The sequence below is a fragment of the Acomys russatus genome, chromosome 3 (genome assembly GCF_903995435.1).
Source record: "Acomys russatus chromosome 3, mAcoRus1.1, whole genome shotgun sequence".
NCBI lineage: Eukaryota > Metazoa > Chordata > Mammalia > Rodentia > Muridae > Acomys > Acomys russatus.
Window position 1 is genome coordinate 60753652 of NC_067139.1, and position 53490 is coordinate 60807141.

Here is a 53490-nt window from a genome sequence, read left to right on the forward strand (position 1 = left end):
GGTTGCATAGGGCTGGTTGGTAGGTGAGGTGTTTACTGACTGGACAGGGACCCGTGCAGGGTGATAGAAATCTCCTGCATCTTGATAAGATCATCAATGGTTGAAGGATCTTTTGCAGAATACCGAAAAATATGCACTGAGTGACACACATTTCACATATGTTTAAATCATACCTCAATAAAGAATGAAAATTAAGTCCTGTGAGGATAAGGAGTGCACACTGCCCCCTCCCCTCCCCCACCCCCTTTGGGGTGGGAAGATTTATCAAGCACAGCACAGATTCTGGTCCCACAGGGATAACAGGGAGCTGGGGCCTGGGGACCAGCCGCCCCACTTCCTGGGTCTTCGGGAGACTTTCCAGCTCCAAAAACAGTTTCTGGAAATTCTCAGATCACAGCCTCTGAGGCAGGCTGTGCTGAGTGCTAACAGCTCATTAGGAGACTTCAGGCACTTAGGGAAACAGCGTTAACTCCTTCCCGTTTCCATGGAAGCAGCTTCAGCCTGGGTCTTCGAAAACTAGCCAGAACCCGGATCTGTTCAGCTGCTGGCCAGTTCCACGAGGAGAAACAGAAGGAGCCGGGAAAGCCAGAGCAGAGGGCTTAATGAGGTTTCAAACTGTGGTTCTGACTTATGGGCACCCTGCGCAGGCAGAAGATGACTTATCCTCTCCTTCAGCATGGACCTTACTGGATGTGCAGCATTTAAGGGAGTGTTGACACCTTGAGAGAAAAGTAAGGACCCTCCCCAGCTTGTTCGTGTTCCTTTCTTTCCTGAACTTTGTCAACACTGATGAGACACAGTTAGCACAGAAGCCTTGTGACTAGAGATAGGCAGGAATGAGGGAATACGTCCTTTCCTTTGGGGGCACCAAACACCCACACATTAGAAGAACACACACATTTCCCCCCAAAACACACCACCAAACACACACACACACACACACACACACACACACACACACACACACTTTACAACCTGTTTTCATGAATCACTGTGTGTGGCATATGTGTCTTTTACCCATCTCTACTTCTGTGCCTTAGCAGACATTATTAATAGATTGCAGCACCAATCACCACTGAGCCCAGTTCTGAAATCAATGATGTTCTGATCCAGGTGGTACTAACTCTTGAGAGGCAAGGGTTTCTTTGTTTGTTTGTTTTGATGACCGTTGTTAAACACATTGATTAAAAGTTTATTTGTGAGGTTATACTTAAATGAATTATATAAAAAATAATGGCTATCCCTAATTCTTTTTTTTTTTAATTTTACAACTATCTATCATCCTGAGGTTGATTACTTTATATAACTATAAAGTGGTCTATAAATTGGTGAGTGTGCATTTTTCCCCCAACCCTGTATTCACAGATCAGTGGCCTGAAACTAGCAACAGTGCCTGCGTGGCAGTATTTAAACCATGGGATAGGGGAAATGGTACTCGGTGCATTTCCACAGCCTTTGCTCCCTCTGTGAGCCAGCTAAATATCCACCAGCACACAGCTGCCTCAGACAACTCCAGAGAGAAAGCCACCAACCAAGTCCCTGCTGGCTATGATAGAGGCCCAAATACAAATACAAATGTGATTTAAAATTTATTTTATTTTTTTTTTTAACTTTGTATTGCACCCCAGTCTCATCTCCACATTTCTTCACATCCATCTTCTGCCCTGGCAGCCTATCCCCTCAAAAGAAAAAAAAAAAACAACAAGAAATAAGCAGGTAAACAAAACAAAGAAAACATCTTGCTGTGGACGCTTCAGTGTGTCCCACGGTACACTCTTTGTCCACACTTTATTACTTACAAATGTTCATTGCAATGAGTCAGTGGTCTGGTTGGAGACCTCTGGCTTTCTGCTACCCCATCAATATTGGGTCCTCACAGGGATTCCTCTCGGTTATCAAGTTGTTGCCCTGTGTCATGGAGATCCTGCAGCTCTGGATCAGTAGGGCCAGTCCCTTCATAAGCTCTAGCAGTACATATATAAGGTAGATGATGGGGTGGACCAACTCAAAACTCGGAATCTGGGCCTGGGTAGAAGCTGAGTTTGTCAGCCCTCCAGCTCTCTCTCACCCACACCACCAGGGCCAGTTCTCCAGCACTGCCCCAGCTAGCTCACCCAGTGCTGCAGTTGGCAGGGGACAGGGGCAGCTCTCCCACTCCCATGCCCTCAGGACTGGCTCACCTACACTCACACCACCAGAGCCAGCTCTGCTATGCTGCCCAGTCAAGGCAAGGGGTTCAATCTCCCAAGTGCTGCAGCTGGTGAGAGACAAGGATAGCTCTCCTGCTCTAGTGACCTCAGTCAGGGCCAGCTTTCCCAACTACCACAGGTGGCAAGGGTCGAGGTGGGGAGGGCATTACCACCTCCCCCTCCCAGCAAACGACTGGCAGGGCCAACTCTCCTGCACTTATACCTTCAGGGCCAGTTCACCCCGCCCCCATCAGGGTCAGCTCTACTGTGCTGCCCAGGAGAAGTGCAACAGTCAGTGAGGGTCAGGGCCAGCTCTGCACAGTCCTTGGACATCTACATTGCCCCAGGTGGCTGCCCAGGTCAGGGGCATCTGCATGGTCTTTAGTGGTGATATGGGACATGGACATTGATACAGACCCCTGTTGCTGCTGTATGGCCACGGACCAGACATGGCCCTCAGTGGCAGCATGGGCTGGGACTTCACCTTAGCTTCAGGTGGTGGGGCTGGCTACTCACAACAGGCTATTTCTCTCCCATCCATCCACCACACACTGGGCATGCAGCATATGAGTCTCTGCGTGTCCTCCACCTGCCTACACCATGTATGGCGTACGTGGCTGAGGGTGGGGCATGACTTAAATTTTAAGTGGCTGTTTTGAGCCAAGGATGTAGACACACAGGCTAGTCTTGAAGGAGTAGTTTTCCCTAAGTGACAGCCTGGGTCTCTAAATTTACAGCTGCCCGGAACTCAGGGAGCAAGGAGGTGGTGTCAGACACTGTGACCTCAGATGCCCAATTGTCAGCTTGACAGAAGAACCACCATAGAAGCAAGTCTCAGCTGGGTGGTGGTGGCTCATGCCTGTAATTCCAGCACTTGGGAAGGCAGAGGCAGGTGGATCTCTGTGAGTTCGAGGTCAGCCTGGTCTACAAAGTGATTCCAGGACAGCCAAGGCTACACAGAGAAACACTGTCTCAAAACAAACAAACAAACATAAAACAAAAATAGAAACAAGTCTCTAGGTGTGTCTATGAAGGGTTATCCAGATTGCGCTAATGTAAGTGGGGCGAACCACCTTAAATGTGGGCACCACCATTCCACAGCTGGGATCCCCTAGGAATCTAACCACCAGCATCCATCTCTCTCTGCCTCCTGAGTGCAGATGTAACACGATCAACCGCCTCAAGCTCCTGTCTGCATGACTTTCTGCTCTTAGAAGACTGGCACACTGGCATCCTCAAACTATAGCCCCAAAGGCACCCTTCCTTCCTCAGTCTGTTTCCTTGGGTATTTGTTACAATAACAATAATGAGACAGTAACTAATACAGATGAGCAAATTCTTCTCGCTGGTTTCCAGCTGCCTAATTTAGGAGTTCTGTATGAGCTGCTCAGGCACGGGCTGTTGAGATGGCGCAGCAAATGACTTGGTACCAAGTCTGGCAATCCAAGTTCAATCCCCAGGACAAAATCTGTGTGTGTGTGTGTGTGTGTGTGTGTGTGTGTGTGTGTGTGAGAGAGAGAGAGAGAGAGAGAGAGAGAGAGAGAGAGAGAGAGAGAGAGAGAGAGAGAGAATAAAATGTAATTTCTCAAGCAAAATCTCTAATAGTTCAAGCACTGTGCATGGCATCAGTGCTGAGCGATTTCTCTTGTGAATAAAAGATTCAGAGGCTTGTCCAGGATCACACAGCATTTAGACTAGGAGCCAGTCCTCACAGCGCTGCCAACCAAGACAGAATCCGTTGCAATCATCTAGCATTCCATGTCAATTTCCCCAGAGACTGTCTCCAGCCCCCATGCGTCCCCAACTCATTCATTGTGTTCAAGATGTTCCCACAATGCCTCTGTGTGTCACCCATCGGGACCCATCATCTGTATACAATCTGGGGCTCTCAGAGGCAAACGGAGTTCTCCGCACAGCCCTTCTGTCTCCTCTGTAGTCAAAGAACCCCTCCCCTCCTGCCTTGGCCGAGCTTATTAGCCGACACCCCCCCCCCCCCCCCCCCCGTCACCAGCATCACCTCCCACTTGTATACTCTCTCCGGAACCAAGAAAAAAACCCAAAACTTTCCTTTTCCATCAGGAAAGCTCTTCAAAAAGCTTTTGAAGAGAGCGCTTTCTAAGGCTTTTTTTTCAGAGACAGCCTGACCTTGCAAAGGGGGGACACATTGCAAATGACATACCAGGAGATGGCCCAGTCCATCCACCATCCAGGGGTGGGAGGGAGGGTGCCCTGCCTTGTTGAGCCTGAAATTGCCCCCCACCCCCACTCCAGGTATTTCGAGAGAACACTGTGTGAATGGCACAGGTGAAAGGGTGAGGAGGACAGGAAGGGCAGTCTCTTCTCTCACCCCTCCCCCAGAGGGGCACTAAGCTTCGAGAGCTCACAAATTCGTTTCCTTCCCATCAACTTGGATTCTCAGATTCTCTGCCTGTGGGCCCCAGATGGCAGCTGACAACGGAGGAGCTCAGGCCCAGCCGTGCTTCTAAGAAGTCAGAAGCTGCAAGCATGGGGCTGTTTGTTTGGTGTTTAGGATTCTAGTTTGGCTGGAGTTCGTTACACACACACACACACACACACACACACACACACACACACACACACACACACACACTCCCTGCTGACTCCCACTCTCAGCCAGCCTTTCAGCAGTGGGAGGTGAGGCTTTCTGAGGTGGTGTAAGTAATGAGCTCAGAGCCTTCCACGGCCCAGCCAAGAAAACAGTCTCGGTGGTGACAGAAGCCGAGGCCATTTGGGGTCAAGGAATTAGGTTGGTGGGTCTATGCAGGGACCACAGGGTGGGTGGGAGAGCCATTTAGAGCAGCAACTTAGGGCTGAGGAATCTCACACAACCAGCTTGCTTTCTACCCTAGGTCTGACTCTCAAGCACCTGATACAATAATCATTTGTAACCAATAGACAACCCAGCTGCCTGCAACCCCAGAACCAAACAGTGTAGCATCACAAGGAGGGAGTGGTTTTAAGAAATCAACTAGTTTTTATTTCCCGCACACGTCTGCTCTGGTTTCCCCGCACACCTATGGACTGGTTTGTATGGAAGTTGCTGGGTCTGGGATACCCACTCCCTATACCGTCATGATAGTTAATGTTGAGTGTAAACGTGATAGGACCTAGAATCACCCAGAAGACAAAACTCCACTAGGGGGCGTTTAGGTTGAGTAGGCAGCACCGTTCCATGGGGTAGGGTCTCAGACCAAAGTAGGAGGAGGACCTGAGCAGAGCACCAAACTGACCTCTCTGCTTCCTGAGCCTGGGTGCAGAGTGGCCAGCGGCCTCCCACTTCTGCCACCTTCCGGATTGTAATGGACTGCATCCTCAAACTGTGAGCCACAACAATCCCTCCTTCCCTAAGTAGCTTTTGTTGGGTTTGTTGGATTTGTCACAACAATGACAAATCATAAACAGACCTTCCTGTACCAATACAGCAGCCACAGAGCACCAAGACCCATGCGCAGTGGGCCAACTCTGTAATCAGCCAGGCAGAGTTTCAAGAATGTTTTCTTACTTTTTTCCTTTGGGTGTGGAGTGAGGACCGATTTCACAGTTTCTGATACTTGAAAGCTGTCTTAGTTAGAGTTCCCATTGCTGCGATGAAACACCATGACCAAAAGTAAGTTGGGAAGGAAAGGGTTTATTCAGCTTACACTTCCACAGCACTGTGCATCATCAAAGGAAGTCAGGACAGGAACCTAAACAGGCAGGAACCTGGAGGCAGGAGCTGAGGCAGAGGCCATAGAGGGTGCTGCTTACCAGTTTGCTCCTCTTGGCTTGCTCAGCCTGCTTTCTTATAGAACCCAGGACCACCAGCCCAGGGATGGCACCACCCACAGTGGCATGGCCCTCCCCTATTAATCACTAATCGAGAAAATGCCTACAGCCGAGGAAGCTGAAATTCTCATTTCTTTGATGACTCTAGCTTGTGTTAACTTGACATAAAACCAGCCAGCACAAAAGGACTGCCCAGAGACTTCTGAGTTGTCAAATAAAGCTAAAAGCAGAGGCTGCATGTGGGTACAGTAGGGTGCACCCTTGACCCAGCTCACAGCAGACAGAGCCAGGAGGACCAAGTTTGAGATCAACTTAGTTTACATAGCAAGACACTATCTCAGAAGACACAAGGAAACAAGCAAGCAAGCAAACAAACAAAACAGAAACAATGCAGCCCAGGGTCCGCGGATGTAGCTCAGTTGGTAGAGCGATTATTTAACATGCCCTAAGTTCCACCACCAGGACTGCATGGTGCTTCATGCCTGAGATCCAAATGTCACCCTCAACCACAGAGCCAAGTTCAAGGCAACTTTGTGCCAGGAATCCTGGCTTCCAGGAACTCACTGCAAAGGGCTAGGTGATTCTTGTACGGGCAAGCCCAAACTGTCATACTGGTCAGGTGGCTGCAAACCTCGCTGAGGAAAGCTGCACTGGGGATGGCAGTCAACTTTGGGTTCTAAGCTATAGATTGCACCATGCTTGTCTTAGGATGAGTCAAAATGCAGACACACAGGCATGCTAGGGGTAAGAGAGCTCTGCCAGCCTTTGAGGTCAGATGCAGGAGGTGCTCAGAAGCAGGCGGGCAGAGGAGGTGATGGCCGTTGTAGCTCATGTGTGTTGCCGATCTGGCTCACTGGCAGGAAGCACTGGCTGGCAGGGCTGAGGTTGCTCTGTCTTCCAGGATGTTCTTCCAGCACTCTCCTCCAGCAATCGTGGGCCTCTGACTAGCTCCATGGCCATGTGTCTCACCTTCTCCAGGATGCCTGTTCCAACTGCCAGAGGCAACTGGAGTTAATGTGAATTTAGTCTACTTTTATGGGGCGCTACCTTGGCCTTGTAGGTATCTCCACTGTAACTCATTTGTCCTTCTCAGGAGCCCACCATGCAGGTGGAAGACCAGTTTTTCTATATGAATGTAGGTTTGGTCACCAGAAAAACAGCCGATAACAAACCAACTGCTGGTTTTGATGAGCATATATTGTATGCAGGTGGTGAAAACACCAGACATTCCAAAGGCCTGACTATTTAAGTTGTACATCGCCAAAGAGAGCAGGAAGGAGGCTGGAGAATTCCATGCATGGGCAGATGGGCTCTGGATGCAGAAAGGAGGGTTCTGGGAAACTGTGGTATCTCAGTAACAGGAAACATGGAGGTGAAATGGTGAGCCACACAGGTGGGTTTCTGAAGAAAGAGCCCAATGTAGCAGTTTGGCTAAGGAGGCAGATTTGCCCTCAGCTGAGAATTTTAATGAGTTTGATGTGAGCATTGCCGGAGAGGGGTGGTGGTTGAAAGCACTGTCCCAAAACATGGCGATGCTGCCCTCTGACCTTTCTGCTTTGAAACCTTTGGTTGCAACACCCTTGTGGACTTCAACGTGTCTCAGAAATTCTGTATTACGTGCCCCAGGGTCCTGACCTCTTGAACTTGAAAGACATCACCACCCCAACCCAACTCTGACACATGGAGACCAAAATCACACCACACATTCTGAAGTCTGGGCACTGGGTCAGCACTATGCTATTGAGGAAACATCTACATATATCCTATTGTGTCAGAGAGAAGGAATGAGGAAAGAGATGGGGGGGGGGAGAGAATGCAACTGAGTCAAAAGTAGAAACATTTCTACATGAAAATTTAAAGCTCACATTCTAAGATCAAAATCAAAACAGAAAACAATGATCAAATTCATATCAGGGATTCCCCAGCAGCAATTTTACCCACATGACTCCTACACCCACCAGAAGATGTGCAGTTCACAGCAGTGGTCTGCTACCCATCACCAAACATTGGAGCCAGAGCCCAAGATCTCTCAGTGTTCTCCATCCCTGTGGTGGCTGACATTAATTGTCATCGTGACCTAACCTGGACTCATCTGAAGAGAGAATCTTAGTGAGAGACTGTCTATGTTGAGTTGTCCTGGGGACATGTCTGTGGGAGACCGTCTTAATTAATTGATGTTGGAAGCCCCAGCCCACTGTGGGCAGCACTATTCCCTAGTCAGGGGGTGCTGAACTTTGTAAGTGTGAAGAAACCTAACTTAGCACAGGCAAGCGAGCACGTGTGTATTCACTTCCCTCTTCTTGACTGTGGATGTGATGGGACTATTTGAAGTTCTTGCCCTGACTTCCATTGGGGACTGTAACCTAAAACTGTACAACAACAACAACTCCTTTCTCCCCTCAGCTACCAACCTATTTTGTTACAGGAATAGAAATGAGACAGGAGCAATCCTTTCTCCATGTTGTCCGCACATGCTCTCGGTGACCTCAGATCTCAGACTCAGTCACCTGCACACCTGGCTGGGTGTGCAGCATCACAGCAGCAAGCCAGGCCTCTCTGCTACCATCCAGGAAACTGAGTGGGTATATAGCCCACAGCCAATGTCACATGTGCCCGGGTAAGCTATTGCTATTTACCTCCTTCCATCTGCTCCCTGCCCTCCTCACTCAAGTGATGGCAACTTCGGGCTTAGGACTTCTCGTAGAACCCGTCCGTGACTCTTCTCTCTCACACAGACCAGCTTTTATGAGCTTAAGACCCATCCGATGCCACTCAGTTCTTGTCACCTCTGATGAGATGACGATTTCTGCTGGTGTCACTTTGAGTTTCACCAATGATCAGTTTCTTTGCGCCTGCCCCTTGTAGTCTCAAGCCAATGGGCAGAGGAATTCAGTTAAAACACAAGTCAGAGGTCCCTCTTCTGCCCACAGGTCTCCAAAGGTTCTCATCCCACTTAGAGGAAAAGCCGAGGTCCCTCTCCTGCCATGTTGAGATGTCCTTCATCGTGCCCTGTCTCTACACTGTCATCTACAATGACTCGCCTCCCGTCACTCTTTCCACCCTGCTTTACCTCCTTGGTGCGTCAACTCCCATGGCTCTTTGCGTGCCGCCATGTCCACTTCTCATTAACGACTGGAACATTCTCCAGGGGAGGAGGTAGGCAAAAGATCATATGTCTGGGAAAGTGGAAACCGGAAGAGTCTCAGAGGCCCCTCTGCCTCACCTTGAGAAGAAGGCAGATCCCAGAGCTGCAGAGATCTGTCAGACCTGACAGCTGCCTGCAAGTTGTAGCTTTCATGAGCCATCACCTATGTTGGGGTGGGCTTTTCAGGGGTGCAGTTGTTTTTCTGCATCATCCCCCCTCCTGCAATCCTTGACCTACCGTCCTGATAGTAATCCCAATAAAAACTCATTGACCCACCAAACTGGACTTTGGCGTGACCATTACTATGGTCTGCTGTGGGTTCCTCTTCTGGGGTAAGACAGGTGTCACACAAGCACGTTCCATCTCCCATTTTATGTTGCTCTTGCTCTGTGCTCCTGTTGCCTCAACTCTGACTGCACTCCACCTCCCATCATGCTTCACTTCCTGTTGCGTGCTGTCTCCCATCATGCTTCACCTCCTGTCTTGTACCATCTCCCATCATGCATCACCTCCTGCCATGTGCTGTCTCCCATCATGCTTCACCTCCTGTCACGTGCCGTCTCCCATCATCCTTCACCTCCTGTCGCGTGCTGTCTCCCATCATGCTTCACCTCCAGTTATGCTCCATTTCCCATTGTGCCACACTTCCCATCCTGCTCCATCTCCCAGCATGCCTTACTTCTCCTTATCCCACCTCCCATCATGCTCTGCCTCCCGGTGGGCTCTCCCTCTCCCACTGCTTCAGCACCAACCAGGCCGTGCCTCCCGCCTTACTTCTTCTCCCCTCGTGGCTCCATCACGGTGCTCTGAGCCTGCTCGGTTCTGGCCACATCGGCTCTTTGCTGCCCCACCCACCCACCGGGCCTATTCCTTTCGGAACCTCGCCTGTGTTATTCCTTCTGCCTGGTCTCCTCCTTACACAGATGCTGGCTCTTCTAGGGAAAATGCAGTGTCCTTGAAGTTTGCTTGTTAGCTCCCAACCCATGTCCTGCAGTTCCCCTCTCTGCTTCACGGTTCCCCTTGACCCTGGATGTGTTCCGACCCTCTGCATATGCTCAAGGACCACCTCCCCATCTCCTTCACTGTCGTGTAAGCACCATGAGGTCCCGGCTTGACTTTATTCTCTGTGGCACTCCTGATCCAGGGGACAGTCTGGGGCACACGGCGCTGAATGGAGTCTGGAGACTTTGGAAGAGTTTGAAGCATGCCTCTCCTCCATTTACCTGCAGGTGCTTCTGTGGGAGACAGGTGGCCAGACTTACAAGGGCTCCCCCAGCCCCTCACTTTTAGAAAGGAAAGGCTAGTGGGCCCCAGCAAGGAGCAGAGCCAGAGCAGGGCAGACTGCCTTGGGAGATTGAAGGTGCTGACAGACAGCTGGCTCCTGGCATCTGCGTCACCTTGGCCGCTTGTCTGACCCAGGAGGGAATTCTCCTTCCTGATCCTCTGTGTGGGGAGAAGATGCCTCCCTAGGAATGAAGTTCAAGTCTGAACTCCTGGGAGGCTGTTGTTTTGAACTGGCTCCGGGGGTGACACTGTGTGGTTGTGCAAAGCCTGGAACAGTGAGGGCATTAGGACCAAGAGTGAGATGCGTGCTTGGCTCCTGTCGTGTCTGGCAGAGGGTTCGCACAGAGCTGGGGCTGTGTGAAAGGAAACTGGGCAGTGCCTGCCGGCTTTACATCTGTTGATCTGACCTGACTCAAGGCATCCAAAGGACGATGTCTGTCATCTCGGCTTGACTGAACCCCCACCCCCCAGCAGCAGCTCGCCCCAGACGTCCTGTAGAACCCGACCATTCATGCAGAAGGGGAAGAAAGATGGGACTAAGCACCAGAACAGAACGGACAAGAGCGGGGTGAGAGGGAAGGAAGCAAAGAGCAGGACCGGAGACCCTTTCCAGAAGACAACTAACAAAACCCACTCAAGGGAGGCGCCACGGGGACCCCAGGCTCCTGTGGCTTTCCGATCCCAAGGGGCAGTGGGTCTTTCCAAGCACTGTTAGCAAGTGCCAGGTGGCATAGAAGGAGCAGGTGACTGGCAAAAGGCCTTTCAGCTGGAATGAACAGCCCAGGTTCAATTACAAGCTTGAAGGTAGCTGGAACGTTTAAGGAGGAAGCAAACTTGATCGGGACCTGTTGCTTCTTCGGGCGAGTGGCTGCTGCGACATGCTCCTGAGGAAGCGACCCAGGAACGGACGGTGCAGGCTTCAGTTCCTCCTGCTTTTCCTGACGCTGGGATGTATCCTAATGATGGTGACTCTGCTGCCCCCTCCCCCGCCCACCCCGCACCAGGCTGTCACAGCCAGGACCAGCAAACATAGTCCTGACACTGGGTACCACATGGACTTCGGGGACTCTCAGGAGTGGGTCCTGGAGGATGAGGGTGAGGAGTACAGTTTCTTGGACGGTCTGCCACCTTTCATTTCCCTGCAGGAGGATCAATTGTTGGTGGCTGTGGCCTCCCCCAGAGCTAGGAGGAATCAGAGCCAGGGCAGGAGACACCGCAGCTACCAGTTCATCAAACCCTTGAGCAGGAGGCGGGATGAGGGAGCCCCTGAGAGGGATTGGAGGACTGAGGAAGATGGGGAGGAATCAGAAGAGGGGCTGGCCCCACTCGGCTTGGATGCAGATGGCCTCAACAGGGCGCTCAGTGCCCGCCTGCCCCTGAGGAGAGTCCTGCCTGAGGTGCGGCACCCACTGTAAGTAGCCCTGCGTTCCCTTCTGTGGACTAAGTGTGTGATTCAGTGACAGCAAAGGCCCAGGGGCTGACTCTCTGTAGTCTTCCTCTCCTACCCTTGGGACAGTGCTCCTTGAGATGTGGTCCCCGGGGCCATTCTCAAATCACATCTCAGACCTGCTTAGTCCATGAGTCTGCCACTTAACAGTCCCACGGGAGAGAAGATCTCACCTGTTCATTCTCTTCCCGGTCCTGGGTTCTAGTCCTACTGCTAATCCAACTACGTCACACAGCTTTAATAGGGAGATGGGAGCAGAAGGTCTTCAAGACACCTTATGTCCCTCAGGCTAACTCCAATGCATTTCTCACATTTGTTTATTATTAGTGTTTACCTTTATCTGGGTTCAAGGAAAGCGGCTGCAAAATTTGCAAGAAATGCTTATGTACTTCTTGCCATGTGCCTGGTTTTAGTCTAAGGACTTTCCTCATACAACCTAGAGGAAAGCGCTAGAAAGTCCTCTTGCATATATGCTGTCTTAGCCTCATGCCTGGTTTATACTGTTGAAAGGCACAGAGAGGCCCTGTGGCTTGTCCACTGTGACACAGCTAATAAGTGTCAAAGTAGGAATTTGAATTGAGGCATCTAAGCGCTAGTTGGGTCTGAAGCACCACTTTCTGCCACCATCCTCAGTCCCTAATAATAAAGGACCAGTTCCAATGCCCGGGAGTTCGTACTGCACTGACTATACAACTCAGCCTGCAGGGTGGTGCTCCACCCCAGGAGGCAAGCTGGGAGGTGTATGTGACATGCAGATCTGTGCCAGGGAGATGGTGGCTCCTTCTCTAGTCCCTGGTCCCCTCCCACCATGGACAACCACAGCAACAGCCAAGAGATTGCTGTCTAAATCCAAATCCAGAAGCAATGTGGCTAGATAGCTAGAGCAGTCTAGCGCCTTGCCCTAGAAGCCATGGCTCTTCCCACAACTCATGGAACTTTCTGGAAAGCAAACGCATCTTCTACCCCTAGTAGCCAAAGGACACATGGCTGGTAGCAGGGCTATGACTCTTTGGACCCCTGATCCCTCTCAGCCTGGCTGCTCAGCCACTCACATGCATGGGTGAGGAGATCACTGGGGAGCACAGAGCTCCTGAGGTTGTTTGTCCTGGAGACTCACCTGCCCATAGTCCCAGCTTTGCTACGCTGACTCCATACCTTGGCTTTAAAAGTTCTGCCCAGGTCCTCCTACCCCACTCCAGTTTCAGACTCCCTCTGAACTCACAGCACCTCGTAGAGCAGGCGCTAAATGGCCATCGGTGTGTTCATCCGTGCAGTGCCTGCTTCCCCGGCAGAAGGTCAAGACCGGTTGCGCACTGTACATCCCAGCATCCAGCACAACCATCCTGTACAGAAATGGCTGCTGGTTGAAGGAACAACTTCTCAGTTCTTCCCAACCATTTTCTCATTGGCTGAGAGCAAGAGTGAGCACCTCCATTCTGTAAACAAGAAGCATTGGCCCTGGTTTTGGGGATGTGTGTGTGATTCTGTTTCTGGAGCACTCTACCTATGCACGCTTGTGGGTGAATTGCATATGTGCACAAGCATGCACTGTGCATGCACTGTGTGTGGAGTGCACATTACGCTGTGTATATTAAACAGATGTAGTGCATGTGTATAGTAGTTTGAGGTTTGCTATAGGCAGGTTGTGTGTGTGGTAATGATGGGCACGGGTGTGATTGGCATGGTGTTATGTGTGTGTGCATGTTGTGGGTGTATATATATTTTGTGTATCTACTGTGCAATGGGACATGTATTATATAGAACTGTGTATGTTTGTCTTGTATGTGTTTGTGTGTATGTGTAATGTGCTCTGACTGTTTCGTATGGATTATGTGCTTTGCCCATATAGTAAAAGTGCATATATATATATACATATATATATTGTGTTGTAAGTATTGTATGTGTTACATGTGCACTGTATGTAAGACACACACATGGGTGTGTTGTGTGTGCAATACAAGGTGGGTGCATTTTGTGGTATGAGTGCTGCGCATAGGTTTAGATGTACTGTGTATGGCATGCATGAATAGAATGTGTATGGTGTGTGTTTGACGTGATGTGCACACGTGTTTATTTTCCATGTTGTATGGGGCATGTGTGTGATACATGTGTAGTTGTAGATGTTTCTTGCAGCGATCATGTGCTTGTGTGCAAGTGTGTTTCATTTGTTGTACTTGTGGTGTGATGTGCATGTGTGCAAGGTGAGTGGGCGGTACAAAGGAACACAGATATACCAGTTGTGTTTGATGTAAACAAACTTGTACACTTGCGTGTATGTTAGGCAGACCACTTCGTTGACTGTTTCTTCCCTCCATAGTAACCAGTGCGTCTCAGTTGTCTGGGACCTGCCCTGTTTCAATGCTGAAAAGTCTCTGGCAGGCAAGAAACCTCTTCTCAAGGAAAGCATAGAATTGGGCTTTCCATCCCAGGGTTCTTGCAGTTACCAGTTCCATGTAGAGGTGGACAGCGCCCTCTGCTGGCCCCTGCAAGTGAGTGCAGTCGGTGCAGCCTTAGCTTGCCATCAGACTCCCAGGCCCAGCCTCCCCAGCCTTCCTGAAGGCTCTTGGATGCCCAAGAGGCCCTGCAAAGCCAGGCACAGCCCCTGTCCTCTACCAAGGTGGCAGTGCTCTCCTCTCTCCTCTTCTACTAGGCAGAAAGACAAGAGAGGCCACATATTGACCATCTGTCTGCTGTGTGGAGACCTGAGCTTTCCTATCAGGGCTGAGAGACCTCTGCCTCTGGTGCCCTCTGTCCCACACACCTCTACTCTCCCAGCTTCCTGCAAGCTCCTCAACTCCTAACCCAGACATGTTCTTCTGACCTTCACCAGACCCCACACCACCCTGGCTCTTGTCAGTCCCTTCGCTAGATCCCAGATCTCCCCTAGATCACGGCTGGAGGTCAGTTTGCATAGGGGACATTCAAGGACATTGCCGATAATGAAGGACTAAAAGAGAAAAATGCTAGAGTGAAAAAAGCCAAAAGACAGACTCTGGAGCCAGACATGATGGTGCATGCCTGGGACTCCAACACTTGGTGAAGGAGGCTGGGGCAGAAGGATTGTGAGTTTGGGGACATCCTGGGCTACACAGTGAGATCCTGTCTCAGAACAAATGTCTTCAGATAGAAAGGCAAAACTCTAGTGAGCGTGTAATATGCACCAGAGACCCAAGTAAGTGGTTCTTGCTTCCTTAATCTGCTCCACAGATCTGTTCCGCAGATTTCATTTGATGAATGAGAAAAGTCAAGATGTAGAAAGGTTAACAGGTTTGTGTCGTGTGACCCAACAGCCCGTATGACGCCAACGTCAAGCTCATAACCATTATGACAGACTCTGAGTGTGCCAGTTTCCAGACCAGACCTGGGGATATTACCTCAGTGTCAAGCATTTAAAGTTTGCTTGCTTTGAAGCCAGCCACCTCCCATGCCCCTGAAAGCATGTGGGTGGATGCCTGCCATGGTGTTCTCAGTAGGAGGGAGGAGACAAAGCTGCTCCGTGTTTCATCCTGGGATGCTGGAAGGCCGGATGCAACCTACAAAGTGCCCATCTGCTTAGTATTTACTACTTATGGCATCATCCCAGCACCCAGAAGGCTTGTTGAAGGAGAGGTTCAGGCATCCTCCACGTGCTCCTGGGCACTACAGGTGCTCTGAAATGCTGTGGAAACCCTGGGCAAAATCAGTTTCCTAGACCAGAACAGGGATCCTCAGACTTCAACATGCAGCCTGTGAGCATGCAGCCATGGACGAACAGGCGAAGCAGCACTCAGGAGGCCTGGGCTGCAGCCTGCCACACTAAGCCTGGTCTGCAGCGCTAACTTGCAGCAGCCTGGGGCTACACCAGCAAGTCCTGAGTACGTATGTGCAAGGCCGGCTCACCAACCGTATTAAAACACAGGCATTTGGACTCCGTGCCCCACCTCATATTTGATCCATGTGAGTGAGGGGGCTCTAGCAGGCAGCCAGGCGAGAGCCAGGGTTTAGCTGCACTAGTGGTCCCCAGCCTTGAAAGCCAGTGCAGAGGGGGGAGGGGCTCTCTTCTTCCGAGCCAGGATCAGAGCAGGGAAGGGAAGCACTTTGATTTCAGAGGATCCATTCAGTTCCCTGAGGTGCTTGGGCCATGCCAGGCACTGAGCAGCCTGATGACTCTGCCTCTCTTGTAAGAGACAACAGAGCTGTGCCCAATATGGCATCAGCTAGAGCACACCCTGAGAAACAGAGGGAGGAGAGAAATAGGACAAGGCAAGGAGTCAGCTTCCCCATTCAAAAACAAAAACAAGAACAAAAAAACAAAAAGGCAAAACTCAACATTGTTAGTGAATTTTTGTACCTGGCCCTAGCTGGCCATGTCATGAAGGCAAGTAACAAACACCATGCTTCTAGCCCATGAGACCCATGTGGTGTAGTCATGGGGACAGTGTCTCCTCTGATACCTCCTGTACCACACAGGGCTGTGGCAGAAACAGCTGAGTATAAGCCATAGGTCCAAAGTACATAAGGATACCAGCACGAGCAGGGCTTGCTCTCTGCTTCCATGATCCCAGATGGCTTTAGGGGTCTGAGCAGAGCCTGCATGATGTCTGCTTTAATTTCAAAGAGAGAGAATTTATACCAGTGTTAGTTACCTGGTCCCACCCAAGCAGAGTCCACAGACCTGCAGCATCAACAGTGCAGACCAGTGTTGATCTCTACTTCAAATGCTCCTGCAGCATGTACACTCCTGTGAAAGTCTGCTGCTTGGGGCATAGCTCAGTGGAAGGGCACTTGCCTAACCCATGCAAGGTCCAAGAATCAATTCCCAGTCCTGGGGGTGGGGATACAAGGAACTGGAGAGAGAGCTCAGCTGTTGCAGCCCACATTGCCCCTTCAGACAGGCTGCATCTGGTTCCCAGCACCCATGCCATGTAGTTCACAGTTGCCTGTAAACCCAGCTCCAGAGGATTCAATGCCCTCTTCTGGCCTCTGCAGGCCTCCCCATAGGCACACACACACACTCATAGTCACATACACAGATACACATACTCACACAGAGAGACACACACAGATACATATTCTCACACACATGCACTCTCACACACTCACACATTACCCCCCACACACACAGATACACACAAAGAGACACCCATACTTACACACACACACATATTCACTGGCATACATACACAGAGACACACACAGACACAGATACACAGACATACACATGCACATATATATACACATGGACACACAGACACACGCACACACATACTTTTAAAAAAATATTTATTTATTTTTATGTTTATGAGTACTCTATTTGCATGTATACCTGCAGGCCAGAAGAGTGCTTTGGATCACATTACAGATGGTTTTGAGCCACCATGTGGTTGCTGGGAATTGAACTCAGGACCTCTGGAAGAGCAGTCAGTGCTCTTAACTTCTGAGCCATCTCTCCAGCCCCACACACACTTTTTTAAGAATGTTTTTTCACTGTCAATAAGCAGGCAGGCAGACACTTAATTCACAACGTTTTCTGACATATATTCACATGATTTGAGGTCACTTTTCTAAGTTACTTATGCTTGCCTGCAACTTTTTAAAAAATGCCAATGAAAGTATATGTAAATGTGCACTCTCAAAGCATCTGAGTTTAACCTCTTAGGATGTTAAATGGAGGACTGCTATGGATGAAGTTACTGTTGTCATAGTAACGGCCTAGGGTAGAGAGGTGTGAGGCAAGAAGAGGCCACCTCTGGGTGCTGGCCATGCATATACTCTGGTTAGACCAGACTGTCCAGGTCTTTCTATGCTCAGGCACTGACCTGGTCCTGTAGGTCAATCTTACTTTATTGTGTTCTATTTTGTTCCATATTTGCTCAGTCCACTGTTTTGTAACTAGGACAAAGTGAGAGGTTCAATTGGTATAAGAATGCTTAGCCACACCTCAAACTGCCTTACTCAAATACTTTTGTCCTTTTGAACATTTCCTAATTTCCACCTACAATTATCTCAACACTGCAGACCAGTGGGGGTTAAAAAAAAAATCTCTACTTCAAATGTTCCTTGTGGCATATACACTCTTGCAAAAGTCTGCTGCAGAGTAAGTTAGCTGAAAAGACAGGTGGGCCCAGAGCAGAGGACTGCCACCACCCCTGGGCACTGGTGAGTGAGTTGCCCAATGGTCGTGGGCAGGACCAGCTAGTGAGTGTTTCCCTGGCGGGCCTTGCGGCACCAGAGGCATTGCTGGCATGCCAGCTCGGAAGGCAGAGTCATCATTGTGATTGGGATGACGCTTCAGTAATGAGTTGTTTCAGTGGCTCGTAGCTCAGTTTTAGCTCTTCAGTTTTTAACTTGACTCCATTCAGACCTCTCAGACTGTTCTCACCCACACAGTGGGTACAATCGAATGTAGCAAAGTCGTCTCTCATAGTCTGCCATGCAATGTGACTCACTAGGGTGCCCTGTTTTCTCGTACAATTCTGCCCTCAGTAATCAGGGAGCTCCCCAATTCATAGGCAGATGTAGCTGCACTGTCTATCCTCCAATTATCTGAAAGCTGCCTCTACAATAGGCAACCACAAAATGTTACCGAGGCACACAAACAGCACTGACTTGGACCCAACCTCTACCATCTTTCAGTACGGACCCTGGTACCCAGTGACCTCATCAGGACATACAAATTTTTTTTAATGTGTGAGAAGCTGGTGAGTCTCCTATAACAATCAGACTGGCTGGAACTTGCCTTTTGGGTGACTCTAACACGTGAGGAGTCAAGAACATACACATGGTCCTCTTAGATATAAAGGCAAAGATGCTCACCGTACCTAAGGAGCTGGCCCTAGACTGCCTACAGTGAGGGCATGAGGGATGGACAAGACTGGAGAGCAGGGACATGTGAGAGACTCCCAACCCATTGCCAAGGCTCTGGACTTCCTGGCACCCCCAGAAACAGGCATTCTGTGCTGTCCTGTCATTTTGCCTGCTACTATCCTGCTACTGGCAATGACAGCTGTGGCCCAGGCTTCCACATCACCCAGGAATTTGCTTAAAATGCAAGAGTTCAAGGGCCCATGCAGACATGCTCAGTGTGACTGTGCTTTTAACCAGATCCCATTGGCTGTGGCACCCACTAGCATCAGAGTACTCTGGGCTAGCTCTCCTGGATGTTCTGCCTACACTCAGTGGCTGCACTCAGGAGGTGAGGCTATGTAGGCAGGGTGGGCTTTGGGTCCCATGTCCAGCACTTTGAGATACTTGCCAGATAGTGGGTGGAAACTCAAAGCAGCCCCACCATTTAACAACAGAGCACAGGTCTTTCAAGGACTCAGCCTGAAAGCCCTGTCTGTCACCTATACAATCACAAGGTCTTTACCACCTACTCCCTCACTGATAAACTGTGCTGTGCCACAGATATGGTGAGAATGACTCGTGTCACATTCAGCACAGACGTTTCAAAAGACAAAGTGACCTACGAGCTTGGGCCTCATGCCTGGGTCATCTGTTGCTCATTGGCTTTACTAGTTCAGTCGCTTTGAAATGCCTTGGGAAAGACACATCACAAAATAGAACATTGTTGTTGCTTTTATAAATTATTTTTTTTTGTATGGTAACTTAAATATAGATAGATACATTTGTGTTTTGGAATATGTTTCTTCAGCCCTAGGTACAGTCTGAGTCCCTTCCTCTGCCTGGTCCCTACCAGAGGTACAGCCCCTGCTGGGAAGGGCCCGCCTGGCCCATTCTGTCCGAACCATCCTCTCTATTCTTCAGGCCTCTATGTCCTGCAAGTGTCCTTTGGGCACCTGTACAGCTCATGCATACGGGTTTGTTTTCTTTGTGGTTGGATGTGAGCCCCATGGTCTTAGCCGACCTGAAACAAGGGTGGTTTTGGTGAGGGTCTTGGGAAGCCCTGGCAGAGCCTGGGAAGGGGGTGCCAAGCAGAGAATGCTGCTAGGGCAAGCTGTGTCTTCAAGGTGGTTGGTTGTCTGTGGGCATAGCTGGAGTTCAGTCCTGCTGGGGAGTTCTGAGAGACAGTGCAGTGTATAACCCTCAGTTGTCAGCCTCCACTTCCAGGGCCTAGAGTGTTGGATAAAGACACTAACTCCTCCCTCCCCCACCCCCAAGATGGGATTTCTCTGTGTAGACTTGGCTGTCCTGGAATTCTCTCTGCAGAGGTCTCAAAGTCACAGAAATCCACCCACCTCTGCTTTCCAAGTGCTAGGATTAAAGGCATGCTCCCCCACCACCTGGCCAGACACCAACTCTTAGAGGGTAAAAGAAATGTTAAGGGCAGAACATTGTCCACACATGACAAAGTTGACCTCTCATGCCAGGACTGTTAGAACAACTGGATAATTCAGATGTCACACAGTGGTGGCCATGTGTTCTATCCAGACCTGAGAGAGACTTGGCAAGAAATGATAGCATTTTCTGAGCCCTTATAAGCAAAGCCCTGAACTAAGTATTTATATGCATTATTCATTGGTCTCTTCCCATGGCCCCATTTCACAGATGAGGAAGCTGAGGTACACTGCGTGCTCAGAAAAAACCAATGAGTTGTAAGAATTGTAAAAAGTGACGAGAGTTAATTATTGAAAATAACAGCTGAGCCGGGCATGGTGGCGCATGCCTTTAATCCCAGCACTTGGGAGGCTGAGGCAGGCAGATCACTGTGAGTTCGAGGCCAGCCTCATCTACAAAACGAGTCCAGGACAGCCAAAGCTACTCAGAGAAACCCTGTCTCAGAAAAAGAAAGAAAGAAAGAAACAAACAAACAAACAGCTGACCAGGAAACTATTGAAGAAAGTGTAGTTGTCACAGATTTCATATCACTGTGCAAGTCTCAGAAGGAATGGGTCCAGGATTTGAACCCAGTGGCCACTCTTGGTTTCCTCTCTGCTTGCTGTACAGGAGTAAAGTCCCTAAGATGCCCTCAGCCAAGGGCCTTGGAGCAAGGTGGGTGGAAGTGTTGTCCGGCTGGCTTCAGGGTGTGTTACACTCTTCCTACTACCCTGCCAGCCATGGGCACAGTGAGGGCTCCTCTCACTGCCCACTAGTTGATGGAGCCCGCATTTCTGGGACCACAGAGGCCCATAAACCCATTCAAACTTCATATACAGCATGCCTTCCGTCCACAGTGTTTGGAAGCTGTACAGCCTGCATCATGCACAGGCCCCTCCTCCAGACCCTCTGGCCAAATTAATAAACCCCTGCTCCTCCTAGAACCAAACAACATGCTCTGAGCCCCAGGACTTTGCCAGTGCTTAACCTCCAGTATTTGATTCTGCACTGAAGAGCTGTGTTGAACATGCTGGGCCTGTGCACACACCATAGGCAGAGCCCACTTGGAGCTCTGTTGCTTCTCCCTGATACACCCAGGCATTCCATTGTGGTCTTCAGCTCTGCTTTCCTATTACTCAAGGAGGTGGTCCATATGGACTGTGAGAATCTTGAAGGCTGTGGGAGCTTCTTCCTGGGAGAGGAGGTAGGTCCTCTCCACACTGCTCCAGGAGACCCACCCTCGTGGCAGCGTGAGGTCCTGAATCCCTTGCCCATCAAACCTATAGAACCCTCATCAGCCTGTGTGTATCACCACCCATCAGCCTGTATGTATCACCACCCATCAGCCTGTATGTATCGCCACTCATCAGCCTGTATGTATCACCCCTCATCAGCCTGTATGTATCACCACCCATCAGCCTGTATGTATCACCACCCATCAGCCTGTGTGTATCACCACCCATCAGCCTGTGTGTATCACCACTCATCAGCCTGTATGTATCACCACCCATCAGCCTGTATGTATCACCACCCATCAGCCTGTATGTATCACCACTCATCAGCCTGTATATATCACCACCCATCAGCCTGTGTGTATCACCACCCATCAGCCTGTGTGTATCACCACTCATCAGCCTGTATATATCACCACCCATCAGCCTATATGTATCACCACTCATCAGCCTGTATGTATCACCACTCATCAGCCTGTATATATCACCACCCATCAGCCTGTGTGTATCACCACCCATCAGCCTGTGTGTATCACCACCCATCAGCCTGTGTGTATCACCACCCATCAGCCTGTGTGTATCACCACCCATCAGCCTGTATGTATCACCACTCATGCTACCCATCCATCCGCTCACCATTTCTCCCAGTCACACTGATGCCTGGTCATCAAACTCAGAAATTTTGGAAGCAGAACCTTCTTTGAAACCCCAGCTCCTCTGATTGTTCACCTACTGGGAAGGGACCCTAAAGAATCAAGAACACCAGCTGAGCAGTGGTGGCGCGCACCTGTAAGCCCTGCACTCAAGGGGCAGAGGCAGGTGGATCTCAGTGAGTTTGAGGCCAGCCTGATCTACAGAGCAAGTTCCAGGATAGCCAGGGCTACACAGAGAAACCCTGTCTCGAAACAAACAAAAGAATCAGTAACGCTGTATTTCCAGATTGACAGGACCTTTGTGGTACCTCTTGTAGTTGAGGTGTGTCTGTAGATAATTAGTGGCAGCAGTGTTCTTCCTAGTGCCCTTTAACTCCATAGCAAGCTTTGTAAGTGGGTGATGTTGTTCTCCTCAGGAACCCCTGGCAATCCGAAACTAAACAAGTGACAAGTCTAGGGTCACCTGCACAGCTGGGAAGTAACAAAGCTCCAGTGCAGTGACCTGAATAAGGCTGCTGTGCTACAGAGAATGTTCTGGAAGGTCAGAGAGAAGTCAGTGGCCTGACTGTTCAACACTCTCATAGCTCAGGGCTGTGGAATCCACAGCAAGAGGAGTCTGAAAGAGCTAAACCTGAAAGGCTGCCTTCTCCGTGGGGGTCATTGCCCCGTGCATGGCTTGCCGCTAAGCACTTTGCCAGACTTGTTCCTCACAAAAGCTCTGAGGTGACATCTGTTGGCATGCTCAAGATGAGGAGACAGACGGGAAGCCAGACACAAGTCAGCGGGTGTCCGTGCTACAGAGCAGTTGATAAAGACAGCAGTACTCACCAACCATGTTGAACCCGTTATCGGAGAGGCTTCAAGACTAGCCTGAGCTACATAGTAAGACCAATCTAAATAAATAAATAAGGGCTGGAGATGGAGCTCAGTGGGAGAGCACTTACCAAGTAAGTGCGCTCGATGTAGCACTGACAAACTAATTCATTAAATACATATATATAAACCGTGGCTTACAGAACTAATGGTAGAGCATTTGTACTCTTCTTTTTTTTTTTTTTTTCCACACAAGGCTCAAGGGGGAACATTGTCCTAATTTTTAAAATGAGGAAACTGATACTTCCGAACAGTGAGAGAAGCTAGCAAAGTGGCATAGCAGCTAAGGCCACTTGTTGCCAGGCCCAGAGACCTGTTCAGTCCCTGGAACCCACATGGTAGAAGAGAACTGTCTCCAGTGAGTTGTCCTCTGACCTCCACACATGTGCCGATGTGAGTGCGCGCGCGCGCGAGCGCGCTCACACACACACACACACTATAAGGAAGACAAACATTGAACTTCTATCGGCTCCTGCTCATGGAATGGAGTCTGTCTTGGCTGGAAAGGCATGCTGGCTGAAGCAGCCTGGTCCACAGTCCCCACACAGCACTGGCTTCCCATGTGGCACAGACTAGGAACAAGAACGCAGGCCATGAAGAGATGTATAATTCTCAGTCCCCTCCCTAGCGAGCCACTGCCTCTCCTGCCAAGTCCTGGAGCCCTGCCACTCACCAGCTACACAAATGACCCCTGTACCTCCCAAAACCTCACAGGGAAGACTGGTACCTCTAGATATGTTGTCTTAACATTATTTTGTTTATCGTGGGGATGATGTCAAGGACATTACCATCCATTTATGGACTTTCTGAAGCCCTTAGGAGTTTCTTTTAGAAACTAGTGTGATGTGTAAATGCTGGTAAAAATCTAAATAACGTCTGTGGAGTCACGTCTTGAGCAAGGTCAGAGCCCACAGTGCTCTGATCATTGTGGCGCTGTGTAAGGGGTCATGACCCGGACAGAAGCACAGCCGTCTGTACAGTGCCTGCAACTTTTTGGTGGGGGTGGGGTCTTAAATTATTGCAAAATAAAAAGTTACAAACTAAAGCAGATATGACTTCTCAGACAGATGTCCTCCCATCAGGCATACGCCTTTTTTTTTAAAAAAAAAAAAAAAAAACCTCGGTTGTCAGGAATCTCAAAATCAAATTTCACATTCACTCTAGGAAACCATATGGCTTACGCGCATACATTCTTCTGTTTCCCTGGATTCTCCCCCGCCCCCCCCCCATTTTCACGCCGTTTCATTGTACTCCGTTTCCAGTCCTGGGTTGTTGGAATTCAAGGCCTTGCACACATCAGGTGAGAACCCTAAACCGAGCTATGTCTCCAACCCAGCTGTATGTATTTCTTGTGATTAAATACTTAAAATCCTTTGTGGAAAGAAATTTATTAACTAACAAAATATCCTACTGTTTAAAATTTTTTTTTTTTAGTTACACTTTTTTATTTACCGTGGGGTGCAGGGGCGTGCCACAAGACACACACGTAAAGTCAGAAAACAGTGTAGGGGAGTCAGGCCTCTCCTTCCATCATGTAGACCTTGGGGATGGAGCTCAGGCCCTGATCAAACTTGGATCCTTAGTGACTAGCTTTTACCTGCTGAGCCATCTCACTGCCGCTCCCTGCCCCACCCCGACCCCATCCCATGCTAGTTTATGATGCCTTAGGTACTTACCTAGAGCCAGCTGTCCCTCCACCAGTCTTTGTCTTAAGTGTCACTACTGCTTACTAAAAGTGTCCATCCTGGTGAGAAACAGACGGGGCAGAGGGACACTCAGCAGCGTTGGGGGGACTGTGTCCCTCCGATGGGTCCAAGCCCAGACTGGTGGCTCTGATTTCCCTCCGAGGAGAGACCCCAAAAGAAGTTTCACTTTAGGAGGGTTATTTTGTGACGTGTGAGTACCCTGCCGCTCTGTGAGTCAGGCTGTTACCACAGTTTCCTCCACGACAGCAAGTCAGGCAGAGGGCCTCACATAGTCCCTAGGGTATAGGCAACACAGTAAGTTAGGGAATCCAGGCAGGAATGGCTGAAGCAGAAATCACCCAGCAATTCTGAAGATGGATACCACTGATATTGCCTAGAGGAGCCTGGCCTGCTTGCTGCGTTTCAGTTCCGTTATCTGAGATGGGGACACTGTCATCCGTTCCCACCATCTCAATGAACGGGGCCAGCTCCCCTCAAGTACAAAGGAGGGCTGGCTTCAGCAGAGCTCTTGTGATCTGAAGATTGAGAACCAGAAAGCGCATCTGTGTTGTGTGCTGGGATTTCTGTGTGGCCACTGAACTGGGAGGAAGCCTCGGCTGCAGCCAGGCTCCAAGAGTGAGGAGCAGCTGGCTTCTCTGCAGTCTCCTCCTGAAGGCTCCCTGACACCCTTTCCCCACAGATGCCTGCAGCAGCACTTCACAAGTGGCCTGCCCACAGCCAGCGTCATCCTCTGTTTCCACAACGAGGCCTGGCCCATGCTACTGAGAACCGTGCACAGCATCCTGGACACAGCACCTAGGGCCTTGCTGCAGGAAATCATCCTGGTAGATGACCTCAGCCAGCAAGGTAACTGAAATTGGCTTCTGGGTCACTGGGAGGGGCTAGCCATGGGCCAGAAGGGAGGAGGGAAAGCAATGAGGAAGAGTCCTGGGACAGGGAACTCCTAAGAGCGGTTAGACCCGAGAGGCCACTGGCAAGGGTCATCTCAGTCTGATTCTGCTGGGGCTCTTTCCTCAGGCTCTGACCACCCCCCCTCACCCTATTAGCTTTGCCCCAAGATGTAGTGTCTAAAGAAGGTGACTCTTACATGGGTGCTCAATGCCCCCTTGGTGCTGGGCAAACTTGCCTCCTGTCCAGAGGGGAAAACTGAAGACCAAAGATGAGAAAGGACCAGAGCTGAGTCGGGCTACGCGAGGCAGAGCTGGGCCCAGACCCCAGACTAGGATGTGCTCGGATGCTTCGCCTGGCAGGGTGCTCAGGACAAGAGCAGCATAAACAGAAGAAGCAGAGAAGGGCCTGGCGACCTCCAAGCGAGTGGGTCTCAGCCTTTGATTTTCTGAGCTCCCGAGACAGACTTGTTAAAAACCCAGACTGTGGCTGTGGGGTATAAGTGGGAGGCTGTAATCCCAGCTACTGAGGAAGCTGAGGCAGGGGAGTCACAAGTTTGAGAAGGTCAGCCTGTACTACAGATGGAGTTCAAGGCCAGGTTGGACGATTTAATGAGAACTTGTATGAAAAATTGTTTAAATATGAGCTAGACGTGGTGGCACATACCTTTAATCCCAGTACTCTGGAGGCAGTGGCAATCAGATATCTGTGAGTTCAGGGCCAGCCTGGGCTACATATTGAGACTCTGTCTCAAAGAAAATAAATAATGAACTTGCCAAACTGGGTTGGGGGGGGGGAGCCCAAGAAGCCCCAATGCTCCACAAAAAACAAACAAACAAACAAAAAAACAAAAACAAAAAAAAACTGTAACAGAAAAGCTGGGAGCAGGAGAGGTAGTCCTCCCCAGGGGAGAATTTACCAATTGGTTGTTCAATACTTAAGAGCCAGCCCTGAAAACATACATACAAATAACATTATATGTACTCAACAAGTTATATCTTGAAATGGGTAGACAGACAGGCAGGCAGGCAGGCAGACAGACAGACAGACAGACAGGCAGGCAGGCAGGCAGACAGATAGATATGTAAGAATAATTAGTGGTGGAAAAAAAAAAGGCCATGAACTTGAAGGAGAGTGGGAAGGGGTATACGGGAGTGTTTAGGGGGAGAAAAGGAAAGGGAGAAACGTTGTAATTTATAATCTCAAAAAGAAAACAAAGATGCAAACAAAGGGCTGGGCTATGGTTTAGGAGTAGAGCCCACCCCGTGTGGAGCCCTGTTTCCACGGCCAGTGCCCTCACCGATCACCCCAGGGTCTCTACGCCTTGGATGTGCCCAGGTATCTGTAGCTATGATGAGCACTCAGGTGCAGCGATGCTGAGCACCTACATTTGCATGAACCCCTTGGGGATCAAAGCTCTCCACTCTTGCTCAACTCAATGACATTTAGCAGCCCCCCTTTGGTTTCAAGGGAAAGCAGGCGGGCCTGGGCGGAAGGCCGAGCCCTTGCTGAGGTCTGCGCAGCACCTCTCTAATAAGGGAGGGTAGCACGGAGGGGCTGAACCTCTGGTGTGATTTTTGGGGTTCTCCCATATTGAATTTGCCAGCCTGGCCACAGCAGAGGGTCAGAGCAGCTGGAGGCACTGAAATTGTGTGGGGTTCACAGGGCACATTTGGGCAGCGTTTGCTGAGGTTGATGGGGAGGCAGTGGGCTGGGCAAAAAAGTCCCTAAAGACTCTTAGGGTCCCAGCTGAGGCAGAGTCCTCCAGAGAGCAGCCCCGGGTCCCTTCCTGTCAGCTGCTGGGCTGCTTCCGTTCCTGCCGTGAACTCATGCCCTTATTTCCCCCAGCAGTGGATTATGAGCCGAGAGTTCTAAGATGAAACAAACCCTTCCCTTCCCAAGTCGCTTTTGGTCACTATGTTCTACCACAGCAGACACCTAACTGAGACAGGCTGCCTCGCAAGTCCTCAGCTTCAGCCTTTGCTACCCGAGGGCATCTGCATCCTTGCCTGGCAGCTCCGCCACAGCCTTCGCATCTTCCCAAAGCACACAGCTAGAAGCAGCCCTGAGTTCTCCCTCCTTTCCTCAGACTCACACTGCCACTGGGAGGATAACCTCTGAGACAACAAATACCTCAGTGGTGCCCCCAGCTGCCAGAGTTTCACGACCCCTCTGTTCTCAACCCCATTGTCCACTGTCTTAGGCTGGGTTCTGTTGATGAGAGAGCCTGAAGCTGGAATGTAAGGGGAGGTTTTCTTGAGGTGTATACTCTCATCTGGAGATCATTTGCAAAGCTTCTCCTTGTCTGATTTTCCACTCCATCCCTCCAGTTAATAGATGGAACCGTAAGCCATCCCAAACCTTAGAAATGACCACCATTCAATATTACATGGAGGCTCGGAATCCAGTGCTCACGGTGGGCTCTAAGGGAGTGATCTTTGTAACACTCATCACAGTCTTGATTGCTCTAGCATCTGTGACCCCCCCCCCCCCCCCGCCCCATTGACAGGGCCCTGTCAATTCTAGAACAACTGAAGTCTGCTCTCAGTGAATATGTGACCAAGCTGGAGGCCGTGAAGCTGCTCAGGAGCAACAAGAGACTTGGTACCATTGGGGCCCGGATGCTGGGGGCCACCAGGGCCACAGGGGATGTGCTGGTCTTCATGGATGCCCAGTGTGAGTGCCACCCTGGATGGCTGGAGCCCCTCCTCAGCAGAATAGCCGATGACAGGTAATTCGTTCCCCCCTGGGATGTGCACAGCCAGGGGGGAAGCTGCACAGGTGCAGTCACTCTGAGACCAGAGTGCCCACCCACCACTTGAGAAGCACCTTGGTCTCCATTATCCACTGTCTATCCCTTGGGGCTTACTGATGCTTGAGCCTTGTAAGCAATGTGGGGAGTTCCTGTTGGAAGAGAGGCCAGAGGGTTTCCAGCCTTGAGAAGAGCTTCTGTCCACATTCAACTGCAGCCAGTCCCGTCAGGCTGCCCAACAAGGGCTGCACACACCGTGCCTGTCATTGTAACACACCATGGGGGAACAAATTTCTAAACTAGCCTAGACCACAGGTCACCCATGCCCAGGGAGAAGACACTAGGTTACCCCATCACTAGTTTTCTTGACAACTTTCTTTGCTCCTCTGCATTACATACAGGGTAATGGTCTAAGCCAGGCCAATAAGAAAGAAAAATGTGGGAGTTGAGAGGGCCTACTGAAACCCAAAGAATTGCTTTGACCCCTGTCATGCTGCCTTCCCCACTCCCTCCTTCTCATCTCCAACACTTCCTCAGCCTGGCCTAGCAGTCATTTCCCCCAATCCCCAATATGAATATCCTTTTTAGGGAACCTGACCTTGGTAAGGAGCTCACCTAGGAGTGTGGGGAGGGGCCTCCGTCACTCCCCACCCCTGCCACTCAAGCAGGCCTAAGACACAGTAGCACCTCCTGGCTCCCAGCCAGATGGAGCTGTGAGAAACAGACCTCATGGCTCCTATTCTTGCACTCTGTGGTTGGCCTTGTTTGAAGCTGAGGATGATCACACAGAAAGAAAAAAAAAAAAATCCTGAACCAAGACAGATCTCTTTGTCCCAATTCCATGATGAACACCTCTGCCTGCTCTTGGTCCACATCCCAATAAGGAAAGGAGAAGTGTGCTAAGTTTAGCACCACACTGAGCACAAGAAAAGTTCACCAGGCCTTCAAGGAGGCCATCTTTGATTCAGGTCCCTGTGCCAGCTCTCCTAAAATCCTGGAGCCCTTGTCGATCCTAAGTTTTCTGGACCATTCCTTGTCTGATCCCTACCCTGGTGTAACAGAGATCCCTTGGAGATCACTTTGCCCTGCCTCATGGTTTCATGTTGTAGAAGATATTTGGGGACTAAATAATGTTGTTGTCTTGTGCCCGACTCTTCCGAGATGCCCCTCCCTCCCCATTGAGTGGTTCAGGCAGGTGCTCCTGCTTCTGTTTCTTGAGGAGGACAGCTGGGGCTCATAAAAGCGATGCTGTGTACAAAAGGTGTGAAGGACAGGTGTTTGGTCAGGCTGAGTGTAGGTTTTTCTTAGGAACCACTGAAGTCAGTCAGAGAGGATCCTCTCCCGCCCTAGTGCTGAGACATGTTAAACATGTATGTCCTCCTTCGTGTCAGGTTCTCACATAGTGCCATCCCAAAGCGCCATAGTCCTCACTGTAGGCCGAGAGAGAGAGGGAAACAGTAGGACCCCCACAATCCTCCACTGTAACATGTAGTGTCTGATCCCACCCCTTCCTATCTGTCTTCGTCTATCTTACGCCTCCCCCAGAGCCTCTGATCTTGGGGCTTTGCTATCTTTGGGGCCTTCTCCTCACATGCCCACTGCTCTCTGAGATTCCACCATCTTGTTATCCTCCCACTGCCTCTTCATGGCTTTCGCCTCACCCTCTTTCCTCAGGCCCGCTTCTCCAGCTCATCTGGAACCTGAAAGAAACCCCCTCTCCGCCATCTGAGTTCCCTTCCCTGGACACACTGCCCAGTGACACTCTGAGAACTGGGCAAGTCTAGGCTCCCCTTTCCTAGTTTGTGTAGGACTCAGTCCCACCCGCTCTTCTGAGATGCCTGGCACTGTTCACACCGTGCCATGCCACACCACACCATGTTATGTCACGTCACACCACACCACACCACACAACAACGCATCACACAGCACCACATCACACCACAGCTCAGTGAAAGCAAAGCTTCTCTGGCCTAAACATTCTGTCATCAGATGAGGACCCAGTGTCGCCAAAGGAGGAAAAATCTCCAGGAGCTTTCATTACCCAGGTGCAGTGGGAGTATAGAGGGGACAGTGTGGCAACCAGCCAGCTGCTCTGAAAAGACATAGCTTCTGCCACACCTCAGCCAAAGGGTCTGGAATCCTTTATCAGCCCTCGTTCTCTGATCCTGACAATGAACTAGGCCTGGCCCTAGCCATATGGCAACTTTATTTGAATTGTTTATTCCTCACCATCCTTTACTTTCCTCAAATGCACGTGCACGCGCACATGTATGTGTGTGTGTGTGTGAGAGAGAGAGAGAGAGAGAGACAGACAGACAGACAGACAGACAGACAGTGAGACAGTGAGACAGTGAGACAGACAGACAGACAGTGAGACAGACAGACAGACAGTGAGACAGACAGACAGACAGACAGACAGACAGTGAGACAGACAGACAGACAGTGAGACAGTGAGACAGACAGACAGACAGTGAGACAGACAGACAGACGGTGAGACAGACAGACAGACAGTGAGACAGTGAGACAGACAGACAGACAGTGAGACAGACAGACAGACAGAGACAAGTGTGCAATAACCACAGAGGGCAGAGCAGAATGTCAGATCCTCTGGGGTTGAAGTTAAGGCCGCTGTGAGCTGCCTGACATGAGTGTTGGAAACTGAACCTGGATCCTCTGAAAGAGTAGCAAGTGCGCTCTTAATAGCCGAGCCATCTCCAGGCTTGGAGTAAGACATTTTAGTGTCTTATTTTATTTTTAAAAATTATAAAAGTAAATGTGCAGTTTTATGATATGTACAGCATGTGAGGTGTTCTCTGGGGCTGAGGGGTGCACAGTCCCTGTAACTGTACAAAGTAACTCTAGACAAAAAACAAATGGTTTTGGGTGGTCCTGGGATGCTGATGACAACAGCCTACCTATAAATTATCCATGTAGAAGGCCAAGGGTGTCCACCATAGCCAGCTTCCAGCTGCTCTATGCTGTCTGCCCACTCTAATGCCTGACACCGCTAAATAAGAAGGCCTCTAGAAGAAAGGCAGTCTCTAGGAAGAAGCAAAAGACTGTACCATCCCAGGTTATTTCCCACTTATCAGCTGCCCTGGGCCCTGCCTGAGGCACCGCGAGTCCAGATATGGCACAGAGCCATACAACCTGGACTATGAGTTTAATTAAAAGTCATGTCATAAAGCAAAAACAGCCGGGTGGGGTGGTATACGCCTTTAATCCCAGCACTCAGGAGGCAGAGGCAGGAAGATCGTGATGAGTTCGAGGCCAGCCTGGTCTATAAAGTGAGTCCAGGACAGCCAAAGCTACACAGAGAAACCCTGTCTTGAAAAATGAAAAACAAAAGCAGATGAAATTAATTCTAATAATGTATCTTAGTAAGCCAAGTATATCAGTATGTAATCAACACAAAAAATATTAAAAGTTTTTGCATCTTTTCTTTTTCATATTAATTCTTTTAAATCGATAGTCTTACCTGGGACAAAGCAGCTTCAAGGCCAGCAGATGTGAGTGGCCTGCGGCTGCTGCACAGGGCCACACATGACACAGATCTCGTTTCTGCCCCCAGCTAGTGAGTGGCTTCGTTGTTTGACCCTCAGTTCTTTCCAGGAGCCGAGTGGTGTCTCCTGTCATAGATGTGATTGACTGGAAGATGCGTCAGTACTCTGCGTCCAAGGAGCTGCAGCGAGGGGTGTTGGACTGGAAGCTGGATTTCCGATGGGAGCCCCTGGGGGAGCAGGAGCAGAAGGCCCTGCCATCCCCCATCAGCCCTGTCAGGTGAGGCCCTGCCACAGCCTTCCCTTCCCTGAGCTCCTCCACGCTTGGACAGCAAGCCATTTTACCTGTGTCCCAGCTTCCTGATGGCAGGGCCTAGCACATGAGGCGCTTGTGAAAACCACGCAAGCCGAGAGCATAAAACCAAAGCATCCATCAAGCTACAATGCTGCTTACCATTGTGCTATCAATGGAGTCCAGTGAGCTCGTCCAGAAGCCTCCATGGGTGCCCAGGGCGAGAACATGAAAGAACTTGAGCTGATCTTGACCCCAGGTAACACAGAAAATTCCTTGGTCACAGGACCTGGCTCAGCGAAAAGGAAGACTTAGCTGGCTGAATGCTCTCACATTATACATCTCGAGATAGATCCAACTTTGACAGTTGCCACTCCTGTGTTGTTGATTTGATTTTTTTGTTTGTTTTCTCAACAATTCTTTTGAGTAGATTAAAAGAATTTTTCTGATGAAAAAAAAAAAAAAAAACCACTTCAAATTTAGTGTGTAAAACAACAGCTATTCTCTGAGCTCTGTGGGTCATGACCTCTGGAAGATCTCTGCCAGGCTGGCTATCTCTACTTCACTGTGCCCAGGACACAAACCCATTAAACTCCCAATATCGCAATGACATAAATCCAGGGCAGGGAGCTCCTAAACCCAGGGACTTCCCTAATATACTAGTCTGGGTGCCTGGTACAAATCCATAGTCTGCTATTGATAACCACGAATCCAAAGCCCTCTGAAAATCAAGGATGTTATCATAATGCCCCGGGCAGCAGCAGTATCCCTGGACTGACGTGCTGGCAGAGCCTGCTCTGAGAGTAGTTCTGCGCTGACTAAAGAAATATCAGTGCACTTCACAGAGCACCACCAAAGCTGAAAGGCAATGTGTCAGGTATGTGTGGCCCTTTCTAAAATCCAAAAGCTCTGAGCCAGGGGCTGGCGGTGCGTATACCTGTCATCCCATGGGAAGATCATGAGTTCGAGGTCAGCCTGGGCTGCACTGTGAGACCTTGTCTCAAAAAACAAAACAAAGGCAAACGAGCAAACAACAGAGAAAAAGCAACAGCTCTACACATTCCAGAGCAGAATAATGAGCTCAGAACAGCACCGTCTAGTATCTAAAATACCGTGTGTGCAGCACCTGGCACTGTATGCAACCTTTTAGTTTAATTCCCACAGGCTCAGTTGTGAGCTGTTTTTTGGGTTTGGTTTTCCGTTGTTTTGTGAATGGTGATTTTATCCCAATTAAAAGTGAGGAAATCAAACTTGGAGAGGTAACACGCCTCATCAAAACCCCACAGATAATTAAGTAGCTAATCATTGCAATTCTGATTTGCAGCGTTTTTGTATGAATTAGCATTTTTAATACCTTGAAGCTGGTGATCTTATGATCACTTCCTTGCCCATTAGACAGCCTGAAGTCTGAGCCACTTAAATCCAGAAGCACAGCCAGAGTTCGGCTGCATTAACATCTGTTTTGAGTGAAAGAGTCCTTGTGCGAAGGCTCTCTAGCTATGACCTGCTCTATGCAACACTCTTGTTGTTGTTGTTGTTTTGTTGAGACAGGGTTTCACTATGTAGCTCTGGCTGTTCCAGAACTCACTCTGTAGACCAGGCTGGGCTTGAACTCAGAGACCTACCTGCCTCTGCCTCCTGAGTGCTGGGATTAAAGGCGTGCGCCACCACGCCTCATTTGTTGTGGTACCATTTTGAGGACTGCTACTTCAACCCCAACTTCCTTCCTTGGAGTTTCTCATTCTCTGCATGTATAAGCCATGTACATTTCCCCCTCCCCCAGGAGATGGGGGCCTACCTACTTCCAGAATTCCTGTTAGATTCATCTTAACGTTGTGGAGAGAATAGATGACAAGAGAAAAGAAAAGTAGGAGCGGGCGAGAGAAGAAGAGGGAGGAGCTTGCATCTGTTGCTTTTTTCCTCCCTTTGATGAAGGGAGGACCAGTCTGCTTTAGCTCCGGTTTCAGAGGGCTCAGCCTGTCCTGCAGGAAGGCATGACAGCAGGAATGGTGCAGTCAATTCCGCAGGTGCCTGTGGTGGTGGTGGTGGCCTGGTCCCATTGGTCAGGCAGGAAGCTAGGCCAGAGCCAAGGATGAGTGTAGCCTTCAAAGGCCCACTCTAGTAATCTTCTTCTCCCAGCAAGGCCCCACTTCCTGAGGGCTCCAAGCCTTCAGGACAGTACTACAATTTGGGGACAGAGTGTTCAAAACATGAATCCATGGCAGCCATTTCAGACTCAGGCCATAAAAGAGCCTGACTATATAGCTTTTGCTTTGGGCCTGGCAACTGCCTCCCTTGGGGTGTCTTATTTTAACTAAAGTCTTTTTCTCAGACATCTCTCTAAGAGGACTCAAGGGAATCACTGGTCCTTTCTATAGAAAAAGACCTGAGGACAAGATATAAAGGCCCCCCAGTAAGCCTAGTTCCTCTTAATCCTCGGTCTTATTTTTATGTATGTGTCTGTGTGAGGGCATGTTGTGTGTGCAGGTGACATAGGTGGCCAGAAGAAAGACATCAGGTTGCCCAGAGCTGGAGTCACTGGCAGTTGTGAACAGCCTGACATGGGTGCTTGACCAAACTTGGGTCCTCTAAAAGAGAGAGCACTCTTAACCACTGAGCCATCTCTCCAGCCCCCAGCTCTCTTTATAAAATGTCTGAATCTCAAACATTTTTGTTCTGCTCCAGTCTTGTGGTTCCAAACGCTGAGCTTCACCAGAGCCCAGAGTTGGCTGTCCCCCTCACTGGACCTGCCTCTGGGAAGCCCCACTCAGGCCCTGTTTCTATACTTGGGGTCAAACTGCAATCTCTTTTCTGGCTTCTCTGTGCAGGAGCCCTGTGGTACCCCGAGAGGTGATGGCTGTGGACAGACATTACTTCCAAAACACCGGAGCTTATGACCCTCTCCTGTCACTGCAGGGTAGTGAAGATCTTGAGATGTCCTTCAAGGTAGGTCCTATGCCCATGGTGAGCATGGGTGGTATCTCTGGAGCCCTTTATGTAGTCAGCTTGCTTGGTGCAGATGGTCAGGGGGCAGGTGTTGGGAATAAAGTTGTAGGCAACTTTTATAAGATCACTGCAACAAGGTATGTCAAACCTCCCTGCTCCTCTCTCCCCCCAGGCCATGTCTCTTGTAACCTACCTTGGTTTTGCTCTCAGCCTCCTCTGTGAACTTGACTTTCAAAATCCTCATCAGGAGCGGGTGTGCTCTCAGTTATTCACATCTCCGTGCAGTGAACTCAAGAGTTTCTGGTACATTCTATGTTCATGGCACCCTTAGCATCTAGGGCAGTGGTTCTCAACCTGTTGTATTCTGATTCCCTTGGGGGGCAAATGACCTTTTCACAGGGTTGCCTAAGACCATCAGAAAAAATATGATATTTACCTTAACATTCATAATAGCCAAACTTACTCTTATGAAGTAGCAGCAGGATAATGTTATGGTTGGCGGGGGTGGGGGGGGGGTCACCACAGCATGAGGAACTGTATTAAAGGGTCGCAGCATTAGGGAGGTTGAAAACCACTGGTCTTGGGAATCTTTTATGTCACACAACAGCCAAATGTGAAACCACCCTTGGCACTGACTGGTCCCATCCAAACAACTTGGTAGTCTCTTGACTTAGGGCCTGCTGGGCATATCTCAGCCTCTCTGTCCTGGGAGCCATGCTGGACAGCCACTGTCATGTCTTCTAGTCATACCAACTGCCCAAAACCCAACCCAGCAAAGATGTCCACCATCTAACATGGACAGACCAATCTAATGTGGACGTGAGAATTATAGCATCCTCGTGGTTTGCACAATGTCCAAGTTTGCTATTTCTCTGACATAGCAAGTGAAAAATGTCTGCGGTGCCCTTTGAGGTCTCTGAGGTATCTTGGGGCACAGCTGTTTGACAACCCCTTGTCTCCTGTGGTTTTAGTTCTTGAACCATGGCTTGTCCCAGCATTATTCAACTATAATTTCTGTCACCAAGTATAGTATAAAGGCTTCTTGTCCAGTGAGCAGTGGGAAGCTGGGAGAAGCTTCTAGAAGGAATAAAGAAGAGTAATGCGGGGTGTGGTTTCATATATGCTCTCTTTGCAGCAAAAGACAGCACTGGCTTTTAGAAATTTCCTAGCCACTGCAGACATATTTTCCCTAGAAAAGCATTCTCTGGTAGGTGGGTGTGCTGACCCCTGAATTGCTTTGTACACTGACTCTGCACATGTTCCCAGGTGGCATGTTCAGGCAGTTGCATGGGTGTCAGCCATTGCAACTGCCCTCTACCCCTCCCGCCTTGCTGCCCTGCTGCCCACACTCTCAGACCTGGGACCTGCACTCTGAGGATTTGAACTGCTCGCTCTGACTTAGGACTTCCTGGTGCTCTGCCAGCTACACAGACAGAGAGCCACTCACCTTCTCCTTCTGTGACAGGCCTGGCTCTGTGGTGGCTCTGTTGAGATCCTTCCCTGCTCTCGAGTGGGACACATCTACCAAAGCCAAGATACCAGCTCCAGGACTGACCCTGAGGTCATCTTGAGGAACAAGGTCCGCATTGCTGAGACCTGGCTAGGGCCCTTCAAAGAAACCTTCTACAGACACATCCCAGAGGCTTTTACCCTGAGCAAGGTAAGGAAGGGCTGGTAGAGGTCTTTGGCCAACATAAGGTTAACTGCTTCAAGTCAGCCAAGGGGACTCTCTTATATGTGGCTTGAGCTTCCATGCGTTGGCCCTCTGGAGTGACCCTTCTCCTGGTGGGGCTGTCCTTTGTCCCTGCCAGCACCTCCCTGGAGCATCACAGCTGACTTTAGCCTGGAATTCCCAGACTGCTATAGGAAGCTATGAACTGGATGAAACCTTCCACCACAGGTAGGGCCCAAGGGGAGGTAGGCCCAGATAAAGGACGAGCTGCATCTCTGAGGGTCCGTTCATCCTGAGTGGTGACCAAGGGTTAAGGACCACCCAAGACAAAGAACGGATCTGAGTACAAAAATAAATATGAAGAATCAAAAAGCCACAGAAAAGCTGAGAATTTTTAACGCATAATTAAATGTCTCTTGGTTCACTATTGGTCAGTTCCTGTGGACACACACACACACACACACACACACGCATGCACGCACGCACGCACGCACGCACGCACGCACGCACTATCTGCTGTGAGCCACAGGCTGACATTTCACTTGCTACATTCCATGTAGAGTCCCAAAGGACCAGTATGGTCAGGCAACTGCTCCCACTAGTCCCTCACAAGCCCACTGCTGGATAGCATAGGCAAAGGCAGGGTCCTCAGAAAGACACACCCATGCCCAATGCATGCAGGGAAAGTCAGATGAGGGTGAGCCAGGCAGAAGCCCCACCACCCCCTTTTCTTGAGACCCTCAGGATTTTGTTTCTTTTTATCCAGATCCACCCCCTTCCCTACAGGAGATCAGCCCCCAAAACAAGTCTCAAAGCTCCTTGGACTTCTATCTGTTGTCTCTTTAATGGGAGATGACACAAAAAAGTCAATCAGCCCCAAGGTTTAGGTAGCTAGAGTTCCCTCTGGGTCCCCCTGAGTGAGTCCAAGCATTGTCTTTTACACACAGGAGGGACCCCACCACTGCAGCTTCTGGCTTGGGTTTATAGAGAGGAACTAGAGATCAAAGGGCAAGTCTCCTCAGGATCCTAGTTTAATCCTAAATCTAGACACCCCAGAACTATGCTTCAACTATGGCAACAGGGGGCCACTCAGCCACCAGAGGAGGCGCTGGAGGAAGACCCTGAAGCCTCTGAGGGTTGAGCTCAAAATTTTAGATTTTAACCAGTTGACAGTGGGGAGTAGGCACTCTTCTCCAGAGTTCTATAGAGCACCAAAGAGCTGGAACCAACCTCCCTCCCCCCCTTCTCTCCTCTCTCCTCTCTCCTTTCTCCTCTCCCCTTTCCCTTCTACCTTTCTCATAATGGATGTCAAGTTACTATTTTTCTTTGCTTTCAGAGGACCTTTTTTAAAAAATGTCAATACAGATTTCATTTATAAAGAACCCATAAAAAATAAGTAAGTATATCCAGGCTTCTGATGTATCCAGGCCAGCCTTCCACTAGACAAGCTCATTAGAACACAGCATGTTGGATGTAGTCAGCCCATCACAGCACATAAAGTATTTACAGCCTGCTGGGCCCCTCTGAGTCTGACTAAAAATCAGAGACCACCAAGGTGGAACTCTGACATGGATATCGCCTTCCTGCCATCTTGCTTTCTGTCCCTTTCTCATTCCCTTCTCCCTCCTTTCCCACGCACCTTTCTCCACATTTGGTTATTCCAAACCCTTCTTTCTTTAAAAAAAAAAAAATTAGGTATATTTATTTTATTTTACGTGTATCAGTGTTTTGCTTGCATGTACCACATGTGTGACTGGTGCCTGCAGAGGTCAGAAGAGGGCATCAGATCCCCTGGAACTGGAGTTACAGCCGGCTGTGGGCTGTCGTGTGGGTGCTGGGAGTGGAACCCGGATCCTCTGGAAGAGCAGCCCGTGCTCTTAACCTCTGAGCCACCTCTCCAGCCTTCAACCGCTTCTCAAGGCCTCTCTCTCCCAGGAAAGTTATACTAACCTTCTATCTGGGTTTCCTCCTATCTTACCAATGCAGCCTAAAACATTAAACTAGTGTTCATCTTCCCACTGTTGTGTTACAAAGGAGAACATCAAAAAGAGGGACCAATATGGTCTAAATGAATGGCTCATCCATGGAGAAAACTGAGACGCAGGAGAGAGAAAAACCAACTTGCCTCTCCTCACTCCCCACCCTCCAATTTCCCATCTGACTTCACCTCCATTGACTCTGGACCAGCTTTTGCCTCTGTGAGACCCATGTACAACCCAGTACAGAGTCCATCATTCCTTCCCACTCCAGAGGAAAGCCTTTATGGACTGGACAGCATGGTCTTTGTAGGCTAAAGATTTAAGGGTCTGTGAGAAGGAGTTGTGCTGCCTCCGGTCTTGCTGGCTCCACACCTCTCTCCAGAGAAGAAAACTGACTCTCCCTTTTAACCCTCTCTCGCATAGGACCCTTCCTCCTGTTTGCAATCCTGAGACATGTGGTTGCTCTGTCCCAAGGCTGCCACTTCTTCACATCCGCCTCTATTCCCCTCCCCGCCACTGTGTGAATTTGGGGGGCGAAACAAGCTTTCCTGGCCTTACTCCCCATGCCCTTCTCCAACCTGCAGGTTGCAAAGCCAGACTGTACAGAGCGCCTGAAGCTGCAAAGGAGGCTGGGATGCCGGACGTTCCACTGGTTTCTGGCCAATGTCTACCCGGAGCTGTATCCATCTGCGCGTAGGCCCAGATTCTCTGGAAAGGCAAGGCACGGCCTGGGGGTGAGGGTCCCCTTCCACAACAAGGACACTCATCCTTTACACTAGGCAACCAGTTCCAGGCTCAGTAGGGTCCCAGAGGCCTTTGGACTCCCCTTCCCTGCCTCCCTGACAGCCTGAGGAAGGCAGCATGCCTCCCTACGACCCATGCCAAATCCCTTCACGATAAAGAGCGTGACCTGACTCTTTCCCAGAAGCTTGTGTCTTAAGATAAATGGATTTCCCTTGACCCAGCTCTCTGTGACTGAACCACACACACTGCGATAAGGTCTAGAAAGAACAGGAGATTAGAGCCTGCTTCAAGACATCTCCACAGTGGAGGTCAGATTCACATCTCTGTGGATGTCCATTTTCAGCTCCACAACACCGGACTTGGCTTCTGTGCAGACTGCCAAGCAGAAGGGGACATCCTGGGCTGCCCCATGACCTTGGCTCCTTGCAGTAACAACCGGCCGCAACAGGTGGGTGGTGATGCTTCCCAGGATGGATATTATCCTGACTTATAAGTGGGTGCTGTTTCCTAGGGTGCCCTTCAATTCCCTTCAAAGTAGCTCCTTCCCATGGCCCCATGGCCCCATGACCCTTGACCCTTGACAAGCCATGGCCCCCACTGTAATGACTTGTCAGGGTTTTGACCACACCATCCTCACCTTAGACCTGGATCAGCATCCAAGAATGGAGCATCTCAGCTAGAAGGAACGAAGGGACTGCCTATCCAGCCCTTGCCTCTGACACATGAGGAAACTGTGTCTAGAACCAGCAGCCCAGAAATGCCCACCTCAGATCCTCCAGTGTTGAGGAAGGGTCCAAGAGTCAGGGTAGAAAGGAAGTAATGAAGCTAGGGCAAGGGCTAAGGCGCAAGTGGACCCTTTGGCCATTAGGAAGGTAGCTGTGATCATTAGAGTGTGTCTTACTTACTTTGTCATCATAGGAATAAGTGACCAAGGTAACAGAAAGCTGTGCAGTCTGAGGTCCACTTCTCTTCACAACTTGAATAACTTCTCAGTGTAGCTTGCCCCAGATCTGATTCGGTCTGTGATGGGGGTCTTTTGAATTGAACTATCATACTCCAAAGTTGCCTAATAAAAGCAACCATCAGTTATGTGGGAGCCAGGGAGCCTGGGGTGAAAGAAGAAGTGTCTCCATGGGAAATTTTGGGCCCAATCTTACAATGCAAGCCTAGGACGCCTCTGTGGGAAGCTGGTCCTAGCCTAAAGTGCTGGGCGCAGGCTCCAGGCCTGGAGGATACTTAGGGAAGGAGTTGGCTCTGGATCCACTTGGTCTCTCTGTACTTTACCATTCTTTCCTAAAATACCAGTGGGCATTCCTACCAGGCACATTAGTAAGCTTTCACATGAAAAGGCGGCTTATTTGGGGCTTTGTTGTTGTTTGTTTGTTTGTTTGTTTGTTTTGGTGTTTTTGAGACAGAGTTTCTCTGTTGTAGCCTTAGCTGTCCTAGATTCTCTTTGTAGACCAGGTTGGCCTCAAAGTATAGATCTGTCTGCCTCTACCTCCCTGAGTGCTGGCATTAAAGGTGTGTGCCACTGCACCCGGCTGATTTTATTTATTTATTTATTCATTTTAAGCCCACAGTCTCAGGAGGATTTCAGTTTGCTTGGGGAAGACATGGCTTGGTCTACGGTGGCAGGAGTATGAGATGTTTGGCAGCTTGCTCACGTGCTGCAGACTGAGCAGCCGGTAAAGCAAGTCAGCACCAGGGGTGTGTATTGCCTTCAGAGGCTTGCCTCTAGTGAGCTGCTTCCACCAGTCAGGCACTACCCCCAAGGCTCCCCAGCCTTCAGAGCAGGGCTACAAGCCGGGGAGGTGAGTATGGGAAGCATATGGGAGCTACCTCACATTCACACCACAACATTAGACACAAGAGAGGACATAAAGAGCCAAGTGAGGAAGTTACATGTCAGGCTGACAACTGTCCAAGCTTTACAGGTGTCTAGAGCCAGGTCTGAATCAAGTTTCCCTTCCCTGTGCAATCCTGACAGGCTTTTTAACCCATGCAATCCTGACAGGCTTTTTAACATCTGTGGCTCCGTTTCTTTGTTTGCAATAGGAAACGCAGCAGCTCCCTTTCGACAAAGAGAATATTTGTTCTGTGCTTTTTTTTTTTTTTTTTTTTAGTGAGGCCTTATGGAGCCTGCAATATTGGAAAATAAGTAAGCAGGACACACACACCCCAACCCCTTGGGGAAAAACTAAATATATGCTGGATAAAAAGAATATGAAATGCCCCTTTCCATGCACAGGTCATTGAGTTTACAAGAAAGAAAGGGAAATATCCAAGAACTCAAACCCAAGTGGCAGCCGGACAGTGGTGGTGCATGCCTTTAATCCCAGCACTTGGGAGGCAGAAGCAGGTGGATCTCTGTGAGTTGGAGGCCATCTTGGTCTACAAAGCAAATCCAGGATAGTTAAGGCTACACAGGGAAACCCTGTCTCGAAAAACAAAACCAAAAACAAACAAACAAAAAACCAAAAACTCAAGTGGCAACTGAAAACAGCCATTTGTGAGAGCTGGGCTTCCTTGAGAGGTGACTGGGATCAGTGGCCACCAACCTTGAGTGTTCAGGAGTCAGGTTGCAGGCGGGGAGAAGCAAGGACAGACCAGCTTCAGTTCATGAGAGATGACGTTGGAAATGAGACTTCACACTACCCAGCTTTGACCATCACGAGGTATCTGTCCTTGCAAAGCTGAACTAAAAGTATCTCCCTGTGACCAAGAGGAACAACAAGGAAGTTGTCTGCCACCACAGATGGGATTTTGAGTAGGAAAAACATTACTCTCCCTCGAGAATTGCCCACAAGCTTGCTTGAGATATGCTTAGGGTTCAAATTTATGCTAAGTGCGCAGTTTGGGAATTTCAAGCAGGGCAAATTTGCAAATTAGCAGGCCTAGTGCAAATGGAAGATGTTATATCTCTAATTCGATAGTTATTAAGAATTCCAAGACAGTGGCAGCAACGTATAAACTAAATAGCTTGAACCAAAAGCATGAAAGCTTTCTGAGCACAGGGCCCACGAGACAGCACGAGCTGTGTGCCATGATGCTAGTCCTGTCTCAGTTGCACAGTTAATATAAAAACCAGTGCAGACTACATCTGGTATGAACAAACAGAAGGTGGGTTTGCCAAAACATGCCATCCAATTGGTCAGCACAGGTGCCTCCCAGTTTAAACCTCTCTGTAAGGTCCACACAGTGTAGCGCTACAAAACCCGCAGACTCCACGAGCAGCAGGGAAATTAGTCAGGGGCAGGTAAGATGTCCCTAGAAGGAAATCAACCTGGGCCTCAGAGAGATCCCTCACCTGCCCTTCCAGCAGTGTGCACCCATCACTTGCAGCCTTTTAAAGCAGCCGTATAGAGGAAATAGAATACCACAGGGGCATGCCAAAGTGTGGAAATACCAACACGAGAAAGGCCAAGATGCTGGGTCTTCAGAGCCCATGAAGAGCCTTGTTGCTGTCCCTGTAGAATCTGAAAATGGTCCCTAGAACTCGGCTCCTCCAGTGTTCTTTTCTCTCCCCTTGGCTATGCTAACTGCCTGTCCCCTCTACCCCAGAACCTGGAGCACACCAGCAGGAAGGAAATTCGCTTCGGCCGTCCGCAGCACCTGTGCTTCGATGTCAGCCGAGAGCAGGTGATTTTGCAGAACTGCACGGAAGAAGGCCCTGCCATCCATCAACAGCACTGGGACTTCCAGGAGGTAAATAATCCATTTGGGAAATGCCAGCTGATCACCAGGAGCTTCCGATCAGCTGGAATTTCCAGGCGGACTGACCTGGTTAGCATGGCATCCTGGACTCTTCCAAGATGTCAGGTGCTCTCCACAATGCTACGTCTGTTGTTGAGCATGGTGGCTTGACACTGGGGTCTCTGGTCCCTGGCCTCAGGATATAGTCTGATCTGCCCCCACACCATCACAGATTATTAGCTTGAATCACAGGTAGGATGGAGGAACACATTACAGAAACAACCTCCTCAGTGGTGTGGATTTAGGAGTGATGTAAAGCAAAATTTAAAATAAGCAGACATTGATATGTAAATATGAAGCTGTTGAGGATGGAGAGATGGCTTAGTGGCTAAACATGTTTTAAAGTAGTAAAAAAAAAAAATGTCACTGTCATTTTCATTATAATGCACGTTCCACTATGGACATTTCATTGTTTTTGTGAAGTTTTTACTTCTATATTTCCTGTTGACATGTTCTAGATCCTTCTCAGAGGTATAGGGGATTAAAGTATTTAGGTGCATGAGTAGGCCCCAGTACAGAACAGGGCAGAGGTCAGTCTTGCAGCATGTCTGTGGAGTTGACTGTGAGACAAATCCTTGCCACAAAAGAACAATCAGAAGATGGTCCCTGAACCTTAGCCCGACTGTGAGTTCCTCTTGTTCCACTCTGTTGAGGGTCTCTTTAGCCACCATTCCCTCAGTCTCAGCACCATCATCACTGCAACTACAATATGTTTCCATGTAGCTTCCCCCTCTCTGTCCTTTCTGAGTTGAGTTAGGGTACCACTAGACAAATAGATACACACAGTTTCATTTTTCTTTTTATCAAATTCTGAGAGTAAAGAAGACATGGTTAGAGGAACTCTGCACTGGTGAGTCATAGGACTAGGAGAGGAAACTCCCATCACAGAAAACCTAAGCTGAGAGCTGAGTTCCCAACAAGCTGCCAAACCAAGCGATCACACATGGCGCATTTCCAGACATTAAGAAATGAGATGTGAGCCAGGTATAATGGTGCACGCCTTTAATCCCAGCACTCGGGAGGCAGAGGCAAGTGGATCGCTGTGAGTTCGAGGCCAGCCTGGTCTACAAAGTGAGTCCAGAACAGCCAAGGCTACACAGAGAAACCCTCTCTAAAAACAAAAACAAAAATGAGATGTGACAGATTTAGTTCAGTGGCCTAGTGCACTTACCCATTAAATGTAAGGCCCTGGGGCCTGTATGCAAAACTAGTAAGGTGTGTGTGTGTGTGTGTGTGTGTGTGTGTGTGTGCGCGCGCGTGCGTGTGCGTATGAAAGGTATTCTTCAGCTAGAAAAAACAATGAGGCACTATTCTTTTTTTTTTTTTTTTTAATTATTTAGTTGTATTTTATGTGCATTGGTGTGAGGGTGTCAGAACACCTAGAACTGGAGTTATAGACAGTTGTTAACTGCCATGTGGGTGCTGGGAATTGAACCTGGGTCCTTTGGAAGAGCAGACAGGAGGCACTATTCTTGGTGAACTATTTATAAACTTAAAAGCACTCTAAGCAAACCGAACATGTCCCTACAGCTGAGTAGATAAAATGTGGACACACATCCTTCCTAAAGCTCGTCTCTAAGGTACAGTTACTTACCTCCTAGAAGTAACCCCAGGTGATGAAATATTACTGCTCAGCCTTAAAGTGGAAGGAAGTCCTGTCATGCGGTACAACAAGGGTGACTCTTGAGGACATTAGGCTCGATTACATAACATACATACATACACACACACACACACACACACACACACACACACACACACACACACACCCCTATGCACGCATTCACACACGCACACACCCCAAAACTGTATCATTCCACTTCGTGCATGTTATGTAACGCAGTTAAAGTCCTAGATGCGTGAACGGTGGTTACCAGTGGGTGGGGAAGGAAGAACTATCGCTTAATGATAGAGAGGTTTTTTTCACAATAAAAGGTTATGGAAAACTAATACATTTAACATTACTAAAGTTTAATATTGAAAATGCTTTAAAAGTGCTTTGTTTTGGTGGTTTTTTTTTTTTTAACCACAATAAAAAGAAGAAAAGGGAGTGAAGTACTAGTTTTTGCTTCAACATGAATAAATCTGGAAAACTTGCAAAATGAAAGAGGCTAGTTTTAAAGGAGCCATACCTTACAATTCTATGTATCTGAAATGTCTAGAATAACCACAGACGGAGACTAGTGCTCCTCAACGGCTAGAGGGAGGACGGAAGAGCAGACAAGTAGTGGTGCCTTTGGCAGTGACGGAAATATTTTGGAATATACTAAAGACAACTCGTTTGTGCGTTTTAAACAGTCTGTATTTTGGAAAATATAAACAGTAAGAAAATATAACACTGTAGCTGAAGTTGTTTTAATTTTGTAAAGAAATAAAATTCTTCTTTAAAAGAAGGTATTAGGGTAAATATTGAATCTGGTGGGGCTGAGTCATAACTTTCATATGTCTCCTGCGTGTGGCTTGTCTAATTAGACTGGCAGGAGAGCCCAGTCTTGCTCAATACTGCAAGCCAGTGGCCACAATGTCAAATTACAGGATTAGTCATGAATGCCAACAGTGACTCTGACAATACAACAGGAAGACTGGACACACCCCAACCAGAGTTATCCTGACCAGAACTTTCTAACAAATGGCAATACAAGTAATTGGATTTATGACCCCTTAGGTTTGAGTGACATTTAAATTTTAGGGTTATTTAAATTACATTTTCTATTAACTAAAAAGCCTACCATTTCCTTCCAGGCCAGCTCATACCCCTCTGTTAGTCTTTTAATACTCAGTAGAAATCTTAAAAATATCCTTCTTTTCTGACGTTGTCAGGAACTGAGCTCCTCCTTTCTCTTTTCAGGATGGAATGATCATCCACATTCTTTCTGGGAAATGCTTGGACGCCGGGGTTCAGCCAAACAATAAGGATTTGTGCTTGCGACAGTGTGATGGTAAAACCAGCCAGCTGTGGCAGTTCGACCAGGTGCACCCCGTGCCTGAACGATGAGTAACGCCAACAGAGAGCAAAGCGCATGCTCGGCATCACGTTTCTGCTCCGGAGTGTCGCGCGTCAGTCCCTGCGCCTGCGCTTCTGGTGTGGGAGAGGGAAAAAAGTGCCTTAAAAAACAGAAAGTCTTTCCTTGTACTTTTATGTCGTTGACTGTAGGCTATTTTGGTTTTAGTTTTGTTGTTTTGGTTTTGGGTTTTGGAGACAGGGTTTCTCTGGATATCTTTCTCTGTAGACTAGGCTGGCCTGGACTCAAAGACATCTGCCAGCCTCGGCCTCCTGAGTGCTGGGATCAAAGGCATGCACCCACCACTGCCGAGCTATGTTGGCTGCTTTTGTTTATTTTGTTTTTGTTTTTGTTTACAAAGAAAAACAATGGATCTGTTGTCTTCATCCCCAGAAATGACCCTCATGAAGTAGAGCGGAGTCCTCCCCCACCCTCACCCTGCACCGCACCCCAACCTGAGCATAACATTTGCTCTTATTCCTGACTGCGAAAGTGACCCAGGCATAGTCAGACAGCACTTCCAGGAGACATCAAATGCAGAAGATAAATTTCCTAACCTTGTGTAGCCCTTACTCAGACGGTGTTAAGAGTGAGGGGTGTGTAATGGCCTGGCAGTCCCAACCTTTCGATTAGGCCAACTAGCACATATTTTGTGTTCATTCATTGAACCCTGGCTCAATAGGAAGCAGAGGGTACAGAGACAATGGGGTGGGGCTGGGAGGGAGACGGGAGACTCCCCAGCTCTGCTTGGCCCACTGAAGGAAGAATCAGCAGACCTGGTTAGGACAGTTTTCATCTTCAGGCCAGTTGTCTTAAAACTTTCTACCTCCTTCACCTGCCATCCACAACCCTATTTCCTTGCTGTGTGCTCATTCTTCAGTCACCAGCGCTGGAAGAACCAAGACATCTGACCGTTGTCATGAACAAAGGCATCACAGTGGATAAACTCTCTCAGTGCCCTGTTAGGAGAGCAGAGTTGGCTTGACAAGGAATAGCAAGCAGCTTTTGAAAGGGGGCAACCCTCCCTTGGAGGGAAATCAGAGCCCAAATCTTTACAAGGCAAGTAGAGCTGGCTATTAAATGTCTCTGAGGTTTGACCGGGCCATCTATGAGTCCATAATGATGGTTTGTGACCCCTAAATGAGGCTTCTGGTTAAACACTCACATGGTTGAGAGAAATCCACCTCAACCAGAATAGAGCCAAGGCTCAGCCATAAGGGTTGCTGAGTTAGGGTGCTGTTGAGAGAGAGGGGAAAAACATCTTTCCCATTTCTCTCTGGACCAACTTAGCTCTCTATATGGAAGGCTTAGAAACTTTCCATTAAAGATGCCTTTGTCCTCTGGGCTGTCTCAGAACACAGTTGTTTTAGGTAAGAACTGGAGAATGAGTGTGGTGTCTACAATACATAACATTATATGTATTCATTCTCCAACATCCAAGTCAACGCCCACTGTGTTTCTCTAGCCTTAGAATCACTGTAGACTAACGCTATCCAAGATGGCGGCCACAAACCCAGTGCAGCCATTTTGATGGAAGTCCACTGCAATTCTCAAAATATTCACACTGTTCCTTGACTGTACTGGCTACATTTCAGGAGTTCAGTAGCCACCTGTGGCTAATGGCTACTGCATATGAGAACATCGTCTTAAAATAACCCACCAGTAGTGGGCTACTGGTACTGGCTAGCACTAGATAAGGGAGATATTTTAGCCACCACCTTCTTGCTTCAGACCCAGATGGAGCTAAAATGCTTCAAATGGCAACCTTGTAAAGGGTAGTAATGGTTGAAGAACAAACACTTTAAAAGATCTTTATTTTTGAAATGAACACTAATATTAGCATTGTGAGTAGTTGAAGCTGTTGGAATAAATTAATATAATTAAATAAAAGACTAAATTCTGTTGTGTGCATTGTGGTGATTAACAAAAGGATGCAGATGGCTTATTGCTTAATTGTTGTAACAAAGCAAGAATATGGTGCCTCTTGCTCCCTTAACTATCCCCATGATTCATTATTTTATTACTGAAATGGCTGTCAACTCAGTCCCTGGCTGGTGCTTACAGACCTGAATTTCAGCAAGACAGATGCCTCTGCTTCCTTCTGAAAAACAAGCTCCCACAATGTAACTTGGGTTCTTATCAACGGTCGGTTTAGAAACAGAGAAACTCGGCAGTGGAGTGATCTGATTCCTTGGTTAGATTTTGCTTGTCTGTGTGAATTTTATGAAATTGTGTGATTTTGTGATTTGCCTCACAAAGCCCACCTCCATTATGAAGGATCCTGCTGGGATAGATGGATATGTGCACACAGCAGACCACAGTCCATGCTCTTTATGCTGTGACACACAGTGAAAGCAGATGTCATCCCAAAAGGGACCTGATGTGTTTCTTTTTTTTTTTTTTTTTTTTTTTTTTTTTTTTTTTTTTTTTGTCTCAATGTCAAAAATCCACCAGCAAAGTCAGAGTTCCAACCTCCACAGATATCTGGAAGGTCCCTGGACCCATAAGGATGCTGCTGCTGGCCAGGGCTCAACCTTTTTAAGTGAACCCTTTTAAGTGTGGCGTATTGCCGCCTAGCCTTGAAGGAGCTCCATTCTCAACTGATTTGTTGTGAGAAAGCTGGTCAGACACTAAATGACTCACCAGTCCAGACATAGGAAATGCGGACAGGCTGCACTTGGAAGAGGCTCTGGAAGAATAAACCTGCGGTGTCTGTAGTGAGTAGAACAGAGCCAATAAGGGGCACAGATGGCTCAGGAAGAGCACATACTGCTCTTACTGAGGACCTGAGTTCTGTTCTCAGCACCCACATCGGGCAACTCACAACCACCTTTTAACACCAACTCTCAGGGATCTAGCACCCTCTTCTGGCCTCTTTGCGTATATGTATATACCCATCCCATAGACATGCAAGCATACATAATTAAAAATAAAATAAAACACATTTTTAGAAAACATCTTTTAATAAGGTAATAGGAGAGGGTGGCTAAGCACAAGCAGTCAACCCCACTGAATCTCAGGCTTAGAAAAGGCTCTGAGCTTTTCTAAAGTGTCACCAGGAAAGTGCTGCTACCTACACCCCCTCAAGCACAGGCAGTTAGCATGGTAGGTGATGCTTAAGATTATATTTAAATATGGTCCAGAAGAGCCTGAGCAGCTGAAAGTCTTGGCCTTCCCAGATGCACCACTGGCATGTTCTGCAGGTGTGCAGGAGGCAGTCAGCCAGGAGCACCATCCATCCTGCAATCTTCTCCAGCTCTGGTCACATGACTATCATGTGACTATTGTGAGAGCTGTTTGTTCCCACCACAGGAGTCGCCCCTCTCCCCCAGCTCATGGGAGAGCCTGGGAGATCACCTGGTCCACATGCCCCATGAATTCTGTTACTGAGAAATTAGTCTTTACAGGTGGCCTGGGAGACAAGGTGGAAATCTGTGAGCCCTCAGCAGCCTTAGTTTCTGCATATGGTGCCAGGTCAGAGAATTAGAGAGGAGCAGAAGATGGGGATGGGACTTTCCAGAGTTAGGGTCAGACAATCCTCTCTGTAAAGTTATTTGCTTTATTTCCATTGGCCTCCACTTTTACCCAAGACCTGCTGGCTTACATAGTAGAACCTTGTTGCTATAGTTAATCTTTTAAAACAATTACATTTATTTATTTGGTGTGGGTGTGTGTGTGTGTGTGTGTGTGTGTGTGTGTGTGTGTGTGTGTGTGTGTTCAAGCCCTCGGGCATACACATGTGGGCCTTGGCACAAGTGTGGAGGTGAGAGGACAACTTGTGAGAGGCAATTCTCTTCTTCTACCCTGCGGGTCCCAGGATCCAACTCAGATCCTCAGGTTTGATGACAAAGCTTAACGGTCTTGCTGGGCTTGTCTTCATTTTCAACTTGACTGGCTCTGGAATTCACTAAGTTATGTGCTCTCAAAAGATCTGCGAGGTTGTCTCCAGGAAGGATTTGCTGAGTGGGGAAGACCGTTCACCAGAGTTAGCACCACTGTCGCAGCCCAGATATAGAAGTTTTCACAGAAAAAATAAATAATAAACCAGAGATGCTTGCTCACTTGCTTTCACTTCTTAGGGTGAGTGCATCGATCCTGCAGCCACTGCTACTGCTGCTGCTGAGTCCATCGAAACCTAGCTTCTTTAGTTTTCCACCATGAACTGAAGACCAGTGCCTCTCTTAACTTTTGATGCCATATTTGTGTCATTGTGGGACAGGCTTTGAGGTTCCCTATGCACACGCCACACCCAGTGTGACACACAGTCTCCTGCTGCTGCCCGAGAATCAGGATGCAGAACTCTCAGCTCCTCCAGAAGTGTGTCTGCATGCACGCTGCCATGCTTCCTGCCATGCGATAATGGACTAAGCCTCTGACCTGTAAGCCAGTCCCAATTCAATTTTTTCCTTTATAAGGAAAATGCCCTGGTCATGGTGTCTTCACAGCAATAGAAGCCCTAACTAAGACAGATGGGGAGCTGTCTTCATTTAGAGTAACCTAAGAACAGAAAAAAGAAAAAAGAAAAAAAGAAAAGAACGTATGGAATTTAGGAATATGTCTCAGGTTATAAAGCACTTTCTATACAAACATGAGGGCCTACATTTGATCCCCAGCACCCACATTAAAAAAAAAAAAAAAAAAAAAAAAAAAAAAAAAAAAACAGGCATGGTGATACCTGCCTATAATTCTAGCTCAGGAAAAGTGGAGTCAGGAGGATCTCCAGGGCTTGCTGAATTTGTGAATTCCAGGTTCAACGAGAGACCTGTCTTAGAAATTAAGGAGAGCAATTAAGGAAGACATGCAACATCAAACCCCTGGCCACCACACTCGCACACACACAGGGGGAAGGGGTAGGGCCTGTATTCGTTATTTCCACATCTCTGTGATCACAATCCCTGACAGAAATAACTTGAAAGATTTATTCTGAGCTGTGATTTCAGTCCACCGTGTCAGGGATGGCATGGCCAAGCAGCTCAGTTCATGGCAGTTGGCATGCGTGGCAGAGGCTCTTCACGTCATAGCAAAGCAGGAAGCAGAGAGCAAGTGAATTAACCTTCAAAGGGCCAATCACACGAGCTAGACCTCCCCTCCTGAACGTACTACAGCTCCCCTGAAATAGCACCAACAGCTAGGGGATAAGCATTAAAAACATGAGCCTCATGGAGATACTTCAGATTCAAACCATAACGGCCTGACCAAGGAGCTGGAGGCAGGTGGTTTATTGGAAGGTGTGCTCAAGAAGCAAGAGCAAGGACAGTGGTACAGGGAGGGAACAAAGCCCAACGCAAAGGTGTTCTGAGCATCGTGCTTCGAGTCTTCGTAGCCTAAGATTTCACAGAGCATGCGCCAGAACTAACCAACCAATGAGGAGCAGGTTGGACACGTCCCACCCAGCTCTTTGCCCTTATTGGCTGAAGGCCAGAACACGATATGGTCTGCACTTGTAAGGAGAGACAGACTCCAGAAGCTTCCGTGAGGCTTCATTGCAGAGAAGTGGAGAGGCGCATGAACTGGACCTCATGTCGGATGAGTCTGAGCCCCGAGGGAAGTGTCCTTCAGAGCAGAGGCTGGAATGAGGAGGATCAGGACAGTTCACCTGCAGTAACTACCCACCAATCGAGACTCCCAGAGAGCACTGCGCTCTCATGTATGTAGTGAATCAGTACTGCCCACCTTCCCTGGGGCCCGCATCCATCAGCCAGTACCACCAGGAACACAGTCGGTGATCAATCAAAGATATGTTTATTGGTGCTTGTTGAAATGAGGAAAACCACACACCATGGGGTATGTGAATGTTTCATAGAAAAGATATCAAGTGGGGCTTCTCAGGAGACCATTTGAGTTAGTTGGTGAGATGTGGGGATCAGGAAGGGGTGGGGGGAGAAGGGGAGTGAATGGCAACAGAGCCCACACAGAGTCCCAGGGAATCAGACTCAAAGGTGCAGATCTAACTTTATTGTCCAGTGTAAAGGCCCTTAAAAGGTTAAAGGGCCAATCAGACTATCCCATACTAGCCTCAAGCACCAATAGCAATCAAACAGGTTGGTGTAGCTTTGAGGAAATGTGGGGGAGGGGGAGGGAGGGCAGGACAAGGTCACCTTAGGAGACTTCTGTAAAGAAGAGGAAGCAGCCACCGCCCTAGCCTGGGATCCATTAGGAGACTTCACTAGGGTGCTAGGAGTCCCTAGTAGATCAACATTGTGTGCAGTGGATCAGGACCATTCGAGGAGTCTTAGGAGCCACGGACACTTCATTCGCCATTCTCTGTGGGCCTTCAAAAGGCTTATCTCGACACTCCCCACAATGAGAGGGTCAGACATTACTAAAAGATCAATGGCCAGAATCACAGAGACCCGGGCCCATGGAGCCATGGCAGAAGTCACGTAGCCCCCAGAGGTCCTGGCCAGCACCAGCCACTCCCAATTGGAATCACTGAACAGGATGTTCCTGGTCCAGGAAAGATCTGTCGGGAAAGATCTGAGCCAATCAGCTGCTGATGTGACTATATGTGAGGCAAAGTCTCTGGACTGTAACTTGGGTGACCAGCCATTTGGCCCTAGCCTATCAGCTAATGCACCCTATGATTGCTCCTTAGCCCACCCTCTTACAAGTCCCTTAGCTCCCTATTAAAAAGTCCTGTGCACCTTTGGCCAGGGTGGCTGCCATTTTGTATGGATGGTTGACTCCTGCATGCAGGCTGTTTCTGCAGAATAAACATTCTTTGTTTTTACATACTATTTAAGTCTGGAATCTTCCTTCAGTGATTTTCAGACCCTTACAGTGACTTCTGGAAGAGTGAGGACAAACAATTTTGCTCTGGGTTCCATGAGAAGATGGGACAATTTTGTGACAGAGCATCCTAGTTACCTTAGTCTAGAAGGCCATGGAGGACTAGAGTGGGGCTGGAGCCACAATTAATTGGGAAACACCATTCTGTTTGCCCACAGAATAGACTACTTACAGTTGGCCTGTGTTCTTGTTTTTGTCTGTGCTTACGTATTATACTGGCTAGTCACCAGGAAAAAGAGAACTCAACTGTGAAATCACACAGTTCAGACTGGCCTGTGGCCATTTCTGTAAGAGATTGATTATCTTAATTGACGGTTGATGTAGGAGGGCCCAGCCCCATGCTTAGGCAGCTGGAAGCTAGTGAGCATGGGCAACTAGTAAGCAGCATCCTCCATGGTTTCTGCTTCAACCTCCTGCCTTGAGCTGCTGTCCTGACTTCTCTTCAAGATGGACTGGCACTGTGGACACAAGTGGACAGAGCACTGTGTTAACGAGCTTTTCACTGCTGTAACAAAATACTTGAGAGAATCGCCGGAAAGGAAGAAAAACTTATCTCAGTTCACAGTTGACTGGCTCTGCTGTTCAGGCCTGTGGTGACTCAG

General features: G+C 48.8%; 1 protein-coding gene across 1 annotated transcript; it reads left to right on the top strand.

The window, feature by feature from the left end:
* Positions 1-11077: 11077 nt before the first annotated feature.
* Positions 11078-46125, top strand: Galnt15 (polypeptide N-acetylgalactosaminyltransferase 15). Its single transcript, XM_051141736.1, has 10 exons — positions 11078-11815; positions 25251-25417; positions 27986-28190; positions 31824-31991; positions 34832-34949; positions 36415-36609; positions 39185-39316; positions 39688-39792; positions 42906-43049; positions 45946-46125. The coding sequence occupies exons 1-10, from the start codon at positions 11283-11285 to the stop codon at positions 46090-46092; spliced, it is 1914 nt and encodes a 637-aa protein (XP_050997693.1). The 5' UTR covers positions 11078-11282; the 3' UTR covers positions 46093-46125.
* Positions 46126-53490: the final 7365 nt, after the last annotated feature.

What these genes read in the sequence shown, in the direction of transcription:
- Galnt15 (XM_051141736.1), top strand. Translation starts at nt 11,283, where the DNA reads ATGCTCCTGAGGAAGCGACCCAGGAACGGACGGTGCAGGCTTCAGTTC. An exon ending in AGCAGAATAGCCGATGACAG is followed by an intron (nt 28,191 to 31,823) that starts GTAATTCGTTCC and finishes AGTTCTTTCCAG; the next exon opens with GAGCCGAGTGGTGTCTCCTG. An exon ending in AGGCTTTTACCCTGAGCAAG is followed by an intron (nt 36,610 to 39,184) that starts GTAAGGAAGGGC and finishes TCCAACCTGCAG; the next exon opens with GTTGCAAAGCCAGACTGTAC.